This window comes from Ovis aries, chromosome 5 (genome assembly GCF_016772045.2).
Source record: "Ovis aries strain OAR_USU_Benz2616 breed Rambouillet chromosome 5, ARS-UI_Ramb_v3.0, whole genome shotgun sequence".
NCBI lineage: Eukaryota > Metazoa > Chordata > Mammalia > Artiodactyla > Bovidae > Ovis > Ovis aries.
This window is the reverse complement of record NC_056058.1, coordinates 36,651,161-36,706,517: the sequence shown is the minus strand read 5'-3', so window position 1 is coordinate 36,706,517 and position 55,357 is coordinate 36,651,161. Positions and strand designations below refer to the sequence as shown.

The 55,357-nt window shown below is 55.4% G+C and overlaps 3 protein-coding genes across 18 annotated transcripts; 2 read left to right on the top strand and 1 right to left on the bottom strand.

The window, feature by feature from the left end:
• Positions 1 to 5,203: 5,203 nt before the first annotated feature.
• Positions 5,204 to 24,156, top strand: PDLIM7 (PDZ and LIM domain 7). Of its 10 annotated transcripts, none has more exons than XM_027970027.2 (13): positions 5,204 to 5,277; positions 6,229 to 6,334; positions 9,906 to 10,057; positions 10,139 to 10,169; positions 11,119 to 11,135; positions 11,395 to 11,531; positions 11,685 to 11,721; positions 12,663 to 12,724; positions 12,870 to 13,107; positions 14,504 to 14,684; positions 23,347 to 23,467; positions 23,554 to 23,669; positions 23,817 to 24,156. In XM_027970027.2, exons 2-13 carry the CDS (start codon positions 6,239 to 6,241, stop codon positions 23,901 to 23,903), a joined length of 1,275 nt encoding a protein of 424 aa, XP_027825828.1. In that variant the 5' UTR covers positions 5,204 to 5,277; positions 6,229 to 6,238; the 3' UTR covers positions 23,904 to 24,156. The 10 variants fall into 10 exon arrangements, with proteins under 10 accessions (XP_027825828.1, XP_027825827.1, XP_060272342.1 ...); XM_027970026.2 differs by lacking the exon at positions 11,119 to 11,135 and adding an exon at positions 10,658 to 10,776; XM_060416359.1 differs by lacking the exon at positions 11,119 to 11,135 and adding an exon at positions 10,658 to 10,776 and having other exon boundaries at positions 12,654 to 12,724.
• Positions 24,157 to 31,115: 6,959 nt separating this feature from the next.
• Positions 31,116 to 45,304, top strand: DBN1 (drebrin 1). Of its 5 annotated transcripts, none has more exons than XM_027970021.2 (15): positions 31,116 to 31,313; positions 35,841 to 35,896; positions 36,485 to 36,597; positions 36,752 to 36,826; positions 36,908 to 37,054; positions 37,206 to 37,283; positions 37,514 to 37,665; positions 37,751 to 37,814; positions 41,159 to 41,218; positions 41,308 to 41,431; positions 42,166 to 42,303; positions 42,643 to 42,813; positions 43,165 to 43,847; positions 44,150 to 44,252; positions 44,421 to 45,304. In XM_027970021.2, the coding sequence occupies exons 1-15, from the start codon at positions 31,228 to 31,230 to the stop codon at positions 44,489 to 44,491; spliced, it is 2,121 nt and encodes a 706-aa protein (XP_027825822.2). In that variant the 5' UTR covers positions 31,116 to 31,227; the 3' UTR covers positions 44,492 to 45,304. The 5 variants fall into 5 exon arrangements, with proteins under 5 accessions (XP_027825822.2, XP_027825824.2, XP_060272338.1 ...); XM_042250370.2 differs by lacking the exon at positions 31,116 to 31,313 and adding an exon at positions 32,398 to 32,602; XM_027970023.2 differs by lacking the exon at positions 42,166 to 42,303.
• On the bottom strand, positions 44,648 to 55,128 carry PRR7 (proline rich 7, synaptic). 3 transcript variants are annotated; one of them, XM_060416366.1, is made up of 3 exons: positions 54,982 to 55,128; positions 46,355 to 53,650; positions 44,648 to 46,143 (listed from the first exon to the last, which is right to left on the bottom strand). In XM_060416366.1, exons 2-3 carry the CDS (start codon positions 46,764 to 46,766, stop codon positions 45,746 to 45,748), a joined length of 810 nt encoding a protein of 269 aa, XP_060272349.1. In that variant the 5' UTR covers positions 46,767 to 53,650; positions 54,982 to 55,128; the 3' UTR covers positions 44,648 to 45,745. The 3 variants fall into 3 exon arrangements, with proteins under 3 accessions (XP_060272349.1, XP_027825826.1, XP_060272348.1); XM_027970025.3 differs by having other exon boundaries at positions 46,355 to 47,011; XM_060416365.1 differs by lacking the exon at positions 54,982 to 55,128 and having other exon boundaries at positions 46,355 to 54,917.
• Positions 55,129 to 55,357: the final 229 nt, after the last annotated feature.

The following is a 55,357-nucleotide window of genomic DNA, read 5'->3' as shown; positions in this document are numbered from 1 at the left end:
TTCAGCATCAATCCTTTCAATGCAAATTCAGGATTGATTTCCTAGTATTGACTGGTTTGATCTCCTTGCTGTCCAAAGGACTCTCAAGTGTCTTCTCCAACACCATGGTTTGAAGGCATCAATTCTTTGGCGCTCAGCCTTCTGTATGGTCCAGCTTCCACACCTGTACATAACTACTGGGAAAACCATAGCTGTGACTATACAGATCTTTGTTGGCAAAGTAATATCTCTGCTTTTAATTATGCTGTTTAGGTTGGTCATAGCTTTTCTTCCAAGGAACAAGCATCTTTTAATTTCATGGCTGCAGTCACCATCTGCAGTGATTTTGGAGCCCACAAAAATAAAGTCTATCACTGTTTCCATTGTTTCCCCATCTATTTGCCATGAAGTGATGGGACCGGATGCCATGATCTTCACTTTTTGAATGTTGAGTTTTAAGCCAACTTTCTCACTCTCCTCTTTCACTTTCATCAAGAGGCTCTTTAGTTCCTCTTTGCTTTCTGCCATAAGGGTGATGTCACCTTCATATCTGAGGTTATTTCTCAGATTTCTCCCAGCAATCTTGATTCCAGCTTGTGTTTCATTCAGCCCAGCATTTTGCACGATGTACTCTGCATACAAGTTAAATAAGCAGGGTGACAATATACAGCCTTGATGTACTCCTTTCCTAATTTGTTCCACGTCTGGTTCCACTGTTGCTTCTTGACCTGCATACAGGTTTCTCAGGAGGCAGGTAAGGTGGTCTGGTATTCCCATCTCTTTAGGAATTTTCCACAGTTTGTTGTGATCTACACTGTCAAAGGGTTTAGCATAGTCAATGAAACAGAAGTAGATCTTTTTCTGGAATTCTCTAGATTTTTCTATGGTCCAACAGGTGTTAGCAATTTGATCTCTGATTCCTCTGGATTTCTAAATCCAGCTTGTACATCTGGAAGTTCTCGGTTCAATTACTGTTGAAGCTTGAAGTAGAGCCTTTTTAAGATGCCAATGCCTCGGCCCACACCCATGGTCTCAAATTTCATCTGTCAAGGCAGGCCTTGGGCTCCACTTTTTCAGCTCCCCAAATAATTGTAGTATGCACCGAAGGCTGAGAACCACAGTCCTAAGTGAGTCAAGGTGGTCTCCAGATCTCACAGGCCATCTAAATATTGATGACTTGTCAATCTCACCCCTGAGATCCAGATTTAAGATTCCAACTGCATACGAGTTCTAGGTGTCTAAAAGGATCTCCAAATGTAGTGTGTGAAGGGGGGTTGTGGGGAGGTGCAGTCTGTGCTATCCCATGGTGTTTGTCGCCACACAGGACAAAACCCAGAAAAGTGCTGGCAACACTGAGAGGTACATTTTAGCCCTACTTACAGACGGTCCTCCTGACAGGCAAAAATCTTCCCATGATTGATCAGGCTGCTTGTAACAGAGCAAGCTGAGGCTAGGAGGTGTCAGGGTACCTTCAGCAATGACCTCTTGGCCCCACAGTAGCGGGTCAGCTCCTGCCACCTCACAGAACGCCAGGACACACTTGAGGTTACCTAGAGAGTCAAGATCTTGGCCAGAACTGGAATCCAGGACTCTGGGTCCTTGGTCTGGCATGCTTCTTTTTAAAACTGTCTTCTAATACTTTTATAACTTTACTTGTAAAAGTAGATTTTACTTTAGTTTTCCAAATATTTATTTTTACTTATCTATTTGATGGCACTGGTTTTTAGTTGTAGCATGTGGGATCTAGTTCCCTGGCCAGGGATCAAACCCAGGCCACCTGCATTGGGAGCAAGGAGTTTTAGCTACTGGACCACTAGTGAAGTCCCATAAAAGTAGATTTTAATCTATACATGATACATTTTTATATATGGCATGAGGTGGAGCCTTGTTATTTTTAGACAATAACCAATTGTTCCAACACAATTTATAGAATGATTTTTCTTTCTATTTTAAGCAATTGAATGTTCTTTTAAAATTTATTTTCAGTGTATATTCATTTTTAAATTGAAAAGTAGTTGATTTGATTTATAATGTTTCAAATATGCAGCAAAGTGATTCAGTTATATATATATGTATGTATATATATGTTTGCATACATTTATATGTTCTTTTTCAAATTATTTTCCATAATGGGTTACTACAAGATATTGAATATAAATTTCTGTTTTATACAGTAGGTTCTTGTTGTTTGGGCATGCGTTTTTTAATTACAAATCTAAACCTTTTTGTTTCATGGCAATTTTTATGAGGTTCCAATCAGACAGTAGAAGAGAAAGTCTTTGGAAACATCTAGGGACCTGGCCCTGGAGCTACAGGTATCCTGACCACCAGGGGGCACTGTGACCTAGCCCACGGCCTGTTCCTCCCTACCCAGCGGCTGCCTGTGCAGGGATCTCTCGTGGCTCTATCTAGGTCTGAGCCCTGCAGGAGCCCGACGGATGGGATCCCTGGCTCTCCCTGTTAGAGGACTGCCTGGAGCCCCAGGCTGCCACTTCTTCCTTTCCTCATTTACTGTTTCACTTTCTCAATCCTTCCTTTATCTGTTTATTCATATCCACTGTGTGCAGTCACTGCGGAGATGGTGAACAAGTCAGACAAGCCCCTATTCTCATAGGACTGACTTTCTAATGCAGACAAAGGGCAATGAAGAAACAAACACTTTATACAATGTCAAAGAGTGGTAAGTGCTATAGGGAGAAAATAAGGCAGGGTAAGGAACTCATGCATTATGCAGGTGAGGTGTCAGGGGCTGTTGTTTTAGATAGGATGATCAAGAAAGGAGGTAACATCTGAGCTGAGACCTGAACACAGTGAGAGAGCCTGGGAGACAGTGTTTCAGCAGAAGGAGTCGCAAATACAAAGGCTCTGAGGCAGGAATACCTTTGCTGTGTTGGAGGAACACTGAGGAGGCCAAGTGACGAGTAGATGGAGTGAATGAGGAGGTGAGTGACCCAGTTTATTGTGTCTTGGTGGATGCAGTTTATTAGTGTCATGTACATCTGAAACACTTTACTTTCAAGTGTGATACCAGCCCACTGGAATGCTAAAAGCCGAGGGTGATTTGATGTGATCTCTGCTTTAGGGGGACTTTGGCTGCTGCAGTGAAAGAACTCTGGACTGGGTAGGAGTAGTAGCAGAGAGCTCTATTAGGAGACCGTTAAAATGTCCAGACATGGGAGAAGTGGCAGGGACATACATGGAAGCCAAATGTGGAACAAATGCTGAAGGTGGAATTTGCAGAATCTGAAGTATGAGACAGAAAATAAAGGAAGGAAAACGTCATAATTTTTACTGTACCAGGCAGATGAATAATGCTGCTCTTTAAAAAAAATTTTTTTTTTTTTACTTTACCAAAGGAAGGAAGGAGTTAGGGAGGTGGAGAAATTGCAAGTTTAAATTGACTGATGCTGAAGCTCCAATACTTTGGCCACCTGATGCGAAGAGCCGACTCATTGCAAAATACCCTGATACTGGGAAAGATTGAAGGCAGGAGGAGAAGGGGAGATGACAGAGGATGAGATGGTTAGATGGCATCACTGACTCAATGGACATGAGTTTGAGCAAACTTTGGGAGGTGGTGAAGGACAGGGAAGCCTGGTGTGCTGTAGTCCATGGGGTCACAAAGAGCTGGACATGATTCAGCGACTGAACTACAACAATGATGATTTGAGATAGACATCCTAGGCTTGACAGACTGTTGGATACTGGAGTCTGGATTTGTTGGGGAAGGCCAGATCCGGACATATAAGTCGGGAGTCCTTGGCATATAGGTGTTATTGATAGTCACAGAACAGAATGAGGTCCCAGAGAGTGAATGTAGAGAGGAAAGAGCTGATGACCATGTTGGAAAGCAAATGAGGAGCTGCAAAAGGAGGTGGAGAAGGAGAATTCAGTAGGGCAGGAGGAAAGATGGTGGAGAAGAAGCAGTCAGTGGGACAGGATGAAGCCACGGGGAAGAGGGAGTATACCCTGACCAGAGCTGTTTCTAGGTAAGGAAAGAGGAAAGCTGAGAAATCACCATTGATTGAATAACCTGGAAATCATTAGAGACCTTTTGAAGAGGGAATTAATTCAGAGGACTGGTGGGGACAAGAGCTTGACTGAATGAGTTCAGGAGAGAATGGGAGGAAAAACGGGGAGGAAGGGTAATAGACAACTCCAAGGAATTTTACCCTCAGGGAAAATAGAAGAATAAGAGAGAGATTGCTGAAAAGTGTTGTGAGATCAAGAGAAAATTTATTTAAAGATGAGAACTCTTACATCAGTTTATGTAGTGAAGGGACTGATGCAGAAGAGGATGAAATATGATAATAGTGGAGAGGGGAGAACAGCATTGGCCATCCCCTGAGGCGTGGACATCTGTTCACTCACTCGCAAACCTGGATCCCTGCTCACTTTCCCCCGCTGCCTGAGCTAGCCGCCTGGGCTGAGCACTGGGTCAAACTGGGGACTCTGACACCCTCAATGGAGGCGCTGCCGGTTCTGGAGCGGGTAGCAGGACATACCTCATCAAGACAGTCAGCACTTAGGTGGGGTGGCTGGGCTGCTGGCCGCTGACTGCGAGGGGTCGGTGGTAGGAACAGGTCAGGAATGAGTAACGATTGGGGCCAGAGCCAAGGGTCCCTACACCTGTGTCGACTGTCATTTTCTGCCTTCGGTGGAATGTTCTGCAAACAACTTCATGCTCCCCCGTGTCCTCCTCAACTAAGCCCACCTCGAGGTCCCCCCCACCACCACCAACTCTCCACCAAATCCGTCCTATTTAGAAATTCTGGAGCCTCCGATGGCTGTACCTTACGGCGAACTGTGCCTGTCTTCACGACGGCCCTGTGAAGCGAGTAGTATTGTCCCATTTTTCTGAGTTGGAAACTAAGGTTCACAGACGACTCAGATCCAGATCTGTCTGGTTCCCAAGTAGACTTTCTTTTCACTCAGCCAGCTGGAGGCGCAAAGGGCCAGGAAAGCGGAGGGTTAGGCTCCCAGACTAGGTGTCCAGCAGCCGAGACCCCGCCCAGACTCCGTCCAGGCCCCGCCCCACCGACGGGACCAAGGAGGGCTGTGTCTTAGAGCCCAAAGCTAGATGGGACCTGATGATTGGGTGGGGCGGAAGGATTGGGTAGGGCTTCCCACTGCCCGGGCGACCGCGACTTTTGGAGGGGGCGGGGCATCTGGCTCCGCCCCCCTACGCGGGCTCAAAGCGGATGGCAGCCGCGGGGGCGGGGTCAGAACTCGGGCGGCGGATCCCAGCGCGGCTCTTTGGAGCCCGCCGCGGAGCAGCGCCCCGGTGGGGCCCAGGAGGTACTTGGGACAGCGCGGGGCATCTCGGGCCGGACCAGGCGGGGGGCAGAGGCCTAATGGGGACCACAGAGGGGGCTGGGGGTCGTAGCCAGCTCTGCAGTTCCTCCGATGGGCCGTCGCCCCTACCCCCGCCCCCGCCTTCCTGCGGCGAAGCCGGCTGCGGCGGGGCTGATTGGCGCCTGCGCCGCTTCCTGCGCCTGGGACTCGGCCAGTGCTTGGGGCCCAGGCGGAGGCCCAGGGGGAAACTGAGTCACGTTGGGATGGTAGCAGTCCTGTGTGGGAGGCACCACCCTCACTGGGCTGCAGGATAAATCTTTTTCCTGACCGTGCTTTGGAGTCCCAGCCCCCACCGTTCCCTCCAGGGGCCTCGCCCCCGCCCAGAACCCAGCGCTCCCAGGGGTCCTGCCCTGGCTCTCAGTAGCTTCGACTGGGCTTGGAATGGCTAGGATTCGCTCCAGCCGCCTCCCTCCGCACCCCTCCCCCTCGCGGCCCAAGCCCCCGTGTTCTCTCCGAACAGTGTCAGTTTACACGCCTTATATAGTCCGAGCAGGCTCCAGCCGAGGCCTGCCTGTGGGGACCTGGGGGCGGGGGAGAGGAGTGCCGGCCCTGGACTGGCATTGCTGTCCAGACCAAGGCTCAAGACTGGCTGGGAAGGAAGTCATGCCAAAGTAGTCCTGCTGTCCACTCCTGGGTGAGAGGAACCTTATGAGTGGATGCGGGCTCCCTTCACCCCCCGCCCCAGTCCTTTGGGGAAGGGGGGTTGCCCCTGTCTTTCCAAAGTGAGTCTGCCAGCTAGCAGCCCAGCGCGACCTAACAGGGTGCCCGCCTACCCTCCCCCTGGGTGTGCTCAGCGTCTGCCAGTGCTTGCCTGGCGCTAGTCCAAGGCTGGTGTCCAGAGTAGGGCCTGCCTGTGCACCCACTGTGCATCACTCACTTTTTCTCTCCTCTCAGGAGCAGCACTATGGATTCCTTCAAGGTGGTGCTGGAGGGGCCAGCACCTTGGGGCTTCCGGCTGCAGGGGGGCAAGGACTTCAATGTACCCCTCTCCATCTCCCGGGTGAGCCTAGGTTGAGGGAAGGGTTCCTCTGGGGGTCTCTGGGTGCTCAGATCTCCAGTGGGCGGCAGGAGGAGTCTGAGCAGGAATGAGCCGACGTCACAGACCAGGAGGTGTCCAGGTCCAGAGCTGTGGGCATCTGCCACAAGGACTCCCAACTCGGTAGATACTGGGAAGGGAGCAGCCCTCAGACTTCCACAGCTCTACACTGCACCTTCTAGGCTCAGGAGTGTGCCCATTCTTCAGGAGGTGAACCTGCGGTCTCCAAGAAGTATCTATAAACTGCTTGAGGAGCAATGTTTGGTGCTAGGCCCCTGGGAGGGCACTCTGACTGCAGGAGCTCACTTCATCCTCATTGCCACCTAAGGAATAGCAACTACCACCCTGTTTATTCAGATGAGATAACTCAAGACTCATTGAAGGAACTCTTTCATCAGTTCCATGGCAAAGCAGGCATGGGGCTTCAAACACAGGGATGGCCTGCAGTTTTTGTGGGTGGATAAGGTGCTTCTGCTTCTCCCCAGCCCAGGTGAGGACTTTTATCCCATTCACTGGTTCCATTCAGGATGCAGTGGTGTTTGGGTATCTAGGGCTCTGACTTCAACTCCTGAGAGCCTGTCCTGGTGGGGGTGGAGCTGGAGGCTGGCTCCTCCCTGTGGCAGGGGGATTGCCTTATAAGCCCAAGAATGCAGCCCCATGCTGGGATAGTCAACTGGTGGCTGGAGTCTGCAGAACTAAAGAAGGCTGGCCTAGGCCTGGAACCCTGAACCCCATCAGTGGGCCCCTCAGCCGATCATCAGGCTGTGGCTACAACTGTGGGATCAGTTGTGGGACTCGGAGAACAAAGTGCCTGCCCTGAGAGGGTGAGGCCAGCCCTTGGGTTGGTGTCTCTTGACTGTAGTCTGGGGGTCAGGAGTGGGCGGGGATTTCTGTCCCCATATCCCCTTGACCAGAGAGGCACACCCAGGCTCCTGGTGGGCAGCTGTTGGCATGAAGCCCAGGGCAGGCTTAGCCTGGAGGGGTCTAGAGATCCCAGCTTGAGGGGGCCCCAAGGTAGAGTCTGTTGTAGTTGGGCTTGGTGGCCAGGACCTGCAAGCAGTCACTGTTCCAAGGGACCCTTCCACGGGGTTTCCTGGAAGCTGCTCTGCCAGCAAGGTAGCTAAGGGCACTGATCTCCCTACTACTTACACCCAGCCCATACATAATACTCAAGCCTTGCCATCTCTGGGAACTCATCCTATACTCCACTTCCTGAGAAAGTGCTGGTCAGTGTGGCTGGGAGCTTGGCTGACCTCTGAGCCTCAGTTTATTCATTGGTGGGGATGGGCAACAAAGCAGCCTAAGGGATGGACTTTCAGATGTGGCCTGTTGGGGGCACTCTGAGCTTGGGCTCTGTTGTCAGCAGCCCCAGCATGTGGGTGGGGCCACTGGCTGAGCCCAGCCCTGGAGTTGGACCTAGGCCCTGGTGGGTGGGAGTGAGGGTGGTCTTTTCGGAGCTGGGCTGGGCCCCCTCCCTCTCTCCTGACCCTAGCATGGAGGAGGAGAGGGAGGGGCTAGGGCTGGCTGGAGGCCCAGGCCTGGGAGATGAGGTAACGTCTGGGACTTGGGGGTTGGGCTGCTCAGTGGAGCCCTCAGGCTGACTCACCCCCTACTCCGTGTGGTGTCCAGCCCCCTGGCTTTTCCTCTCCTTGGTCCCTTGGGCCTCCTTGCTTTTCTCTCCAGACACATGCTGCCCCCCATCCCCAGGTCTCTTCTGCTTCTGTCTCCACCTCTGACTCCTCTGTCCCTCCTGTGTCCTCCTCATCCCAGAGAAGGAAGTAGTTGCCAGTTCCCCATCCCCTCTCTGGGAGCCAACAGCTCCAGCTCAACCGGAGACTCCCACCTCCGTGGGCTAGCCCACACTTCCCCGGAGCCAGCCATGTGGGTAGGGAGTGGCCAGACCAGGTTTCCCTTCTACTGACTCACTGTGACCTTGAGTAAGTCACTTCCCCTCAAGGGCATCACTCCCCCATGCCTATTATAAGGGGTTGGATTGAACTAGAGGTAAGATAGGGGATCCAAGCCCCAAAGCCAGCTTGAGGGTCAGAGAATCTTTCCATTCAGAGGGCTGACCTCTGAGCCCCAGCTCTCAATTCCCTGGAGGCTCAGATGGTAAAGAATCCTCCTGCAATGCAGGATACCTGGGTTTGATCTCTGGGTTGGGAAGACCCCCTGGAGAAGGAAATGACAACCCACTCCAATATTCTTGCCTGCAGAATTTCATGGACAGAGGAGCTACAGTCCATGGGTTAACAAGAGTCAGACACAACTGAGGGACTAACACTTTCACTTTACTTTTCGCAACAGAGGTGGCCTAATAGGGTGGAGCCTGAGCCTGCCTCTTGAGCTGCTAGCTAGGCAACTAGAAGCAAGTTACTTAACCTCTCTTTTTCCCATGTATAAAATAGGTATATTCCCAGACTCTCCTCCACAGGGTTTTTGGAGGATTCAGTATGTGGTAATACTAGGTACTCGATAAATGTAAACTGCTGTTAGTACTTAGCAAGTAAAGAAAGGGCCACCCAGCTATCTTGCCCTTCTAACTTCTGAAGCATGAGGTAGAGCCATCAAACCGAGCTTTCCCTTCTTGCCCTAGTGCCATCAGTCTCTGGGTCTGATCCCTCTGCCACCTCTCTGCAACCTCTTACCTCCTCTTCCTGCCTGAATTCCTTCTGAGCATCAGCTCACCTGAGGAGCCTTATGGGGTCACAGGCAGCCTGTACTCTGCAAACCTCCCCAACTTGTGAAGTGTGATTCTACCTCCCAGTACTTCCCCGCAAGCCGGCTCAAGGCCAAGCCCGTTGCCAGGTAGCCAGGCAGACCTGTGGGCTTAAACTTGTGAACAGCAGTGCTGGTTCTGCCTGTGTTGCTGCCGCTAGGCCAGAGGGCTGGGAGGGCCCAGTTGGGTTCTTCAGAGTCACCTGTATCAAGACCCTGAGAAATACCTGACCCTGGGCCGTAAAACTGGTGCTTCCTAACCTTGAGAACACTTCTTTCAGCACTTGAGGTCTTCATAAGTAATTGGATCTTCTCACGCCCTAGGCAGCCCATTCCACTCTGTTTTCGCCAAAGCCCACCACTTCGCAGAAGTCATCTTCATGGTTTCAGCTCACGCATATACCACAAGCACACATGCACGCTTCATGCCCACATGCACAGCCAGAGGGCAGGTCTGGTGGGTGGAATGGCCTGGGCAAGAGGCCAGCAGGGACCTCAAAAGCTTTGGTTGGAGCTGAGACACTTGTGTTTTAGCCAGAAGGTGGCTGCGTGTTGATGTCAGCAGCTTCTGAACCGTGAGGAGGGTCCCTGGAGGTGAATGAATGTGTAAGCAGCGTGTTTGAGGTGATGGTGAAGCTCAAGGGAGCCCCACCCCCTCCCAGATGGCTTCAGTATTCGACAGTAGTCCAGAAACACATTGAAGGAAGAGACCCCTGGGTTCTGCGAGTGGGGCAGCTGAGGAAGGGCAGGGTTGGCTGCTGTTTGCCTGAGTTTGGTCTGCAGTCGTGGCCCTCCATGACCCTCCATCTCTCCATAGCTCACCCCTGGAGGTAAAGCTGCACAGGCTGGCGTGGCCGTGGGTGACTGGGTGCTGAGTATTGATGGTGAGAACGCGGGGGGCCTCACACACATCGAAGCCCAGAACAAGATCCGTGCCTGCGGTGAGCGCCTTAGCCTCAGCCTCAGCAGGTAAGCCTGAGCTGAGCCGCCCTGGCAGGTGGGCGTGCCCTTGGGCGTGGTCCATTATCACCACTTCCCCTTCTCTTCTAGGGCTCAGCCTGCTCAGAGCAAACCGCAGAAGGTAGGGGATGGGCTTGGGATATGTGGGCAGCAGGCGGGGTGGGACTGGACATCGAGGCTCACCTGCCCTCCCTGGTGCAGCCTTGGTACTCTCCCATCCCTGGCCGGGAGTAGAGGGTGGACGCCAGAGCTGGGGAGTCTGGGAACTGGGAGTTGGGCCAGGGACTGCCGCACGGTCAGAGCACCATGCATGTCTGCCTGTCGGTCCGTCCGTCCATCCGTCTGTCTGCCTGCCTCCTTCCCTCTCTCCCGCCGGCCTGTGCTGCAAGCTGCACCAGCCCACCCGCCCTCGGACTGCGTGGGCTGAGATCATTGCTCCCAAATGGGCCCCTTGAAACCTGAGTCGCCCCCTCCCCGGAGCCTCAGGCCAGATGTGTGGGGGTAGGGCTGGAGCACCGCTGGCCCCTTCGTGCCAGGGGACGCCCCCCTCTGGCCAGAGCCCCCGCCTCCTCCCGCCCTGCCCGCCCTCCCCGCTCTGTCTCTGCCCAGGCCCTGGCCCCTGCCGCGGACCCCCCGCGGTACACCTTTGCACCCAGCGCCTCCCTCAACAAGACGGCCCGACCCTTCGGGGCGAACCCGCCCGCAGACAGCGCCCCGCAGCAGAATGGGTACGTCTGTCCTGCCCGTCCACGCCGTGTCTCCACCACCGCACGCCCGCCGGCTGCCCGCTGCTGCTCTGCCTGTGCTGCGCCCCAGCCTGGCCGGAACCGTGCGACAGCGACCCCTGGTGGCTGGGGCGGGTACTGCAGGCACAGGGCCCCACCGAGGGTGTGGCTCGTGCCGCCACCTCCTCGGTGGTAGCCTGGGGTTGGGATTTGATGTTGGCCGACTGAGCCCAGACACTCAGTGCAGCCTTCCCCCTGGCTATTCTGACCCCTTGCCATCTTTCTTCCTCCCCTTGTCTATCTCTTTGTACCTTTATCTGTCCATCTGTCTTATTTCCTTCACAGGTGCAGACCCCTGACAAGTCAGTGAGCCCCCTCTGCCTGTCCTCTCTTCCTTCCTTTTGGCACTCTGGGTGGTGGCCCCTCCCCACTCTGGCTGCCCTCCTTTCACCTTGGTTGCCCTCCTCCCCTCTCACTTCCCTACCCCACCCCTCACCCAGCAGGGCCCTGGCCTTGCCCTGCCCTCTTCCCCTCACTTTAGCCCACCTATATCAAGTCCGGGGAGGGGCCGCCCCTGCTGCCCACCCCAGCATGAGGTTCTGAGCCACACCCTCCCCACAGACAGCCGCTCCGACCGCTGGTGCCAGATGCCAGCAAGCAGCGGCTGATGGAGGACACGGAGGACTGGCGGCCGAGGCCTGGGACAGGCCAGTCCCGTTCCTTCCGCATCCTTGCCCACCTCACGGGCACCGAGTTCAGTAAGTGCCAGCCCAGGGAAGGGCGGACTCTGCTCCTGGTCCCCAGCCTGGACCCAGGCTTAGCTGGAGCCTGCTCCGGCACCCTCTACCAGGGCTCAGGGCTGGGGTGGCCTTCTGTCTGCTCTTGGTCAATGCCTGCCTCTGCCCTCTCAGTGCAAGACCCGGATGAGGAGCACCTGAAGAAATCAAGGTAACAGGTCAAGCTGCAGCCCCTCCTTCTCATCTCCGGCCTCTCCCATTCCAGCCCTGTCTGCTCCTGGCCATCCCTAGCCAGGTTCATCCGTTCTCCTTCCTTCCTCTGGTCCTCCCTCCCTGCCTCCCTTCCGTCTCTCCTTCCTTCCACTTCCTTCTCCTTCTCTCTCTACCCCTCAGGGAAAAGTATGTCCTGGAGCTGCAGAGCCCACGCTACACCCGCCTCCGGGACTGGCACCACCAGCGCTCTGCCCATGTGCTCAACGTGCAGTCGTAGCCTGGTCCTCACCAGCCGGCTGCCCTCTCTGCCTCTTTCTTGCTGTTCCTCCGCCCCAGGGCACCTCCCCTTGGCGCCTCCAGCTTCTGCCTGCCTCACCCATCCTTTTTCTGCCCCTGGACTGAGCCTCCTGCTGTCCTGGCCCCAGCTGCCCTCCTGGCACAGGGCCCGGCTCCATCTGACACCACTGCCTTTACTCTTTGCCCTGTGGTACTGCTGTCTGCCAGGTCTGTGCTGGCTTTTGGGGCATGAAAATAAACATTCTCAGCCCTGCTTTCTCTGCCTCTGTTCTCTTATCTTTGTGGACTTGGTTTGCATTTGGGGTCAGGGGTGTTAGATGGTTCAGATCCAGTGTGGGCCCTGCCAGTATGGGTCTCAGTGGGTGGGGGTACTCAGCAAAGGGCCCCCTGCCATCAGAAGGACCCTCGCGAGCGGCCCCAGAAGTGAGAGCCCTGCTTCACCTCCCAGCCCTGTGCGACAGACCAGCCAGCTGGAACCTGGCCAGGAGAAATTGCCCTACCCATCCCTGCCCTGGGGGGACCTGGAGTCCTCTGCTGTCATGCACCCAGGCATCTCTCATGGGGCCAGCAGGACCAAGTTTGGGGGGTGGGGCCATGCCAGGAGCCTCGGCCGTGCAGGGCCTTGAATGACAGATCTTACAGCCAGGTGCCCAGGACGGAAGCCCCAACCCCAGCCTCAGCTACACCCCAGGAACCCTGGCCTGGTGAGAGAGCGTGGGCTTGATGGGGAAGGGCGGGTAACCTCCAGAGGCATGGGGGTCGGGCCCCTCCAAGCTGCCCCAGGCTCTCCCCACTGTCCTGTGGTGTCCCTGGGCACCCCCATGGAGCCACTTTTCCTGGCCTTGGCAGGCCCTACCACCCCCAGTCCCACGAGCCGCCCACCCTGGGCTGTGGACCCTGCATTTGCTGAGCGCTATGCCCCGGACAAGACCAGCACGGTGCTGACCCGGCACACCCAGCCAGCCACACCCACGCCTATGCAGAACCGCACCTCCATCGTGCAGGCCGCCGCTGGAGGGGGCCATGGCGGGGGCGGGGGCAGCAACGGCAAGACTCCCGTGTGCCACCAGTGCCACAAGGTCATCCGGTGGGTGGCCCCGTTCCTTCCTACCCTGGTCTTTTCCTGAACTGGAACTCCAGCCCTTTCTGACCACTGCTCCTCCCATCTGTCTCCCTACTCATCTCAGCTGCCCCCTGCTCAGCCTCTCTTCAACATTTGGCCTGGCAAAATGGAGGGGTTGCCAACGACATAGCCAAGCTGCAGCCCTAGACTCGCTGCTCTCTGGGCCAGGAATGGCCTCCCTGCTCCCAGCCCCTCTGCCTTTCTCCTTCCTGCTCACTTGGTTTCTCTCTGCTAAGCCTCTCAAGTTCCTCCCTCTCTGCGCTGCTCCCCAGGGCCCAGCAGAGTCCCACAGCCCCCAGAATCGGATCTGTGTCAGGCCCCAGAACCTTCCTAGTTCTCATACGAGGCACTGCCCTGCTGTCAACTCCTGTCAGCTCTTAAGCTCTGGAAAGCACCCCCTCGTTCAGACATCCCCATTTATCTGGGATGGCCGGGTCCCTCTCCAGCATGGATGGAACAGGCCAGCGGAACAGAGTGGGCACCAGGCTCAGCTCAAGTACCCACTGGTCTTCAGGGCTCGCAGGTACTCCAGGCCTGCTGTCCCCCAGGACACCAACCCCTTGGGTTCAACTTATTAGGCTCAAGTCAGCAGTCTTCACCCAGTGTCACCTTCCTCCCTTTCCTGACACTACCCTTCTCCCTCACCTCCTGTCATCAAAACAGTGCAGCTTTTTAAAATATTTATTTGGGTGCCTCTGATCTTAGTTGCAGCACGTGGAACCTTAGTCGCAATGCACGTGCTCTCTAATTGTGGCACATGAGCTCAGTCGCCCGGAGGCATGTGGGATGTTAGTTCCTCAACTAGGGATTGAACCCGTGTCCCCTGTCTTGGGAGGCAAATTGTTAACCATTGCACCACCAGGGAAGTCCCACAATAGTCAGCTTTGTCTTGCTGTTTGATCTTAGGCAAGTCACCTTTCAAGCCTGTCTGTTCCCTCTTTGGAGAAGGCAGTGGCACTCCACTCCAGTACTCTTGCCTGGAAAATCCCATGGATGGAGGAGCCTGGTAGGCTGCAGTCCATGGGGTCACTACGAGTTGGACATAACTGAGCAACTTCACTTTCACTTTTCACTTTCATGCATTGGAGAAGAAAATGGCAACCCACTCCAGTGTTCTTGCCTGGAGAATTCCAGGGATGGGGGAGACTGGTGGGCTGCTGTCTATGGGGTCGCACAGAGTCGGACACGACTGAAGCGACTTAGCAGCAGCAGCAGCAGCTTCCCTGTTTGGAGATGAAGAGAATGAATGTTCCCTTCAAGGTTTCATAATGGGTGTGGGGTAAACCCTGTGGGGTGCTGGCCAGGAACCCCGACTTCATTTGCACCCACTCCCACTCATTGCCCTCTCTTTCGCCTGCAGGGGCCGCTACCTGGTGGCGCTGGGCCACGCGTACCACCCTGAGGAGTTTGTGTGCAGCCAGTGTGGGAAGGTTCTGGAAGAGGGTGGCTTCTTCGAGGAGAAGGGGGCCATCTTCTGCCCACCCTGCTACGATGTGCGCTATGCACCCAGTTGTGCCAAGTGCAAGAAGAAAATCACCGGCGTGAGTGGGGCTGGCAGCTGGCGGGGGTGCTGGGAGGGCAAGCCTGACTCTTCAGCGTTGAGGAGTGTTGAGCAGCTCCTGGGCTGGGGGGCTCTCCCTGCAGGACCCTGTTGGAACCTTACCAGCCTCATAATTGGGCTACTATATTGACCTTACTTTACATTAGCCAGGATTGTCTTTACAGGTGACTTAAATCCTAACTCTAAAGGGCTCAAGCAGGAGAGATTTGGCGCCAGTAGTCAGAAAGGCTGAGGGCTGCTAACTTCTGGCCCAGCTGAATGCAGATCCAGGTCGTCAGGAGTCTTGCACTTGCCTCTGGTTTCATCTGTGTTGGCTTTGTTCCCAGCTTGCATTTCCATAGAAAGCGGCAAGATGCTGCTACATCAGTGGCTCCAGGGTTGCATCTCCCAGGTTAGCACTGCAGAGAAAGAGAGCACCCCTGTGCCAGCTGATGCATCGAGTCCCAGTGCTGATGCTCGTTGGCCTGGCTTGCTTCACATGCCCATCTCTGAATCAAGCCCTGTGACTCTAGTTGGCCAGGCCTGGGTGACACCCACCTCTGGAACGGGATCTGGTGGCCTTGCCTGAATCACAGGACTGGTTCCTTGAAAATAAAACCAGGGTGACAGTACCCCAAGAGAGGAGGTAAGTGCTAGTCAGGCCAAAACAAGAGATGGCTACTATGTTAGGATTGCATTCAGCTTCAGTAATAGAGATTGAAACAGAAGGGGTAATGTTTACTTCAATTGCAAGAATGCCAGGGGTAGAAGAACAGCTCAGGGATGGCTTTAGGCTTTTCCTGTGTTTTAGTTCTGAAATCCTTAGCCTGTAGGCCTTTGTCCTCGAGTTTATTGTATCATGGTTGCCAGATGGCTGCTCAAGCCCCAGGCTCACATTCTTGTTGCACGTGGGAAGAAGAGGGAAGGAGCAGGAAGCTTCTTTTAATGAGGTTTTGCCTTTTGACTCGGGAAGAAAAACCAGGAACTTGCATCTTTATCTCAGTTGTTGGAATTGTTACTGTATGAGCACCTGGGCCAGTGAGGGCAGCTGGCAAATCCAGTATTTCAGCTACTGTTCTCTATAAGAGAGGAGGGCCAAAGGGGGTTGTGACTGGCTTTTGAGAGGCTAATGCAGTCTGCTGCCCTGAATGCGAATGCGTATGAAAAACACGATCTCTAAAGGTAGGCTTGACGGACACAGAACTATTGATTTGCAAAGGCAGAAGTTTAGGTTCAAAAACTTGTGATTCAAAACCCTATTCTTGGTAATTCCCTGGTGGTCCAGTGGCTGAGATTCTGCGCTCCCAATGCAGGGCAATTCCTGGGTCCAATTCCTGGTCAGGGAACTAGATCCCCTGTGCCACAACTAAGACCCCATGCAGCCAAAGAAATAATATATATATAAAAACGTATTCTTAAAAAAAAAAATCCTGTTCTTCCTACTGAGTCTAAATATGCAGCAGAGCCTGGCCTGGTCTCCTGCAGGGCAGCCTAGCTGCCACCTGGAGCTGGGTTTGGGACTTGGATCAGCACATGCTATGGGCTGAGAGTGATGCCCTATCTACCATCTCCCATTCATTGTGGACAGTGTGCCCCACATTGGGAATACCCTGTGATGAGACAGGCATGGTCCTGCCCCCAGGAACTCACACAGAGGAAGGGGACCCCAAGAGTGTCGAGGGTGAGCAGCCTAAGGAAAGAGGAACATAACAGGCAGGGTGACAGTTGAGGGGAGTTCAGCTGTGCCTGTGTGAAAACAAGCAGAGAAGTGCAGAGAGGGACAGAAAGTGCCCAAGGCTGCAGAGCATGACGGCCAAACCAGAGCAGCACCAGGCGCTGCGGTCTTCCAGCACTCACGCGTCTCCCTATTTTTGGATCCATGGGCAGAGCGTCCACATGTGGCCAGAGAGCTCTGTGCGTGTGTGTGTGCTAAGTCATTTCAGTCGTGTCTGACTCTGTGACCCTATGGGCTGTAGCCCACCAGGCTCCTCTGTCCATGGAGACTCTCCAGGCAAGAATACTGAAGTGGATGGCCACGCCCTCCTCCAGGGGATTTTCCCAACCCAGGGATCGAACCTGTGTCTCCTGCATCTCCTGCATTGGCCGGAGGGTTCTTTACTACTAGCACCACCTGGGAAGCCCAGAGAGCTCCGTAGTAATGGTCATATTAGTGATAATTGCCTTGACCACAAGTGACAGAAAAAATAATGACAGCTGTTTCTCATGTAAGGAAGTTGAGAAGTAGGCAGTTTGGGACATGTAGGCAGATCCAGGCCTCCTGTATCTTGTTTCTCTGACATCTAAGCATTGACTTACTAACCACTCATAGTCCAAGATACCTCTTGAGCTTCAGGCAAAATTTCCATGCTCCAATTGGCTTCCTGTTCAGTTGCTCAGTGGTGTCAAACTCTTTATGACCCCATGGACTACAGCACACCAGGTTTTCCTATCCTTCACTATCTCCCAGAGTTTGCTCAAATTCATGTCCATTGAGTTGGTGATACCATCCAACCATCTCATCCTCTATCGTCTGCTTCTCCTCCTGCCTTCAATCTTTCTGAGCATTGAGGTCTTTTCCAGTGAGTCAGCTCTTCATATCAGGTGGCCAGAGTATTGGAGCTTCAGCCTTAGCATCAGTCCTTCCAATGAATATTCAAGGTTGATTTCCTTTAGGATTGACTGGTTTGATCTCCTTGCTGTCCAAGGGACTCTCAAGAATCTTCTCCTAACTCTTACACCTGAACATGACTACTGGAAAACTATAGCTTTGATTATACAGACCTTTGTTGGGAAAGTCATGTCTCTGCTTTTTAATATGCTGTCTAGGTTCATCATAGCTTTTCTAAAAAGGAGCAAGCATCTGTCTTTTAATAAACACCTGGCTGCAGTCACTGTCCACAGTGATTCTGGAGCCAAGAAAATAAAGTCTGTCACTGTTTCCATTTTTTCCCAGTCTATTTGCCATGAAATGATGGGACCGCATGCCATGATCTTAGTTTTTTGAATGTTGAGTTTTAAGCCAGCTTTTTCACTTTCCTCTTTCTCCTTCATCAAGAGGCTCTTTAATTCCTCCTTGCTTTCTGCCGTTAAGGTGGTATCATCTGTATATCTAAGGCTGTTGATATTTCTCCCAGCAAGCTTGATTTCAGCTTGTGATTTATCCAGTCCGGTATTTTGCATCATGTACTCTGCATATAAGTTAAATAAGCAGGGTGACAATATACAACCTCATACTCCTTTCCCAATTTTGAGCCAGTCCATTGTTCCATGTATGGTTCTAATTGTTGCTTCTTGACCTGCATACAGATTTCTAAGCAGGCAGGTCAGGTGGTCTGGTATTCCCATCTCTTTAAGAATTTTCCACAGTTTGATGTGATTCACACAGTCAAAGGCTTTAGTCAATGAAGCAGAAGTAGATGTTTTTCTGGAATTTTCTTGCTTTTTCTATGATCCAACAGATGTTCGCAATTTGATCACTGGTTCCTCTATTTTTCTAAATCCACCTTGTATATCTGGAAGTTCTTGGTTCACATACTGTTGAAGCCCAGCTTGAAGGATTTTGAGCATTACCTTGCTAGCATGTGAAATGAGCACAATTATGTGGTAGTTTGAACATTCTTTGGCATTGCCCTTCTTTGAAATTGGAATGAAAACTGACCTTTTCCAGTCTTCTAGTCACTGCTGCATTTCCCAAATTTGCTGACATATTGAGTGCAGCACTTTAGTAGCATCATCTTTTAGGATTTGAAATAGCTCAGCTGGAATTCCATTACCTCCATTAGCTTTGTTCATAGTAATGCTTCCTAAGGGCTACTTGACTATACTCCAGGATGCCTGCCTCTAGGTAAGTGACCACACCATCATGGTTATCCGAGTCATTAAAACCTTTTTTGTACAGTTTGTATATTCTTGCCATCTCTTAATCTCTTCTGCTTCTGTTAGGTCCTTGCCATTTCTGTCCTTTATTGAGCCCATCTTCACATGAAATATTCCCTTGGTATCTCTTAATTTTCTTGAAGAGATTTCTAGTCTTTCTCATCTATTGTTTTCCTCTATTTCTTTGCATTATTCACTTAAGAAGGCATTCTTATCTCTTCCTGCTATTCTTTGGAACTCTACATTCAGTTGGGTATATTTTTCTCCTTTGCCTTCGCTTTGCTTCTTTTCTCAGCAAGAAATTGGAAAAGGAAGAAGGAGTGGAAGGTTCTTGGGAGCCATCTTTAGAAGATAAGTTCAGTTTAGTCGTGTCCAACTCTTTGTGACCCCATAGACTACAGCATGTCAGGGACCCATGTCCATCAAGTCAGTGATGCCATCCAACCATCTCATTCTCTGTCATCCCCTTCTCCTCCTGCCTTCAATCTTTCCCAGCATTAGGGTCTTTTCAAATGAGTCAGTTCTTCACATCAGGTGGCCAAAGTATCGGAGTTTCAGCTTCAGCATCAGTCCTTCCAGTGAATATTCAGGACTGGTTTCCTTTTGGATTGGGCTATGGGTGCCATCCAGCCCTTCTGCTTCCATCCCATAGCCCAGAACTCAGTGGGCTATGACATTACTAAGCTGCAAGGGAGGCTGGGAAATGTCACTTTGTACAGCTATGTGCCCAGCAAAAAGTGAGGATTCCATCAGTAGAGTAGAAGGGAAGAAAGGATATTATCACAGTTTTGTGTTGTGGGTCATTTTCTATGTGTGGGCACCCAGCTTCACAATTATACTATGAAGTCAGTTTGATTATTCTCATCTTACAGATGAGGACATTTTGTCCAAGATTACAGTCATTTCCCCACTAACCTAATGGATACCGTGTTGGACTGTTCTATCAGAATGGGCTGCAACCCAGGACCTTTCTTTTTTTATTTTCTTATTCATTTTTGGCTGCACCAGGTCTTCATTGCTATGCAGGCTTCTCTCTATCTGCAGCAAGCGGGGGCTACTCTCTAGTTGTGGTGTATGAGCTTCTCGTTGAGGTGGCTTCCCTTGTTGCGGAGCACAGGCTCACTAGTTGTGGCACACGGGCTCAGTTGGCCCATGGCATGTGGGATCTTCCCTGACCAGGAATTGAACCAGTGTCCCCTGCATTGGCAGACAGACTCTTAACCACTGGAGCACCAGGGAAGTACCCCCAGGACCTTTTTTAAGCTGGCATCTGGATTTGCTTCCCACAGATCAAGGCCCTAGCATTCTGTTCACTGACAGCCTCGCCTACATTACATCGCACTCTCGTCCTGCCCTGCCCCAGTTCTAGGTGGACAAAGTTAATGCCCAGGCTGCAGATACCGAGGCAAGGCTCACAGAGCCTGACTAGCTCCTGGGTCCTAGAGTATGCCCAGAATAAGGTGGCAAGCCCTGCTCCTGCCCCAGCCCAGTGGTTCCACATGTGGCCCAGGGGTACTCAGCTTCCCCTCTTGCAGGGGCTGCAAGGGGGCTGACAGACCACACCCTCTAGCAGGGTCGGTGGGGGGGATGGGCAGGAACCTAACTGTCCCACTTTACCATGGGCTTCAGGCTCCTAGAGCTCAGAGCATGGGGAAACACAGGACCATCTGGTTGATTCAGCAGACTTGGAGGGGAACTCTGGGGGATGGGGTGGACACATTAGAGGGGACGTGTCTTACTCTGAGGACCCTCTGGAAGACTGTTGTCAAGCCTTAGCAGTCACCACCAGCCCCCGTCACTCCGGTGCTGCAGTGACACAGGCAGCTGCATCTTGCCAGCGCAGTGCTTCCTTCCCGGCGGGCCTTTGCATGGGCTGTCCGCTGCTAGAAATACCCTTTAGCACTCTCTTTACCTCATTCCTTCTCAACTGGGATTCAAATAACACTTCCTCAGGGGCACTTTCCCTGATACCCACCCTCCCACCTGGCCAGGCTCCCCAGTGTTTGCTTACTGCCCTCCAGTCCTTTTGTCCCATCTCTTCTCCAGTGTGAAATTCATGGGCAGGGACCAGGGCTCTTTTGCTCATGTGTAATGCTGTACCTCATATATAAGAAGGGCTTCCCTGGTGGCTCAGTTGGTAAAGAGTCTACTTGCAATGCATGAGACCTGGGTTTGATCCCTGAGTCAGGAAGATCCCCTGGAGGAGGCCATGAAAACCCACTCCAGTATTCTTGCCTGGAGAATTCTATGGATAGAGGAGCCTGGCAGGCTGCAGTCCACGGGGTCGCAAAGAGTCAGACATGACTGAGCGACTTACATCCTAACATGTGTATAGAAGGTGGTCACTTAACACTTGAAGGAGTGAATGGAAGTGGCCTCTAAGCTGAACTTAATCATCAGTAGGAATTAGCTTGGACAAGGGTCAGGAGAGAATGCTGCAAGCAGAGGGAACAGCTTGTGTCACAAGGCAACACCCAGGGAGCGTGTGAGACAAGGTGGAATTGAGGGCAGGGTCCACGTCAGGGGTTCCGGAGCTGGGGACCGCTGAGGTCAGATGTGCCTCACTGTGCTTTCCCTGGGGGCAGGGGGAGACAACTCTAGGAGGGGAAAGGAACTGCTAGCCCTGGGTTAGGGTCATGGGACGGCAAGGGCAGACAGATGTAGGAAGCTTTGGGCATAAGGTGGATATGGAGAACTGGCTCAGAGACCTGCCTCCCTGTCCACATGCCCACTGGGTCCAGCTCCGGGCTCCCCATGCTCCTGCCGAGACCCTGTCCTGTTGGCCCACAGCCAAGTTCCTTCCCCCAGCGCTGATCTGGGACAGATCACTTTCTCTGGACCTTGCTAAAATGGGAGTGGCAGTAACTTCCTGGCCAGGCTGGTTGTGAGGTATATGTGAGAAATGACAGATTTGGGGGGGGACTGTGCCACACGCCTTGTGGGATTTTAGTTCCCCAACCACGGATTGAACCTGCACCTTCAGCAGTGAGCGGTGAATCCTAACAACTGGGCCACTAGGGAATTCCCTTGACAGTTTCTATAGTGGGCACGGACAAGCCAGCTGAGAGCTAGGTGCTCCGCATACTTATGTCTTGCTTTGTCCACACTGTTTCTTTCCTTATTATTTTTTCATAGTTTCTATTTAAAATGTATGTATTTATTTTTGGCGCTGCTGGGTCTTCACTGCTGCACGAGAGCCTTCTCCTGTTGCTATAAGCAGGGGCTCCTCTTCGTTGAGGTGCATGGGCCTCCCACTGTGTTGGCTTCTCTTGCTGCAGAGCATAGGCCCTGGGGCACAGTCTCAGTAGATGGTGGCATATGGGTCTGGCTACCTCTGCAGCGTGTGGAATTTTCCCTGACCAGGGATTGAACCTGTGGCTTCTGCATTGGCAGGTGGATTCTTACCACTGGACCACCAGGGAAGTCTTTTTTTCCCAACTTGTTTAGTTATCTATTTTTGGCCGCTCTGGGTCTTCGTTGCTGCGCGCGGGCTTTCTCTAGTTGCAGGGAGTGGGGGCTGCTCGCTAGCTGTGGTACGCAGGCTGCTGGCTGCGCTGCCTCTCCTGCGGTGGCCCACGGGCTCTAGGGCACGCAGGCTCCAGTGGCTGCAGCTTGAGGGCTCCGTAGTTGTGGCGCACAGCCTTGGTTGTCCCTCAGCCTATGGGATCTTCCTGGACCAGGGCTCGAACTCGTGTCCTCTGCATTGGCAGGCAGGCTCCTAACCAGACCACGAGAGAAGCCTCTGTTTCATTTTTAAAGTAATAGCCAATATTGAAAAATTGGATTTGACTTTAACACCTGGATTTCAACCTGAGCCTTGTAGGCATTCCTGAATGAAGCGGTCAGCACCCCCCCCTGCACACGGAACACGTGCTCTCCCATGACACAGTCCCCACCTTGCCCCACTGTGTATGCCACCTGGCCTTGGCAGGCACCGGGTCTGGTACCCCTGGCCTCAGATGTGGGACCATTCTTATGGCAACCCGGCAAAGCTGGGATCAGGTTCCCAGTTCAACAGTGAAGGAACCAAGTGTCATGAGGAGATAAAGCTGTTGGGTAAGCCACCCAGCTAAGATCTGGCTGAACCCACAATCTGACATCCCTTGGGGCTCCACACTGCCTTCTGCCTGCTCCAGGAGTGAGTGCTACTCACCTGGTTGGCCCCAGGGAGAGCTCAGCCCACCTGTGGCCTCTGCTCTGTCAGGCCTCCAGTAGAGCAGGTTAACTTAGCTCACAAGCACTCATGATGCCTACCCATGGGCCAGGCACTGTTGGGATATACCAGCTAACAGAAATGTTAATAGTTCATGGCCTCCGAGACCTCATACTAGATCGGGAAGAAGGCGGTGGAGAGCAGACAATAAGCAAGAGACACAAGAGGTAAATTACCTGGTAGTATGCTAGTATGGGGGGCTTCCCTAATGGTTCAGATGGTAAAGAATCCTCCTGCAATGCAGAGACCCAGGTTCTCATGGGTCAGGGAGATCCCCTGGAGAAGGGAATGTCAACCCACTCCAGTGTTCTTGCCTGGAGAACCCCATGGACAGAGGAGCCTGGCGGGCTACAGTCCATGGGGTCGCAAAGAGTCAGATACGACTGAGTGACTAGGCACGGCACAGCACAGTGGACGTCCCCAGGGATGCCTTGGGGTTGGAGAGAGAGAGTGGGAGCAGTGGGTGTGCAGATCAAACATTTATCTGGAAAGGAAGGGGCCCCAGCCAGTCTGCCTCTGTCCCGGGCTCTGAAGAGGAGGGTGCCAAGCTGCCAAGCGGCTGTTGCCCCCTCAGGAGGTCATGCACGCTCTGAAGACGACCTGGCACGTGCATTGCTTCACCTGCGCGGCCTGCAAGGCGCCCATTCGGAACAGGGCCTTCTACATGGAGGAGGGGGCCCCCTACTGCGAGCCAGGTATGGCTGGGCCGGCGGAGAGGGCGGGCTGCAGGCAGGGGGGAACCCAAGTCCCCCCGCCACTTGGCTTCTCTCTGCGTCTCCAGACTATGAGAAGATGTTTGGCACAAAATGCCGAGGCTGTGACTTCAAGATCGATGCCGGGGACCGCTTCCTGGAGGCGCTGGGCTTCAGCTGGCATGATACGTGCTTCGTGTGCGCGGTGAGTACCCCCTTTGGACCCAGGCCCTGTCCCCAGAGCCCTGTGTTCTTCACCCGCCTCCCTTCCACTCCTGCCTCTGGGATTCCTGAGAGGTTGGGAATGGCCCTCTGCTGCTATGCCTCGTAACTGCGCCTTGGCTGTTCCCAGATATGTCAGATCAACCTGGAAGGAAAGACTTTCTACTCCAAGAAGGACAAGCCCCTTTGCAAGAGCCACGCCTTCTCCCACGTGTGAGCCCCTCCCACCCACTGCTGCCCACCCCAGCCTACCCAGCTTGAGGGGTTTGCTGATTCTGGAACCATTGCTCCAGATTTCTGGGTAGGGCTAGCAAAAGTTGCCCTGACCCTGACTCCTGGCCCGAGCCTGGGGTCCCCCAGGCCCCACCCCCTTCACCTCCCCTACTCCCTCCACCACCTTCACACACTGGTGCTGGCCACACCGGCCCCTGCTCACGTCCAGTGCTACAATAAATCTGTCTCTAGCTGTGTGTGTGCCTCCCCCGTGCATCAAGAAAGGTGGGATCTGAGGCCTGTAGCAGGCTGGAGATTAAATTCTCCAGGGCTGACCATCCTGGTAGACCTGTGATGGGGACAAGGAGGATTCACGGTCAGCAGGAGGAGGCAAAGGGGAATCTCACATGCTGGGCCCAGGACCCACAGAAGTTGGAGGTGCCTGGTCTGGCTTGGCTTGGCAGTCAGAGAAGAGGAGTTGGAGGGGCATCCTCAGGGGTGTAACGTGGAAAATGGTACACCCAAGTGGGGGTCCAGAGGGGCTGCTGCCATCGTATGCTGCAGGCAAAGAAAGGGGGCTGGAGAAGGCAGCCCCCTAGTCCTGGAAGTGCCAGGATGAGGAGCTGGGACTGCTTCCTGAGGGCACGGTGGGGAGAGCCAGGCACAGAATGTTCAGATTTGTGTTGTAGAAAGAGCCTCTGGGAGCCATGAGCAGGATAAGTGGAAGGAGGAAGGCTGGGAGGAGGGGCAGTGAGGAGGCTGGGAAGGAAGGAGCATCAAACCACATGGCAGTGACTGGTCCCAGGCCTGGAGTAGAGATGTGGGGGGTGAGAAGAGGAAGGAGGGCACCCGGAATATACCAGTCATTCCTCCCATTATCTCACGCAGCAGCCCTGTGGGGTGTCTGCACTTAGTCTCATAAACGAAAGCTTAGGAGACCTGACCAGAGCTGCACTGCTCTGATCCACGAGCCCGGCCAGCAGCCAGGCCTGAATCTGGGCACACCATCCTGAGACTGGCTGGCGCTAAGCACCACGCTCCAGGGATGCCCCTGCAGAGCTCGCCTCTGCCTGCTGCCTCCAAACCTGGAGGCTCTGGCGGTGGCCCCATCTTTCCCCAGGGCCTCTTGCATCCCATTGGTGACCTCCACTACCCCAAGGGGACTGTCATTCCTTCCATTCCAGGCTTGAACTGGAGAGGGACTGAGGAGAGGCCCCAAGCTAGACCAGGAGAGCATGGTGCCCCCATAGCCACCTGTCCTTCAGGGCTTGCTGGCATGAGGAACTTTATAGCACATCTGAAGTTGGCGTTCTCAACAGGTACTCGGGCCTGTTCCCTTTAAGAGAAGAGCAGGGCCTCTGTGTTGTGTCTTCTCCAGGACCCCTGGAGCAGGAGTGCAGGACTTTGCATGTCACTTTCATGATATCTTACCAGACTCTAAAACACTGCCTAGAACACAGTGGGTACCCAGTGAATGTTGAATGACTGAATGAGGTGCCTACAAGACATTTAGGAGACAAATCCAGGAAGCAGCTGAAGATTCAAGTCTAGATACACCTTGGATTAAATTTGGGAGTGAGTTCAGGGCAGTTATGGCAGATATTCAACCATTATCACAGATGCTCAGAGAGGGGCCCCAGCAGGTCACATGAGTAAAGCGGGTAGGATGTGGTTTTCTTTCAACATAGACATTCCTGGCATATTCAGTGAAGAGTATCTCTCACTTCCACAAGGAAATGTACTCTCTCCCTCTTCTCTTGAACCATGAAGACCTCCCAGTCCATCCTTGGTTTCCATGGATACCAGCCAGCAAGAGCACAGGGGCGGATGGTTAAGTGCTGGTCTGTGGGGAGCCTTCTGGGGGCAGCCGTGTGGGAATGCTGAACTGTGGCCAGACCTGCCAGTTTACCAACAACATCCAGAGATTGACACTTTTATGTGAAATTTGGTTTTTCAGTGTTGGCAACTAAGATTTTTAAAAATCTTATTAAAAATATGTATATATACCGTGGACCAAATCTAGTGTGACGATGGCCAGGGCCCCAGCCTAGAGAAGACATGAGAGATGGGGAACAGCAGCAACATCACAGGGCAGGGCAGAGAAGGCAGAAGGAGCCACCAGAAGTGGAGGACCACAGCCTTTGGAGGGAGGGAGCGTGGGCAGGGAAGCCCGGGGTGGGGGCAGGAGTGTTTCCAGCAGTGTCAGCCAGGCAGATAAGGCTGAGGAGTCCCCATGGCATTTTGCAACAAGGTGACGTTTGCTGGATCAGTTTTGCTGAGAGCTGGGGCCAGTGCCAGGTTTGGAGGAAGAAGGGGAGGGTGTAGAGAGTGAGTCGATGAGAGTGTGTGGACAGCTGTCTTAAAAGGTTTGACTGTGGTGGGCCCTGAGAACCTCTAACAGCTGTGGTCAGCTGAGCTGCTAGGAGAGGTGGAGGAGGCAGCTAGAAGGCTCCTGCCAAGGGGAGGTGGTTGAAGAATCTTGAGGGCAGATATAAGGGGAGAGTAAAGGGAAGAGGAGAAAGCTGGGGACTGAATCTCAGGAAAGCGGAGCTTTTTAGATGGAAGTCAAAACAAGCATGGGGCACTTGCTCTGAACAGCTACCTCTCTGCTGGAACCACAGAGAAATCGCTTAGATGTCATTTAATCATTAAAACATGCTTAAAAGAGATGTCATTCAAGGCATGTTTCAGAGGAGGGACCTGAGGCTCAGAAAGGGAAAGTGACCTCTCCGGAGCTACCCAGCAGCCCAGGTCTAGTCCGTGCTTCCCAGATTAAAGGCGGAGTTGCTTCCCACTGCACCTCCCAGCTCCCCACCCCTCTCGGCACAGAGCTGCAGGGATCACTGTGTTCTCAAGTTTCAGGTGCAAGGCTATACAGGTGGAGGCCAAGGGTACTGGGAAATGTCTTTGTACCCGGCACGGGGGTCATTAGCGCCCTGGGAGTGTGCAGTCCCCCCAACCGAGGGGGCAGAGCCCTTGGCAGGGGGCTGAGTGGGCAACTGGAGAGACAGCAGGCCAGGGAGGGGCTTTTTCCAGTTCTGAGCGGCTTGCACTCATTTGAAATCAGCAGGGAAACAGGCGGTGGAGAATAGGGTACACAGGGAAGGACTGACGATTCTCGATTCTGATGCTGCTTCTCTGTGCTGGGCCCCACGTGGGCCTTGGAACACTCACAAGGCACACAAGGTCCTGCTACAGGAAGGGAGCTGAGGCTAGGGACTGGGGGCCTAGGCCCACGGCACACTCATGGAGCAGCCACGGAGGCTGGGATTCGAACCTGAGTTGGCCTGAATCCAAAGCCAAACCTGAGATTGGAGGAAAAGTACCTCCCCAGCCGGGACCTAAAGTGGGGCAAGGTGGGGGTTCTGGGGGGCAAGAGGCAGCTTTCTGGGAACGTGCAGAGAACTCAAGAGGCTGGGACCAGCCCTGAATAGCCAAGGAAGTTCCCAGGACCAGCCTAAGTTCTCCCACTCAGGACCTGGGGGCGCTAGAAGGTCAACTTTGTTCTCACCCTTGTCTCTTGCCACTGACAAAAATGACTGTTATTTGGAGACTGGGTCAACTAGGAAGGACTCTCAGCTGCAATTCAAACTAGTTTAAGCAAAAAACAGGGATAATTTGTCTCATTTAACTGAAAAGGTCAATGGCTTCAGACACAGCAGGATCCAGTACCCAAGGATGTCAGGATGATTTCAGGAGGCTGAGTCCCTGCCCTCCTTTTCTCAGTTCTGGCTTTAGTCTCAGGCAACTCATCCCATTATCAGCAAAAATGCCCCTCAGCCAGCTCTAGTCCCACATCCTGCCAGCTCAGCAGCCCACCAGAGATTCTCGATGGTTCCAGCAAAAAGTCCCAGGGCTGATACCCATTGGACTTAATGGGATCATGTGTCCACTTCTGAAGCAGCCACTGGTTCTGACCCACTGGCCTGAATCACATGCTGTTCTCTGGAGCCTGCACTGGAAAATCAACTGGAAGACAGGCAGGGATGGCTGATCATGGATGTCCACTGCACTGGGCAGACATCTTACTCTCCACATTCAGGATCCCTGCCCCCAGACTCCTTCCCTTGGCCCCACAGCTATAGCCTCAGGAGCTACTTCTGACCAATTTCCAGGCCAGGCTAGCCCCCTGGATGTAGAAATACAGGTGCTAGAAGGACAAGCAGGGAGAGTGTGTGCTATGCTGAAGGGATGCAGGGTAGACAGGTTTCTATACGGACTTTGCCACTCTGCCTTACAGGGCGAGTCACTGCCCCTCTTTGAGCCTCGGTTCTCCCATTTGTGAAATAGTAATGATAGCCAACATGTCAATAGCATCTACTATGTGCAGCTGCCATTTTAAATGCTTTCTAGATACTTTTTTCTTAAATCCTCAACAAATCCTATGATGTGGATACCATCATTATCATTCCCATTTTACAGCGAGACAAGAAAGGTCAAGTAGAAGAGTCTAAAGTCACACTGTAGCAAGGTCTGTGCAACTCAGGAGCAGAGCTAAATGGTGAAAGTGGCTGGGCCCATGCCAGAGGCAAGATCTGAAAAGCGATGGGAGCATTGTAATGATTAGGGCGAAACTTCTGCAGGTATGCTTGGTAGGAACCTGCAGAGGCAGGGGGAGGGCAGAGAAGGCTCCAGGTACTGAAAAAGTCCTGAAACCTACATGTCAGCCTTGAAGCCTTATCTGAGAGGTGTGGGGGAGCACAGAGCAGGAAGATGGGCGTGGGAGAGTGGGGCTGCACAAAGGTGGGTGTGGGAGGGTGGGGCTGCAAGGAGGAAGGGGAGGGGTTTTTGCTTTCTAAGCCTTCACTCTATCACATTTTATCCACACAACACATTATCAAAGAGGAAACTTGGGGAAAGCATTTTACTCAAGGTCACACAGCAAATGACCAGCTTTGGGATGTGAATCCTCCTTTCTTAGCTTTTCCACTCTGGGGACTGAGAAGCCATTGGACAAGCCTCCCAGTGCTGGAGGGGGCAGGGGGAGCAGCTGGGAGAGGGGACAAGGTCAGGATCTTGGGGAGGGAGAGACTTGAAGGGCAATCAGTGCTGGGAGTGGTAGACATAAAACTCTGGTGGGAGAGCCTCCAAGGAGGCACCCAGCACCCACCCACCATGGCTGAGCATGTGGGTTTCAGGGCTTTGCAGAGGAGGGAGTGATCATTAGTCACCCTGTTCCCACTGGTTGAGGAAACTGAGGACTACAACGGGGCCAATGAATTTGGCAATTTAGGGGTCCCTGGTGACCTCAGCCAGAGCAGTGCCAGAGACCATGCGGGAAGGAGGCAGAGTACAGATAAATTATAGGATGGTGATGATGTGAAGGGGTGAAGGGTGGGCTCCAGGGAATATGAGCAGGGAACCTCCTTGCTCCTCTGAAAATAGAGAAAACTGGGCATGGGGCATATGGGGACTCTCTGTACTATCTTTGTAATTTTTCTGTGAATTTCAAGCTGTTCTAAAATTAAAAGTTTATTTAAAAATATAGATGGCAAAGAGGTAAGAGTGGGTGTGGCTAGAATTTGTAGGTGGCTGGGGGAGGCAGGAATTTGAGAAAGACAGCCCGCAGGTGCAGGTAGGGCTTCTGTGTTTTGGATGTGAAACTGAGCAGGAGGCTGGGGAGGGGGCTTTGGGATGGGGAAATGAAAGCTGGAAAAAGTCAAAGGAAGCAGGAAGGGACTGAGGCCTGAGATCCCTTGACCTATCCTTCCCAGGCACCCCTCAGCCCCGCTGTGGAGTCTTCCTCTCTCCCTAGAATCTCACGGATTCTGCTTGGGACTTGCTCCAAGTAGGGGCCCTGGAGAAACTGACAGGACCAGGGGTCCAGGGGCATAGTGCTAAGAATTCCCCAGGCGGGGGCCTGTGGAATCTTTTGAGTTTTAAGGGGTTCTTTGTACTCCAAAGTGCTGGGATCCACTACTGGAGACCAATGTACATACTTCTTTCCTCTTCTTGGTCCAGCTGCTTGGTTACACAGCTCAGAATTCGGAGGCCCAGCCCCACCCCCCCAGACTGGACCAGAAAAAGTTTGCTCAGGTTCTGCCACCTCCTCTGGGAAGACAGAGGTGGGAGGCTTTGCAGGTGGTGATCAAGGCTTCTGAGAGCTGCAGAGGGTTTCAGGAGCCCAGCTTAGACAGGAGCAGAGCTGCTGCGGGAGGCCCTGACAGTGGTGCCCACTTCCCTGCAAGAGACTCCTCTGAGGCCCCAGTATTTTCTGTGCTCAGAGCTTTGGGAACTAAAGGTGCCAGGGGACTGGCCCTAGAGAGTCCTTGGAGAAGCCCTGCCCTGGGAGTCTGGGGTTAGATGCTGCTTCCAGAACTCTACTTGGGATTCCTCTGGGAGACCTGAGGCTTGGGAGAGAAGGCAAAGGATTTCCCAGGCTGGCCTCACTTAAGAGGGCTTCGGGCGGGGGTGGGTGGGGGGGGTGGGGGGGCAGCTGGTGGGGGAGGGGTGTTCAGTATAGAGTGGGGTGGAGATGAGTTACAGGTTGGGAATGTCGGAGTAGGAAGCCGAGAATGGTCTAGGAGGCAGGGGTGGAGGGGTGTGGTTGGAACAAAGATCAGAAGAAGAACAGCTTAGGCTGGAATAAGGAAGGTGCAGGTAGAGCTGCGGTCTGACGAATGGGTAGGGGTTTGCACCAAGCATACGGTCGGTTGGGAGTGGGGCTGGTGCTGGGAGGGGAAAGAAATGAGGATGGGCTACAGATGGGCCAGGGGTTGGGGACATAGGTTGGGATGGACCAGGGATGGCGGTGAGGCTAGGGTGGAGGGAGATCAATGAAGGACAGAGTGGGGCTGGGCCGGATTGGAATGGAATGGATTTGCGATTGGGACAGGGAGTTGGAAAGAAGAGAGCTGAAGTTGGGCCTGGATAGGGCTTGGTGAGGTGGGGATGGGGAGAAGGGGATCAAGGCGGGGGGCGGGAACGGAGGCCCTAAGGTTTGTGGCTGGGGACCCCACATGGGAGAACTGGGACGTGGGAAGAACGGCCCCTGGGTGCCGAGTGGTAGAGCCGCCTGGGCGCGGCGCGCATGGGCTGGGGGCGAGGGGCGTGAGGGCGCCCCGGGGCAGGCCGGGAAGGGGGGGCGGGCCTCCCCCAGGGCCGGGCCGGGGCGGCGCTAGGACCGAGCGCGCGGAGGGAGCTAGCCGGGCGGAGCCAGCGCCCCCCGCCCCCCGCCGGCCGGCTCCCCTCCCCCGGCCGCTGGCTCGCTCGGCTTGCAACGCTGCAGAGGCTCCGAGGCGGCGGCGCGGCGACTCCGTCTTTCCCTCCCTCCTTCTCCGTCCGTCCGTCCGTGCGTCTGTCCGTTCGGCCTCGGTCCGGCCCGCAGCATGGCCGGCGTGAGCTTCAGTGGCCACCGCCTGGAGCTGCTGGCGGCGTACGAAGAGGTGATTCGGGAGGAGAGCGCGGCCGACTGGTGAGCCCCCCGCCCCCGCCCCTCAGCCCCTTTGTCCCCGCGCCGCCGCCGCCGCGCCTTTGTTTCCACCCGGCCCCGCCGCCCCGTAGCCAGGAGGGAGGAGGAGACCCCGAAATGCTGCAGCGGCCCGCGAGGGCCAGGGAGGAGCTGCCTTTGTGCGCGCCGGGGGAGGGGCCGGGCCGGGCCAGGCGGGGCACCCGCGGTCCCCAAGCACCCGGAGGCGGCCCCAGCCGCGCGGTGGGAACGCTGGTGGCTGGACGCAGGCTGGAGAGACGCCGGGTCCAGATGTGTGGCCTGGGGCTTCCTGGCCTTGCAGAACTGCTCCTCCACCCCCTCCTCTTCGCCTTGGGCCCCGGGGTGGGACAGGTGTGCACCGGGAGGCCAAGGGCACCTTCGACACCTTCGAGCGGGCGGGGACCGAACCGGCAGATCCAGAGCTGTCTACCCGGCCCAGCCCAGCCGGCCACCGCACAAAGGAAAAGCTAGGGCGGGGGAGGAGCGGAGCGGAGCGGGCTGGGGCCGGGGCGCCCCGCCCACCGGGGGGCCTCTCCGAGTTGGGGTGTGATGGAAAGACGTTCACTGCCACACGGCCACCGCCGCCAAGTGCCTCCTGTGCCCCTTGGGGGTCGAGGAGGCAGGGCTGAGTCTTCTCCCCTAGTCCCTGGGTGCAGGGACTAGGCACCCAGGCTGGGACGTGCCAAAGGAACTGAACTGCTTGTCCAGAGTGCCAAGTGGGGTCCCTGGGAGGGAGCCCCCAGGCGGACCATTGTGGAGAGAGTGGAGGGAGTTTTCTGAGAAGAATGAGGGGGTGAGGAGATCCACGGAGCCCCTGGCCTGGTGGCCCAGTGGCAAGGGGCTCTCAGCTACTGCGGGGATGGGGAGGAGCTGGGCTGCCCTCTCTCCCCTCCCCAGCTGTTGTCTCCCCCTAGGTGGTGGGTGGGGACGGACCACCTGCTCTGGGGCCGGAGTCCCCAGAGTGGCAGAAAAGCCAAGGGGGTCCATGCTGCCCCATTCAGGAACCGTCATCTCCCTGGAATACTCTTCTCCTGGGGCAAGTGCCCATTCTCTTCCCTAGGCCTTTTCTCCCCTTGGCAAGCAGGAAACACAAAGTGAAGGAAGATCTGAGGGACCACACTTGGGCTGGCCTCACCCTCATGCTGGGAAGACACTGACCTGGGGGCTGGAGGAGGGGACAAGATGGCCAGGCATCCATGCCACAGTACTGCAGCACTGGCGGGCAGCCAGGCCTGGAGGCATGGACGAGGGAGACAAGCAAGCGCTCGTGTCTTGCGGGTCAGTCACAGGAGAGGCCAAGATGGGCTAAGCAGGCAAGCAGCCCACCCTCTGTCCCAGCCCTGTCCCAGGGGGGCTGAGATCATGGGAGGAGTTGAGGGCAAGTGGCTGGCTTGGCCTGGTGGAGGAGCCGGCCATGGGATATGGGCCGTGCCTGGAGAGAGGCGCAACCCACCTCAGAATGCTCTTCAGTCTGGGGGTGCTGCCTATCTCCACCCCATTTCCCCCCACCTTCCAAAAAGCGGAGCTCCCACAACCACTGCTGGCCCGCATCCTGCTCAGCGGAGGCCTGGGCTCCCACCACCCAGCAGCATCCATGTGGCTCAAGCGAGTTATTATTCATCACTGGCGTGCGTCACCCCCCACCCCCCGCCCCGATCTGGGTTGTGTGTGGTACACTCACAGATGTACACACGCACCCTCGCACATACACACATTTGCTCACTCCCAAGGGCCCAGATAAACATTTGGTAGAAAGAATGTGAGAGTCTTCAGGGACATGAGGGCCCCTAGCACCCAGCACAGAGCCAGAGTACAGTGGGGTCTCCAGACTCAGGAGCAGACCCTGCACTGAGGCTGGAGGAGGGTGTGCTGGATAAAATCACCATCTGGGCAAAAGGGGGCTTGGCACTGCCCTCCTCTGAGTAGGGAGTAAGGGTCGGGGAGGTCACACCCAGGTGGCTTACTCTGGAGTAGACTGCTGCCTGAGGCTGGGAGCAGGGGACCATGGAAAGGCAGATTATGTAGTGAGAACTGGTGTTACCCTGGACGTGACCTGACTCACTGTATGACCACACGAGTCCCTGCTCCTGTTGACAAGCAGGAGAGGGAGTTGGGCTCTGCCATACCCGGGATGCTCAAGGCCCTTCCAGTTCTGATATCCTGAGAGTGTAATTGTCCTGAGGAATCCACCTACCCTGCAGCCCCCATCCTCAGCTCAACCCAGAATCTTCCTGGATCTGCTACATTCCATCTTCCACTCACCCCGGTCCACTTTCTCTGGCTGAGATGGTTTTTAGATGGCAAATACCAACTAGAGCTGCTCTGTGCTGTCTTGAAAGTCTGAGTTAAATGTCCCACCTTCACGAAGCTTACGGTTTGGAACAGTGTCTATCTCCAGGGGTTGGAGGTGGAGATTCCTGCCTCCCTCCCTCCCACCCCCTTTCGGTTTCACCAGCTCCAACCCACCCAAAGCACAGGTCTAGTGAGATCCCAGGCAGCTTCAGATGCCTCTTCCCATCCTTGCTGGGGTGTGGTAAGCACCCTGGGGAGGGAGGTGCAGGGCAAGGCTTCCTGGGGAGCTGGCATTGGGTCCCTGAGGGATTTCAGTCAGGGGTGGACATGGGATGGAGAAGCAGATTTGGCCTTCCTGTGAAGGGAGACTCATATGCAAAGGCCCTAGGGTGGGAAATGCCCAGAACTGTGCTGGACATCAGGGACCCATCCAGTGTGATCCAAGTGTATGGTTTGGATATGGAGGTCTGGCTGGAAAGGCAGGTCGGGTGGAGCTCAGGGATGAAGGCCTGCTGAAATCTTTGAACTTAGCTATGGTTTTCACCAGGTAAGGGCCAGGGCTGCAGCACAGAAAGGTGACTGAAGGTGGGTAGACAAGGAGTAAAGAATGGAAGGGGAGGACACTTGTTCTTGGGAAGAGCCACAGAGAGCCTGGGAGAGTCTGACAGGTCACGCCGGGGAAGTGTGACTTGATGGCTAGTGCAGTGTCTGGGAACCAGAGTCGTGGAGTCCTGCCTCAGTTTCCCAGCTGCAGGATGCAAAGGGGCAGATCCTTCGTCTCTGAGGGCCTTTTGTTCGCAGTGGCAGCTTAGGGCAGCCAGACAGGTGGTGGGACAGCTGTGTGGAGAAGGCAGCTGCCAGGGTTGGGGCCCAGGCAACAGTTGGACGGGGAGTTTCTGGCCCCACAGCCCACCTGTGTCCCTTTTAGGAGGGAAGGGATCCTGAGAAGCAGGGAGGGGCTGGGGCCCATTTGGCAGTGACTTGTGCTGACCTCATGGGGCTGGGCCTGGACCAGGCCTTCCGGCCTCCTCCCACCTCCCTCTCTCCCGCCCTCTTCTCCCTCTCGCCCTCTTCCCTCCTCCCTCTTTCCTTCCCACCCCTTTCCCCTCCCCGCGCCTTCATTTTCTCTCCATCCCTTCGCGTCCCTCCCTTCCCTTGTCTTCCGTTTCTGCCTCCTCTCCTAGCTCGCTTTCTCTTCTGCATCTCGCTGGTCTCCTCCCAGCACCCTGCCTTGGCGGTCAGGGAAAGGGAGCTTGAAGGAGGGGCTGAGCCTCCTTGCCCCTCCGGCCTTTCTTCCTGGCCCCAAGCTGGTCTTCCTCCAAGTGGGTCCCGGGAAGGAGACATTTCTCTCTTCTCTTGTGTAAAATGGATGTTGAGCCACTCCTACCTGTGGAGAAAAAGCTAGGGAGGAGGAAGGCCGCTGGGTCAGCTCTCTGCCGGAGCTGAGAGGGAAGGAAAGGCCAGCAGTCCCCGGAGACGAGAACCTCAGCTAGGGCAGAGGCAGCCTAGGTCTGGAAGGCCAAGAAAGCGCCACCGCCCAAAGGCCAGAGTCCAGGCAAGAGTGGCCATGGTGACCTCATCCCATTTCAGAGAGTCTGAGGTTGAGGATGAGGGTGTGTCCCCAGGGTCCTTTGTGTTCAGGAGAATGCAGCTGGGTGGGCCAGTCGCGTGCCAATTGCTGGGTTGCCGTGGTTACCAGGGGGATGCCCAGAGCTGAACAGCGCCAGGTTCTCTCTCCCTGCCCCCCCTGTTGTGCGGGGAGGGGGCAGTGGGTACCGAGGCACGCGCCAGGTAGGTTCCTGGCAACCACCAATGGGGGATGAGGAGCTGTAGCCAGGGAACGGTAACCAAGGAACCCGTCGCCTTGGAATCTCCATCTCACACCACTGGCTGGGTTGCAGGCTGCTAGGGCCAGGGCTCCGAGGACACAGCACACTGACTTACTGAAAGCGAGCCACTGGCCAGCAATTCCTTCCCCATTGCCTGCTTTCCACCTGATCCGAGCCTCCCTCCATCAAATCCTAAACTGTCCCCCACTGAGTTCCAGCCTGAAATGGTGCTTAGCTCTGTTGTCATGGTGATAAGGCTTAAGTGCTAGGCTGGAATCCCCCCTCCTGTCCTGCCCCCTCTGTGTCCCTCCTACCCTCCCAGAGCCATCTCCACCCAAAATTGGCTGCCTGGGCCCTGACAGTTCTTCGAGCCACCCCTCCCTCTCCCCAGGGCTCTGTACACTTATGAGGATGGCTCAGATGACCTCAAGCTTGCAGCATCAGGAGGTAAGAATTCCAGCCATTCCTTTGTCTTCCTCCCGCCCCCTCCTCCAGTTGGGTTGTTTTCTTCCCCACCCGTCTGGCTCCAGGCCACTTCTAGGCTTGCTTGCCTGCGTCCAGCAGACCATTATTTGTCTGGCAAGTGTCCTTCCTGCAATCATCCCTAAGATCCCTAGGGTGGGGAGGGAGGGAGACTGGTTTCCTGTTTGATTATGAAAAGACCGAGCCTCAGAGAAGGAGTGTGACTTGCCCAGAGTCACACAGCTAGGTGGGAAGGGACCTGACAGGGATGGCCCGGATCACCCCACTTTCTCCAGAGCCCAAAAAGGTTTTAATTTACCTCAGTGGGTGCTAGCACCGCGTGAGACTTGATGTGTGAAGAACACATCCTCAGTTCTCCAAGGTCCTGGGGGATTAAAAGGCAAAACTCGTACCTGCCTGCTGTCTCTTTCACACCAGCACAGAACTGTGGGACTTGTAGATCTCTGGGGGTGTCTGCAGAGCCCATGAGAGGAGTCCTTGCTTTGGATTCCAGGCCCTTTGTGGGGGAGGGGTTCAGGAGATTGGGCCTGACAACCCTCCTGATTCCCCCAGATGGGGGCTTGCAGGAGCTCTCCGGCCACTTTGAGAACCAGAGGGTGATGTATGGCTTCTGCAGTGTCAAGGACTCCCAGGCCGCTCTGCCGAAATACGTGCTCATCAACTGGGTATGCACTGGTGGGCTGGGGAGGGGAGCTGAGGGCCCCAGAACTGTTCTCCTTCAGCCCTCTCCACTCACTGATGCTGTGGGAAGAGAGCTCCAGGCCTCAGCCTGCCCCTAACTCTTGTCCTTTCCCTATCTCCTTTGCTGTGACTTTGCAGGTTGGTGAGGATGTACCTGATGCCCGCAAATGTGCTTGTGCCAGCCATGTGGCTAAGGTGGCCGAGTTCTTCCAGGTGCGTGTGGGGTCAGGGCTTGCGGGGGTTGGCGACAGGCACGGGGACTGGCTGCCTGAACCTGCCTTCTTCCTACGGCAGGGCGTCGACGTGATCGTGAATGCCAGTAGCGTGGAGGACATCGATGCAGGCGCCATTGGGCAGCGGCTCTCCAATGGGCTGGCGCGGCTCTCCAGCCCTGTGCTGCACCGACTACGGCTCCGTGAGGACGAGAATGCAGAGCCGGTGGTCAGTGTGCACCTCTGGTGGGCTGGCCCTGCCTGGCGCTCCACTGGCCAGTCCCCTCTCGGTCCTCAGTGTTTTGTGGGGGGGGCAGAGGGGTGCTCCCCAGCACTTGGCCTGTGGGCTGCACTCACACCAGGCCCCTTGAACTCTGCAGGGCACCACCTATCAGAAGACTGATGCCGCTGTGGAGATGAAGCGGCTTAACCGCGAGCAGTTCTGGGAGCAGGCCAAGGTGCAGACCCCGACCCTGGCCTGCTGGCTGGGTGGCTCCTCCCTGTCTTGACCCCACAGGGCTGCTCTGGCTCCTCTCCTAAAGTCCCTCCCTTCAACAGCAGGGCCTGTCCCATGTGCTCCCCACACTGAAAGCCCCTGAATTCACAGAAGCCTGGGTCAGGGATGTGGGTGGGGTGGGCCGGGCCACAAGCTCAGGGCCTGCACTGCCTTGGCACTGGGGGGCTGCAGAAGGAGGAAGAACTGAGGAAGGAGGAGGAGCGGAAGAAGGCCCTGGATGAGAGACTCAGATTTGAGCAAGAGCGGATGGAGCAGGAGCGGCAGGAGCAGGAGGAGCGGGAGCGCCGATATCGGGAGCGAGAGCAGCAGATTGAGGAACACAGGTGTGACCCCAGCTCCACCCCCACCCCCACCTCCACGGCCCCACGTCGGCCAGTCCTAAGGGCTCGCCTGCAACTTTCATTCCAGGAGGAAACAACAGACTTTAGAGGCTGAGGAGGCCAAGAGGCGGTTGAAGGAGCAATCTATCTTTGTAAGTTCTTAGTCCACAGTTTCTTTCCTGGTCAGGGAAGTGGGGATGGTCCCTGAGTTACTACTGGGTCCCTTGGGGGATAGTCAGAGTCTTGGGGACAGTGCTGTGCATTCAGGGTACCCTTGCATCAGCATGGGATGTCCTGCCATGTCAGGCCTGACCCCTGATCATGTGGGGTTCTGTCCCCTGGCTGTGGGAAGAGATCTCTTTGGAGAAGTTTAGACTAAAAGAGAAAATCTATGTTGACCCAAACCCTCATCGACCAGGCTCCTCCTGCCTACTTCCAGCAGGACTTGAGGGGCTCAAGGTACATTAGCCATGCTTCCTGTACTTAATGGGACTTGAGGCCTGGTCCCCATTGTAGTAATGCTATAGAGCCACTGAAAGAATCTGGGCTGGTGCTCTGAACATCTGTATACAAGTATGTGTAGTGTCTCCTTTAGGGCAGGCATTAATTCCAGGGGTACTTGGGTGACCCTCCAAACATTGGGATGGCCCTAGGATCATCATGGATTGACCCTTTCACAACCACAGTGGAGACAGATCTTCATGCTTTGAATTGAATTTTACGTTTGAGAAATAGCAAAGATCATTAATTGCTGAGCATGGTACAGTTTGGGACAGGAGGTAGGCAGTAGTCGTCTGGACTGAGACTGGTGGGTAGCTGTTGGGCCATGGGGACTCAAGCAGACTTCAAACTCACACCCACAGGAGGCTGGGAGGGAGGTGGCAGGACAGTCCTTCAGGCACTGGCATTAATGGCTGTTATAGATCATTCCACTCATTAGCCTCTAGAGGGTGGAAAGAATGTGTGGGTAGTAAGCTCCAAAGTCATTCATTCAGCAAACTCTTGCTACCTGCCACGTGCTGGTGTTGGAAATATGGTGGAGAGCAAGATGAGCAAGGCTCTTATACAATTAGCTGATGAATTAACTGCAGCAAAAGGTATATAACATAAAAGGTACCATCTTTTCCATTTTTAAGTGTATCGTTCCATGGCGTTAAGTGTATTTATTTTGTACAGCTGTCACCTCTGTTTGTCTCCAGAATTTTCTTCATCCTCCCATACTGAACCTCGAATCCGTTAAGCACTAACTCCCCATCGTCACCTTTCTCAGCCCCTGGCAACTGCTTTCTGTGTCTGTGATGTGACTAAGTACCTCGTATGAGGGGAATCACGCAGTTATTTTACCATTTATGACTGGCTTATTTCACTTAGCATAGCATCTTCAGGCTTCATCTATGTGTCAGAATGTCTTTCCTTTTGAAAACTATTAGTATTCCATAGTATATGTATACCAGATTTTGTTGATCCATTCAGAGCAAAGTCTTTTGGGAAAAAAAACTAATGGAAAATCTCACATACACGTGCACACAAAAGTTGAAACAATAGTTTAGTGAAGCTTGACTTGATCGCTTATCTTCACCAGTTACCAGTGTTCCAGGCAAAGATTTACAGTGTTACACCATTATTTTATAGTCTCATCTGGCCCTCCAAGTATGGTTCCTGTGACAGTGACAGTAGGTATTTTAACAGGTCACTGTGGTGACCTTGCAACTTCAGGTCCCCTGAGGAAGGTCTCCCGCAAGAAACTTTGGAATTTACAACCGTAAAATGCTTTCTTTTGACTTACAAGGTACTCTGCTTTCTCCCTTCTGATAAAAATTGCCTTCCTTATGTGGGTTCCGTTTTTGCCTGGGATACTAGGAGTTTATTTATCTGAAGGTGCTGAAGCACAGCAGCACCATTGACCTTTCCGGTTACTGTGGTGATGTCTCTCCTACCCCCAACTCTGATTTGTTTCCGTGCTTCTCACAGTATTGGTAGTTAAGGTTTTTGTGGTAAGCTGCCTCTGGTGCTTTTTTTTGAATGAGGCTGAGGAACCTAGTCCTGTGGCACTAGGCAGGGGTGGCATAGCAGCAGAGGCTGCTGGGATGTATGTTTTGAGGAAAGACAGAGCTTGACTGGAGTCCCTTGGAAATTTGGGAGGAGAGAGCGAGGTCAGAAGAGGAGTTTAGACTTCATTCTGGGAGACAAGAAGTGGTGGTTAGGGTGACAACCCTCTTGAGGCTTTTGGCGTGGTGAGGTCAACTGAGGAAACAGGTACCACTGAACGTCAGGCTGACCACTCACCCACATACATAAGTTTTCATCCTGTGTCACCCACAGAGGGTGGGGAGATGATCCAGAAACAGGAAATTATGACACAGTGTGATCGGTGTATGGCTGGAACACCTCATGGGGGCCCAGGGAAGGAAATGACCTGAATGGGCCAAGGGCCCCTTCCCCAGGAGGCTGTGCCGAAGCTGAGGCCGGAAGCAGGAAGAGCTGGACCCAGGGTGGGGGTCAGGCACATGGGGAGAGAGATTCATTTCCTCTGCCAAGGCAGAGAGTTGGGAAGTTGTACACATGTTACAGGACCTACAACTCCATTGTGCTGAGGGCTTGATGTCTGCATTTCACAGGGGGTGTGGGAGTCAGGGCAGGAGGGGAATGTTGGGAGAGATGATGGGCTGGATCAGGCAGGGAGAGGGGAGGCCCAACCAAGGACTCACACCTATCTTTACTCCTGGGGCTGCAGTCCCAAAACAGCAAGTGAAGGGTAGTAGGGAGTGGTGGGGACTGTGGCAAACTGAGGCTGCTGCACTGCAACTCTAGTTGAAAGCTGCTTTGGGGCACACAGGCCTGTGTTGCCAGGGCTGTTGGCATTTTCAAAAGAAACTGAAGAGCCTGATTTCAGTAAGAAACTTGGTTTTTGAGTGAGTGAGTAATAGTTACTCAGTCATGTCCGACTGTTTGCTTCCCCGCGGACTGAAGCCTGCCAGGTTCCTTTGTTCATGAAATTCTCCAGGCAAGACTACTGGAGTGGGTTGCCATTTCCTTCTCCAGGGGATCTTCCCGACCTAGGGATTGAACAGAGGTCTCCTGCATTGCAGGCAGATTCATGATTTTTAAGTGATGGCAATTAATTAATGTTTTGAAAAGATAATTTCAGGGTCTATAGAGAAAGAAATAGAGGGAAAGAGCAAGGAGGCAGGGGACTAGTGAAGCCTCAATCATGATACCAAGATTCAGGCTGCACGGATGGGGGTGTGGCTAGCCAGGTACTGGGTTAAGAGGTTCGAGAAAAGTTAGCTACAAAGGTGGGGGTGTTCCTGGATGGCCCTGGGTGCCCAGGGGCCTGTCTGGACTGGAGATGAGGCAGCTGAGGACCTTGCAGATAGAAGGTGCTGTGGGACTGGGTCGTGAAAGTGGTTTTTGGTAGTGAAAGAAGTGGGCTGTAAGAAAGCCCAGAGCTCCTGTGGGGGCGGGGTGCTCAGAACACCATCCCTTTGGTTTCCAGGGTGACCAGCGGGATGAGGAGGAAGAGACCCAGATGAAGAAGTCAGAGTCAGAGGTAGAGGTGAGCACTGTAGGGGGGACCAGGCATCTGAGTTTGGCCTGGGTGCCTCAATCAGGCCCCGCCTGGCCTGACTGTCCATGTGCCCCCAGGAGGCAGCAGCCATTATTGCCCAGCGACCTGATAATCCACGGGAGTTCTTTAAGCAGCAGGAAAGAGTCGCTTCGGCCTCCGCAGGCAGCTGCGATGTGCCCTCACCCTTCAACCACCGACCAGGTAGTCCCAGCTCCCACACCCTTACCCAACCCCCACTCCTCAGGTTTTGGTCTTGAGCCTCTTTGGGATCTTCCTTGCCCGAGGGCCCCTTGGAGAAGGCAAGGCCAAGCATCACATGTGCTTCCACCCACCGCCTCCAGGTGGCAGGGCCGAGAAGGGCTTGAGCAGGGCCTGGTCTGAGCAGTGGGTGGTGCTAGAGGCCATCTGGGGCTGAGGGAACCCCCTGGCTGCAGTGAGCGGCCCTCCTGGGACTGAGCTTGTCTTATCTGAAGAACTGTAGGTGCATGGGGAGTGGGGCCTCGTCCTGTCCTGAGATTGAGCAGCCTGGAGCTGTACTCCAGGTTCCGTGTTTGGATTCTCCCTGTATGGCTTCCACCTCTCCTTGAAGCACCTTTCTGCTCCCTGTCTGCTGGCCTGCTTGCCCCTTCTGTGTGCTTGGCTCAAGTGCTAGGGCTCTAGGGGTGGGGCAGGCTGTTCCTGGGCTTGGGCTGCCCAGACTCTGGGAGGCTGGCCGCATCGTGATGTATCAGGCTCTTTGCTATGTGTGGCTGGTGCTGGTGGCAGTGGTCTGATGGCCTGAGGCTCTGGTCCCGCTTGGCTGAATGTGCGCCCTGGCTGAAGGCAGCTTGGACATCCAGGGCCAGCCTGGGGGTGGGTGAGGCCTCAGGATGGGGGTGGGGGAGACTGACCCTCTCTTGTCCTCTGTCTCTCTCTCTGTCTGTCTCTCTTGGCAGGTCGTCCGTACTGCCCTTTCATAAAGGCATCGGACAGTGGGCCTTCCTCCTCCTCCTCTTCCTCTTCCTCCCCTCCACGGACTCCCTTTCCCTATATCACCTGTCACCGCACCCCAAACCTCTCTTCCTCCCTCCCATGTAGGTAGCAGTCCCAGGCCTCTGCGGGAGGGGGTACGGAGGGCCCCGCTTCCCAGCAGCCCCCCTGCCCTCCCCCAGCCTGATCCACTGATCTCTGGTGTTTATCCCCAGAGCAGGTACTGCCTGCTTCTTTCCCCTGGCCCTGAAGGGGCACTGGCCCTCCGGGGGCCTGGCTTGCAAGGTCTAGAGCTGTGGTCTAGCCCCTGGGGGGCCTGGGGAGCTCCCAGCCCCCACCCAGACTCCAGAGAGGAGGGGCTGGCCAGGCCCCAAGTTGGACAGTCCTGTTTCTATCTGGCTCCTTGGCCCTCACTGATCAGCTTGGGGTTTTCTGTCCCACAGGCAGCCACCTGGACAGCCACCGGAGGATGATACCTACCCCTCTCCCTGCCCGGAGCCCCTCTGACTCCAGCACGGCCTCCACCCCTGTTGCTGAGCAGATCGAGCGGGCCCTGGATGAGGTCACGTCCTCGCAGCCTCCACCACTGCCGCCGCCACCCCCAGCAGCCCAAGGTATGTGAGGGTCCCTAGCCCCTGGACTGGGAACTCCAAGTGGCCCCTTTATGGCCCTGAAAGTGGCTGGGGCAGGGACAAGCGCTGGTCAGACCTGCCTTCTCTGGACCTCAGGGTCTCCCTGGAGTGGGGACGGCCTTCCTTCCAGGGCTGCTGAGCAGTTTAAAGACTGCGGGTAAAGGGGCAGCAGGGGCCAGTGGGCGTTAGAAGGCAGTCTTCATGGAAGTCTTAGTGGAGGCCTTCTTTTCTGAACTCATCAGTGGGTAAGCAGGATACTGTCTGGTGGCTGCCCAGGGCCTGCATCCTTTCCTGGAAGCTGATCACACGTCTCCTCTGTCTTTGCTTCAGCAGAGACCCAGGAGCCCAGCCTCAGCCTGGATAGTGAAGAGACCAGCAAGGAAGCCAGAGCAGCAGCCCCTCAGGCCAGAGCTGGCCCCCTGGAGGAGTCCCCTCAGGCCTCGGAGCCTCCCGAGGGCCAAGGCAGCCCCATGGAGGAGGACTTGATGTTCATGGCATCTACAGAGCAGGCAGACCTGGCTGCCTCTCTAGAGCCTGCCATGGCTGGAGCCTCTGCAGCCGACAGCCCAGCAGCTGATGCCATTGAAACCGACACTGCCGCTGCTGATACTGCTGTTGCTAACACCGTCACCCCTGCCGCTGCCAGCCTCATTGACCTTTGGCCAGGCAATGGGGAAGGGGCCTCTGCACCCCAGGCTGAGCCTCAGGCCCCCACACCACCTTCAGGTGCCGAAGTCATGCTGGCAGAGGTGCCCCTGCTGGATGAGGTGGCTCAGGAGCCACTGCTGCCAGCAGGAGAAGGCAGTGCCAATCTTCTCAGTTTTGATGAGCTGCCTGAGCCGCCAGCCACCTTCTGTGACCCAGGGGAGGAAGTAGAAGGGGAGCCCCTGGCTGCCCCCCAGGCTCCAACTCTGCCCTCAGCTCTAGAAGAGCTGGATCAGAAGCTGGAGCCAGAGCTGGAACCAGAGCCCCACCTGCTGACCAATGGCGAGACCACCCAGAAGGAGGGGACCCAGGTGGGGCTGGGGCTACCTGATGGGAGGGGAAGTAGTCAGGGCTGGAGCAGGGGGCTGACCCTTGGTTCCTCAGGCTTGCAACAATACCCTGCCCCCTTTCTCTGTGGCCCACATTGTTGGGGGGAAGCTGTTTCATTTCCCCTCCATGGGCCAGCTCTGCTTTTATTCCCAGGGTAGCCATCTGTGTTTCCCTGGCAACCACTGATGGACTCACTGGTTGCTGGGGAAACGAGCTCAGGCCTGGTAGGTCAGCCCTAGTCCTGCTGGGTGGGGCCCAGTGACTTGGAGCTTTTCTCCTTCAGGCCAGTGAGGGGTACTTCAGCCAATCACAGGAGGAGGAGTTTGTCCAATCGGAAGAGCTATGTGCAAAGGCTCCGCCTCCTGTGTTCTACAACAAGCCTCCAGGTAGTGCTGGGATGGATGATGGAGAGGAGTTCGGGTGGGGGTGCTGCGTTCAAGTGTGGCCAGGCAGTCCTTCCCCCATACACAGCTGGGACAGCTCGCTGGGTTTGGGATGGATACAGGCACGATCTGCTGAGCCATCCTAACTCCCTTCCCTTCCCCACATCATAGAAATCGACATCACCTGTTGGGATGCAGACCCAGTACCGGAAGAGGAGGAGGGCTTCGAGGGTGGTGACTAGCAGTGGTGCCTGCTCTTAGGCTGCCCTCGCCAAGGCCGCCCACCTGCCCCCGTCTCTGGCCAGATGGTCCACAGTGCCTGCACTCGCAGCAGCTCCGCCTGGCACCCACTCTGGATTCTGGCCCTGGCTGGGAACTTGGCCGCATCCCTACCCACAGGGCCCTTCTTTTACAGCTTTTCTTTTTTTTTTTTAAAGTTGATAGGAGACTTGTACAGTTGACTGGTTTTCCTCCCGTTGGTAGTTGAGACGCTGTTGCAAATGCCACCCCCTTCCCACCCGGTCCAGATTGTAGCTCTTAGTCCTCCCTGCTCACTCACCTGGCCGGGGTGGAGGCCTCACCTTGCTTGGGGCCTGGCGTGGGGGGGGGGAAGTTCTGGTGGGAAAATGTTCCCCCCACCTCTTTTCCTAGTTTTCTGTTTCTTGGAAAAAATATCACTTTGTATTCTCTGTCCAGGGCTTCAGATATTTTGCACGAATTTTAAAACATGGCAATAAATGGCTCGTGGGCTCTGGCTCCCTGGGACACCCCTCCCCACCCTTCTCTTGACCCTTCCCCACCTGGCCCAAAGGAAGAGAAGCAGGCCTAGCTGGGGCCTCTCAGCTTCCCGGCCCTTTCCTGCCCCCTCCTGCTGGGCAGGTCCCAGGCTGGAGGCCCTAGGCGTGATTCAGGTCAGGGCTATGGGTGGCCCCTCTCCAACTCCTCCCTCTTTGCTTGGGTTCCTTTTTCACGTTCAGTAACTGTTTTTTGGAAAGCACAAACTTCTGTAACAGGTCGTGCTCATGTCTGTTAATAAAGAAATCCAGATCCCTTCAGGCCTGCTGCTCCGGGCCTCCAGGGGCTGATCTGTGGTGGGCTGCCTGCCCCGATCCCATTCCCAACTCTTACTACCTTCAAAGCTAAGAGGGCGCCCTCACTAAGGCCCCAAGGAAAGTGGGGGTATGAGGCTCTTCGGGGAACCAACCAAAGGTTTGGAGCAGGCTGACCTCAGCTTTAGCTCTACAGCTTGTTAGTTTGGGGCCGATGAGGCCGGCCACACCTGGCCACCAGAACCTTGGCCGCAAGCAGTGGGTGCCCCCTCCGCTTGTACCAAACCAGATCACACACCTTTATTATCCTCAAAATGTAACAAACGGGGTAAGAAATCCCTCCCTCCCGCCCCACCCCCACACCCCCCGCAGTCCAAGAGAAGCATTTAAAAAGCCCCGCAATCAGGCCAGGAGTCCGCGGGTGGGGCTCGGGACGCCGGGCGCCCTCTATACGGCTGTAGTCCTCCCGAACAAGGGGATGGAGACCGGCAGGCGCCAAGCTCCGTGCTCCAGTGGCTCTCGGCTGCTGAGCTCTGAGTCGGTCCAGCTGGGGAAGACCCGGCGGCCGCGGTCCGCCTGCAGACAGAGCGCAGGGCAGGGCGGCGCGGGCCGTGGGGCACTTGGCAGATGCAGAGCCGACGTGTAGCCCCGGTCTAAGAAGAGCGGCTTGTAGCTGGGCGGCGGCTGCTCCTGTTTCTCCGCGCTGTCGCGGCGGCTCAGAAAGGGCGTGACGATCTTGCGGTAGAGGCCGCGCGTGTCCGTGAGCACCTCGCTGTAGGGCGGCGGCGGCTCGGCCATCATCACCGCTTCTTCGTAGCACGGTGGCTTGGACATGTCCGATTCCGCTGTGGAGTGGGAAGTAATCCACGGGTGTGAGGCCAACTCAGCCTCCCGCAGAAGCCTCGGCCAACCCCAGACCCAGCCCGCTCCCTCTTCCTAGGTTCGCTGGAGAGACTGTCCCGTAGAAGCCCCGCGGGACAGCAGCGAGCCCTCCCACTGCCGAGGCCTCGCCCACCCTAGTGAGCCCGGCCGCCCCCTGGCGCACGCGGTACTTACCTTGGCGGGGGTAGCTCCAGGGCCGGGGCGGCACGGATAGGTGCGGCGGCGGCGGGTGCGGAAGCGCGTGGTGGTGTGCGTGCGGGTGCGCGTGTGGCTGCGCGGGCCCGTGGTGCAGCAGCGGGTGCACGTGCACGTGCTGGTGGGCGTGCGCCGGCGCCTCAAGACGGCCGCGGTGAGGGGGTGGCGGGGGCGCCAGGCCCGGGGGGCTCCCTGCCAGGCTGCCCTCAAGCTCAAGGGGCTCCAGCTCAAGGGCGCGCAGGTTCTGCTCACGCAGCCGCTCCTCCTGGCGCCGTTTGAGGCGGCGGCGCAGGAAGCTGCAAAAGCAGCAGAGTAGGACGATGAGACCCCAGATGAGCCAGAAACCGGCAAAGCACGTGAGGAACGTGTAGGTGCCCTGGGACATAACCATGGCGGCGGCGCGGGCGGCGGGTCCTCGGCTGCTTCACTGGACAATGGGTTCCTCGACGTGGCCCCGGGCCCGCGCCAAGCTCCCAGACGCCGCCAGCGTCACTCGAGGACCCGCGGCCGGGGGCTGCCCGCAGCTGGGCTCAAGTCGTGCGCGCGCCGGCGGGGAGCAGCAGCAGCAGCGACTCCGGTTCCTTCCCATGGCGCCGGCAGGCGCGCTGGCGGGCCTCACCCGGGACCGCGTGGAACCTGTAGGACAGACACAGGGCGCGGTGAAGGAACGCTACAGCCCCCGACGACTTCCCTGCTCTCGCGGGTGCCCTGCGCAATCCCGGGGAAGCCTCCTCTGCGGAACCCCCGCATTCCGCGGGGGCCCGGTGATGTCACCAGGGATGACGTCACGCCCGAGGTTTCCCCGGTAGGGCTTTCCCGTATCTGAGACCGGGCCGCCGCAGCCGCCGCCTCCCATCCGAGGTGATTCCAGGCTGGTCAGCAGGGGGCGCGCGAAGGCCAGGTTCGGCTTCAGTGTTCCTGAGAGATTCGCCATTCGCATCTCGCGGGTGCAGGATACCCCAGCTCCGAAAGGGCTTCAGTCTGCCCATAGGCAGGCACCCAGGGCGCGGAAGGGGAGCCACTGCGCGATTGCTTTGCGGCGCGGAAAAGGTGGTTCACCTCCTAGGCCCCACGAGCAACCCGCCGGGGCCCAGCTTCAGCCTGTGCATACGCACCTGGCAACGTCTGGCGTCCTAGACCTTGTTCCCGCTCCCAAACCTGGCTGCCCAGAGCTTGGAACATTCCGGCCTGCACCGCGGCCTCCTGGTTGTCTCAGCTCTTGTAGGGGGGATCAGGCAGACGGTTCTTAGTGCCTACTGCGTGCTACCAGCTTGTCTTTGTCTGAGCCGAACATGCCGCCGAGCGTGGGCCGTTCCCTCTTTTCCTTTTCTCTAAGCGCCTCCGCTCGCTGAATCCCATCTCCGTCTCCACTTCCCGAGCCTCCTACCCATGCGCAGCCCGACTTGGCCCTGCCCTTCTAGCTCTAGGCCGCCATGTCCCTTCCCCCAATTCCTTTCCCTCTCTGCAGAGGGTAGGAAAACTAGCTCAAGTAATCGGTACCGCCTGGGCCCACATCACTCCAGATGGGCACTTCCAGTTCCACCTCCTCTCCACAGCCAGGGTTGAGAGGGGAACCTCGCACTGTAAGAGGTATGCAGGAGGGGAGCCCTGACTTTGGAGGGACAGTGGCAGGCAACTGTTCACCACCGCCTCAGAACAGGAATGAGCTCTTCTTGAATGCCTCACATCCAAGGCGTTTCACATAAAGTAGCCTTTTGGGGTAACGAATAATTCCTGTTTTACAGGTTTTACACAATTAGGAGCTGTGTGGATGGCCGGTGATGGTTCCATAATTTGAATCCAAGACTGGCCACAAAACCCTAGCCTGGGGTGTTAAGAGCACTGCCTCCTGAGCTATTTTGTGGGTCTCTTTGGACTCCCCGCCCCCCATCCTCAGCATGCCCAGCGAAGGCACACATGTATTCAGCTCTGGGTGTCACAGTGGGCCTAAGCCCCAAGCTGAGGACCCCACATTAAACTTAGACTGGTCTGAGGGCAAACCGGGGCGGTGTGTGGGCGGGGGGGAGCCAGGCCGCCCATTATACCCCACCCTTCTCCCCAGATGGCTCCTGTCTGACTCCATGGCTGCTTTGTGCCATGTGCCCCTTGGTGCCCGTGCCAGTCCCTTTCTCCTGGGCCTCCTTTCCAGAACAGACGACGGCAGGAACAATAGCTCCACCCGCCCCCTTCACAACCCCACCATGAGGCTGCCATGGTGACGAAGCCCAGATAAAAACAGGATGCTGCCAGTCATTGGGGGTTAATTAGATCTGTTCTCCTTTTCCTGAGCCCACAGGAATTTTCAGGAATGCTCTGAGGAAGCTGGCACTAACTAGGTGCCTCCTTGGCTTGCAGGGCAGGAACAGCTCTGGGTCACAGAAGCACTTCTGGGGCTGGAGGTGATGGAGTTTAGCTGAATTAGAAATACATGCCAAGGACTGTCTGCTGTGTTTAGCCTCATTTTAGACTTCTTCCATGCAGAATAATCTTACATAATCAATACCACCTTCCTACTGTGGGGGTCATGCCCATCTGATGGATGAGACAGGCTTAGAAAAGGAAATGACTTGCCCGAGGTCACACAGCTATAGCTAGGATTTAGCCTGACTCTGAATCCAAAGTCTGTGTTGAAACACTTTCCCCTAAATGATGAGTGAAATGTAAATAAGTATGTGTGAGCACTCAGTACAGGAGATTTGGTACCTGTGGAGACACTGGCCAGGCTGGCCAGCCTGTAGTCAAAATGCACCTTCTTGTACCTTCTCACCAAAACTTGTAGTTCTGCCAACCAGCCCTCAGTTCAAGAGTGGGAAAAGGCTATAGGGTGAAGGAGAGGTGGAATGGCAGCTCTAGGGTTAATAAGGAACAAAGGACAGGGACTGTGCCCTGAGGGGGTCTAGCTCAGCTCATTGGGCATTAGGGGGACAGACAGGCCAAACCCAAGACCTGCTGGGTGCCACTGTCGCCTATCTATCAAATGAATATGACCCCCAGCGAGAAGGTGGTGCTGAAGATCATGTAAGACGTGATCATCACGTATGATCGTGTAAGATCGTAAAAGAGGCATAGAACAAGGCCCTGACACACAGTAGGCAGGCCTTGGCGGGTATTTTTACTTCTATTTAGTTAAATACCAGCCAGGTGACAGAACTATCGCTGAATTTTACAGACTTGGCTGCTGTGGTTCTGAGAGAGAAAGTCTGCGTACAGTCTCAGCTGAGCTGGCCCTCTGACCTCACACTGACTCCAGTGCCCAGTGTGGAGGGGAGCAATGACAGATGCCTCGGGCTGCTGCTTCATCCTGGTGGTCCAGCAGGCCCAGACGGCAGGAATCCTGCCTGAACGTCCCTCCTGGTCTAGAGGGAGTTGCACAGTAACATCTCATCTAATTCACAGTAGGTGCCCACTATATAAATGTCAAGGGATTCATTCAGACTTTTCCAAGGGCTTTTCCTAAGCCAGGTTTCTCAAAGCCTTTCCAAAGGGTTATTCCTTTATCCCTTCATGCCTTGTGCATGCTCCTGGTGGGTCTGGGAAGCCCTTCAGATGCAGACCCTCTGCCTGTTGCTCACAGCAGCTCACCTTCTCCATCCCCTGCAGACACATGCCTGGTCCTTAGTAAATCCCCAACTCCGACTGTGTGCTGGGAGCAGAGCCTTCAGCCAGGCTCATCCTTCAGTCTGCGTTTTATGATTTGCTTTCTGTTTGTTTCCTCCTCATTGTCTTTACTTACCTTCTTGTGGGTTATTTAGACATTTTTCAGGATTCCACCTTGATTTCTTTGTGGGGTTTCTGAGTATATTGCTTTGTAGGGTTTTCTTAGGCCGTACTCTCACTGGGAGCACGGCGGGGGGATGAGAGTGAGCCTGGGGGGCGGGGGGTGCCACGTTGTGTCAGTTTCCTCATCAGTGGAGAATAGTGAGCTAATCCAGGCAAAGGGCTTAGAGACACCCCCAAACATGAGCACTGCTGCCCACAGCTTCAGAGCTGGGGGGTACAGAGGTGTGTGCCCCAGGGCTGGATGCTGCAGAGTTTCCTCTCAGTCACCTTATAAACTGGGTGAGCATTCTGCCCATTTGACAGATGAGAACACTTTGCTCAGACAGATTAATGGTCTCTGGGGCCTGGCACACTGCTGTGTGTACCTCCCACACTGTTCCTCTGCATAAAGAATTCCATCACCCTAACCTTAGACCCCAAAGATCTGCTGCTGGGTCTTTTATCTCCGCAAAGAGCCCACCATTTACACCATCTGCCAAGTCCTGTTGTTTTCACTGTTGGGTGTCTTCATCTGTCCACTCCCTTTTGTCCCCCTGTCACTGCTGGCTTGGCCAAGCCACTGTCCTCTCTCACCTGAGGTTCCATTACCATTGCCACCACTTTTTCTGCTTCCCTACAGTGCTCCTGCTTGGCCTGCCGTTCTCCACACTGCCTGTTTCCCCCAGGCCTTCTATGAACCCACCTGCAACACAGCTGCACTGCTCTCGCCCCAGCACTTGATCCTCAGCCTCTTGGTCTCACCTGTCACCTCCCTGGATGTGTCAGCTTCCAGCTCCCTCACCCCCCAGGGATGGCTGAGAAGTCCAGTGATATTGATTACACTGTTCTGTGGTCCCTGTGTTTAACACGAGGGCTACGTCTGTCTTCATCATGTGGGATATGGTAGCTCAAAAACCACTTGTTGAAGGAGTAACTGGAGGTGTTCAGTTATCTGTTTGGTCTTTTACCTGTCTGACAAGGAACATCTCAAGAGCTAGGTCTGCATCCAGTTCATTCCTGGGACATGCTGCCCATTCACCAAAACATCACTGATAACCATGCTATCACCAGCTCTCAGCCCTCACAGGGAGGTTTATAAACAAGCTGAGGATACATACATCTACACGAATAAATGGAAAAGTCTACAGGAGATTAAGACATGTACCAAGGGCTCTGAGGTAGAAAGAGGCAAGGGGCTCTGGGTCACAAGGGGAAGTCCTGGACATGAGGCCAGAGCTGCTAGTCCTGTGAAGGAATAGGAATTCAGGCCAGGGGATAGAGGAGAGAGGGAGGAGAGTGTGGTGTATAGAATGAGGGTGGGGTAGGAAAGGCGACCACTCACCTGTCCTGCGTGCCCTCCCTGCATATGCCAAGTCCCCTGCTAACCTCTTTACATTCATTGCCTCAGGCAGGAGGGTGCTCAGTCACTCAGTCGTGTCTGACTCTTTGCAACCCCATGGACTGCAGCCTCTGTCCACTTAACTTTCCTCTGTCCATAGAATTTTCCTGGCAAGAATACTAAAGTGGGTAGCCATTTCCCACTCCAGGGGATCTTTCCTGGGCCAGGGATCAAATCCGAGTCTCCTGCATTGGCAGGCAGATTCTTTACCACTACATACCTTGGGAGGTAAAGGTTGCGTGCGTGCATGCTAAGTTGCTTCAGTCCTGTCTGACTCTTTGTGACCCCATGGACTGTAGCCCGCCAGGCTCCTTTGTCCATGGGATTTTCCAGGCAAGAATACTGGAGTCAGTTGCCATTTCCTTCTCCAAGGCAGGAGGGAGTTGCTGTCATCCCCACTCTACAGGCAGGGAGCTGGGGCCACTTCAGGCCCACGTAGCCTGTGGGCTTATGAAATCCAGGGAACTGTAGAACCTGGCAGGAAGGTCATTTCAGGGAAGCACTGGTGACATTGTTATACTCCTCTCACACCAAGACAAATGAACTGAAACCAGAAAGAAGTGACAGGAACCATCCCAGCTGCCACCATCGGCCAGGCATGGAGCTGGCCAGAACGTTATTCCCAGTGAGGCCAAGGTACTGGCTTGACACCTTCACCTGCAGGCAGCATCTCTGTGATCCAGCCTTGGCACCAGGCCAGGAACCTGGAGCTCGGGAAACTGCAAATGGGACAAGAGATGGGGGCCCTAGTGGGTTGGTGTCTACTCAGATCTGCCCCTCCAAGGGAGGTGGCTACAGCTCGGGGTTGGGGAGTAGGGGGAAAGCAGAGGGGATTATACCCTTCTTTGAGGGGCTGCCTGGTGAACACACAGAACACCAAGCAGGGAGCCCTGGGTTCAAATCCTCCTTCTGCCCAGCTGTGTAAAGCCATCCCAGCTATTCCCATGCCTGAACTGAATTTTCTTCACCTATAAGACAGAAATGATGAGACCAGCCTGGCAGTGCCAAGGGAGGAGCAGAATTGATGTGGGATGTGAAAATACTTCAAGACCAGCATACAGAGCTGCACTTGATAAATGAAACTGCCAGCACCTTGCAGCCTTAAGAGGTTCAAATGTGTTAACTGGCCATGGTGCCACATCTACACAAGCCTAGAGGTAGTCCAGCAAAAACTGCCATCACCTTCCCATGCGTCAGAGGTCTCAGCCTTGTGACTCAGGCTGGACACTGTTCATGGACATGGTTTGTTGACTCATAATCATTTTTTTAAAAAATATTATGCTTAGTTGTCAACATTTAAAAACCAGGAGACTTTATCATAAATGTCTGGATTTCTGGTTCACCTTGAAAATTGGACAACTTGGTCATACCAAATCCACATTCTCACATGGTGACGTGGACTGCAGCTGATTAGTGCCCTAGTCCACCTGGGCCCTGGAGCCATTTGGGTTTCCAACCCCTGAGCTAGACTGAGCACCCACAGGGCCCAGCAGTGCATGGGCCTATTATTGCTAAATTCCTTCTGCTACCACCAAGGTTACAAGCTGACCAGGCCACAGAGCCCACAAACCAAGGAATGGAGCCTCAGGGATTTCCAGGGGACTGAGGTAGCCCTCACTGCTCAACTTCTACTAGAGGGAGGGAGGGAAGGAGGCAGCCTGGCAGTAGCTGGTCCTATAGAGCATCTGGAGGAGCAAGAATCTGGCTGCTATTGCCGGAAAAAGGAAAGGGGTACCAAGACCTAAAACATAGGGAATATCCTCACTGGAGGAATGTGAAAGAAGGTTAATAAAGCCCTTCTAGAAGGCTCTACAGTTCTTTTCTGCCTGGGTCACAAGAGATGTATGAAGCAATACCACAGCAGAGAGGGGCCATGCCAGCAGAGAAACGAACACTGGAAAACTAGCTCCACCACTTACTGGTTGCTCAGCCTTGGACAAGTCACTTCACTTCCCTGAGCCTTGGAGTCATCATCTCTAAAGTGGGGATCATAAACTTACCTTGCACAATGTTGTAAGGACTAAGGAGATCATGGATGCAGAGCGCTTAACACAGGTCTCCGACAAAGCAGGAACAGAATGAAAGGAGCCTGTGAGTAATTCCAAAGGCACTTCTGCCTGTGGGAGATTCAGGCCTGACTTAGGACACCACCCATCTCAGGGCACCTTTGCCTCAAATGCCTAGCTAATGGTCACCTGTGACACCCAGGACACCTCCCTGGATGGGAAAGGAGACCCCAGGGTGGTTGTGATCACTGGGATATTGGGTCCAAGGCCTGCAGTCGGGGCTGGCATCTGCTGAGTCAGGCCTGGGAGAGCTGGCAGGAGGGCCCTTTCTCTCCCCCAGCAAGCTGCCCACGGAGGGGAGATTGGGAGGGGAGCCAGAGGTCATTTCCTCTGACTCAGCAGCCATTCTGCCCTCAGAGGAGCTCCCCTGGAGGACAGGGCATCTCCATGTGGCGCTGGCCTGCCTGCTGGCCAACCTGCATGCCACCCAGCACAGTCTGGGCTTTGTGCTCAGACAAGAAAGGGACACTTGTGATCCAGACAATGGGCTGGGTGCTCCCATTTGGCCTGGGCTTCAGCTTCCCTGGATCAGCTGTGTCCTTTGCTCCTGCCCACACTGCTCCTACCCCTCCCTGGAGAATGTGGCTTGAGAAGAGGAGCAGGGAGACCCACCGTGGGCCCAAGCTACCGTTTGGCACATGCTCTGGCCATGAGGAGGAGGGAGGTGAGCGTGTTTCCTCTCCCCTGGTAGGGACCGTCGCCTCTGAAGCACCCAACTCGTGGCAGGCCATTTCGCTGGTGGTGGGTGCAGTAGGGTGAGGTGGGAGGCGGGGGGTTGGGGAGGGGATGGTGGATTGGTGTGGCGGGGTACGGACCCCGGACCCTTGCCTCCTCCTCCCATGGCAGGACCAGTGGCTGGGCCGCCCCCACGTTTGCTGCCACCCTAGGAGCCCTGCTGCGACGATTGTAGCCACGTGGGAGCCAGCTCGTGCCCACGGGGCCGATCGCCCCCCACCTCCACCCTCGACGGCTGTGGAGGCAGGCACATCCTGACAAGGCCAGAGGGGCGAAGTTACCCCCACCGCGAGAGGCAGAGTCCCCCTCTCGCTGCTCCCCTGGGATGCGGCCCCTCGTGAGGTGGGGGAGGGGGCGTCGCCGCCCTGCAGCCGCGTTGCCGGGGAGCGCAACCCCGTTGCTGTGGCAACCGTTTCCAAGCGAACCGGCGGCGGCTCTCGCCCCGCTCCTCGGCTCACTGGCGCCCTCCCTCTCCCCTCCCTCCCTGCCTCCCTCCGCTGTGGGCTGGGGGAGGGGCTGGCCGAGGCGGGGGTCCGAGGCGGCGACCCTGGGCCAGGGAGCGGAGCCGCCCGCGGGGAGGGGCTCAGCCCCGGGACCATCCTTTGCCCGCGCTCCAAACCCGATCGGCCCGCCGCCGCGGTACTCACGGGCCCAGGCATCCTCCTTGAGCTCGTCCTCCTGGCTCAGGGCGAGCGGCGCGGGCCCCGCGGATAGAGCCCCAGACCCGGGGGAGGCGGCGGCCCCAGGGAGCTGACTGTGGCAGCGAAGGCGGCTCCGAGCGCTGGGCTGGAGCCGCGGGGCGCGCGCACGGGCGCGTACACGGCGCGTACCGAGTCCGGCGTGCGCGCGCGCGGCAGCCAGCAGAGTGCCCCCACCCCCAGTCACTCGCTGCCGAGGAGGCTGTCCCGGGCGCGAAAGGCGGAGGACCTGAAACCCACCTGCCGCATCCGAGACTCAGCAGGAAGGGCGCCAGGCTCACCCTGCACAGGGAATGCTGACACCACAAGACACAACTGGCAACAG

Bases quoted from the DNA above. Each gene is read 5' to 3' on its own strand.
- PDLIM7 (XM_060416357.1), top strand. From the start codon at position 6,239: ATGGATTCCTTCAAGGTGGTGCTGGAGGGGCCAGCACCTTGGGGCTTC. The intron at 11,722-12,653 runs GTAACAGGTCAA...CTTGAATGACAG, and splicing joins GAGCACCTGAAGAAATCAAG to ATCTTACAGCCAGGTGCCCA. The intron at 14,685-23,346 runs GTGAGTGGGGCT...TTGCCCCCTCAG, and splicing joins GCAAGAAGAAAATCACCGGC to GAGGTCATGCACGCTCTGAA.
- DBN1 (XM_042250370.2), top strand. From the start codon at position 32,511: ATGGCCAGGCATCCATGCCACAGTACTGCAGCACTGGCGGGCAGCCAG. The intron at 37,666-37,750 runs GTGTGACCCCAG...CTTTCATTCCAG, and splicing joins CAGCAGATTGAGGAACACAG to GAGGAAACAACAGACTTTAG. The intron at 37,815-41,158 runs GTAAGTTCTTAG...TTTGGTTTCCAG, and splicing joins TGAAGGAGCAATCTATCTTT to GGTGACCAGCGGGATGAGGA.
- PRR7 (XM_060416366.1), bottom strand. From the start codon at position 46,766: ATGGTTATGTCCCAGGGCACCTACACGTTCCTCACGTGCTTTGCCGGT. The intron at 46,144-46,354 runs GTAAGTACCGCG...CCCACTCCACAG, and splicing joins CTGGAGCTACCCCCGCCAAG to CGGAATCGGACATGTCCAAG.